A 72,089-nucleotide genomic window follows, 5' to 3' on the forward strand; every position below is an offset into this window, starting at 1 on the left:
GGTACAGAAATTTGTCATACCGCTCACCGCACACCCCGATTGTGGTTGCCAATTACCATCACCACCTGGGGATCACCCCCACAGTCACCACCGTGAGACGAGGGGAGCACTGCTGCCATCTGTAAAAATTACAAGTATACAAACATAATGCCAAATAGAACGGTAATTAATATTCATTTAAATAATGCATGTGTACATCAATCAAGATCAAACAAATTATTATATATTACAATAACGTGCTTTTACAAATTACAACGCAAAATCAATCAGAATCATAACTAATATCCACGTGTGGTTCACATTCATTATCCACATCGTCGTCTGTGTGTTCATCTATGTCATCATCGTCGGTGTCACCATCATCTGTGTCGTCACAATCGTCTAGCAGATCATCTTCCATGGCATTTTCCATAGCGGGAGCATCTTCAATTATTATTGGTTCGCCACTACTCAAACCCGTGTATGGCACATTATCCAAGTTAGCCGACAACAAAATATCAGATGAATTGCTGCCATGTAAAAGATCCACTTCAATATCACCTGCGTTGATATCTCGCTCCCAAATCTTCCGATGATGAACCTCTTGGACAACCTTCCAATACTTTCCAGATGCACCTTTTCTTTTAACCGGGTCATTAAGGTAAAAGACTTGATTTGCCTGCGTTGCAAGAAGATATGGCTCTTCTTTATACCATTCATACCGAGTACAAATACTCGTTATGTTACTCTTGGTGACACAACCTTGTTTATCGGTTTTGTACCATTTACAACTAAACAAAACAACCTTGCATTTTTTTATATAGCACAGCTCCAGAATATCTTCCAACACACCATAATACATGGTTCCTTTAAAATCGGTTGTTGAAACCCCGCTGTTCTGAGTTGTTCGGCGTGAGTCTCGACTTTCAACCACGAACCTCACACCGTTAACTATGCAAGCCGTGTATGAGTTTACACTTGTTGGTCCATTCGCCAAAGCAAATAACTCATCACTTACGCTAGATTCGTCATTTACTCGCATACATTTGATCTATGAAAAAAAAGAAATTGAAAGATTAGATACGACATATTGTTATTTGAAAGAGAATGCATGTGTTACCTTGTCACTAAACCAGCCAGGAAACGTTGTTTGTAAATTAGTCCCAGGCGGCATTAGATTGGTAAATTCACTGCAGATATTCACGAAATTAGTATAATTCGTCAAAATGATAAGGTAAGGAAAAACGATCCATTGGTAAATAAACTTACTTCTTGTATTCATCGATCTCCGAACTATTGTTAAGAACAAACCAATCTATCTTCGTCTTTAGTTTGGGATCCAACTGCGTATCAACACCTTTACTAATAGGTGTACATAAGGATTTGAAAACAAAAAAGTCACGAGTGGGGATCGGAGCATCCTCATTTCTTTCTGGCCGATTAAATCTTGTTTGTACACCATCTAGATACCTTGAACAAAAAGTGGCGGCTTCGTCTGCAACATATCCCTCAGCAATAGAACCCTCAGGCCTCGCTTTATTTCTGACATAATTCTTCAACTTTTTCATGTATCTTTCAAATGGATACATCCACCACATGTAAACAGGCCCACCTTGAATGGCCTCTTCGGGCAAATGCATAACCAGATGAATCATTATGTCAAAAAATGACGGAGGAAATATTAGCTCGAAATGACACAAAATTTGGATGAGCTTTTCTTTAGCTTTTTCCATGTCAGATACCATCAAGGTTCGAGCACAAAGTTGCTTAAAGAAGTAGCAAAGCTCAATTATTGGGGTAGAGATGTCAGAGTCTAAGTACGCTCGAACACCGGTCGGAAGCAACCGTTGCATCATTATATGATGGTCATGAGACTTCAACCCTGCTATTTTGCTATCGTTGTCGATTACTTTATTTTTAAAGTTTGAGCCAAAGCCATCAGGTAATTTAACTCCCTTAATGAATTGACAAAAGAGAGTTCTGTCGTCATTTGAAAACGAGTACTTAGGATGAGGCTTCAAAAACTTACCATTACCTTTATCTACGAGCCACAACTCAAGGCGGATTCCCCACTCTTCTAACACCCTCCGTGCCTTGTCAGTGTCTTTTGATTTTTCCTTGTGCATCAACAAAGTATTCAACAAGCTCTCACAAACATTTTTCTCGATATGCATGACATCTAAGTTGTGTTTTAGCTGAAGTGAAGACCAATATTCAAGCTCGAAGAAAATAGAACGCTTACTCCAATTGAATTCAACATTTGGATCACGTTTTCTCTTCCTACCCGCAAGTTTCCCCGAAGGACGAACCGGCAAGTTATTAACTTCTTCTAAGATTTCAGCATTGGTTTTTCTTTTTGGAGGTTCTCTCTTTTCAACCTTACCATCAAAATTCTTGTTATTCCTCCAACGATGATTTGTTGGAAGGAATATTCTATGACCAACATAAGTTGTTTTGCCCTTAACACGAGTAGATGGAGTGTCGACATTACATGTAGGGCATGCCATGTACCCTTGGCCACTCCAACCCGACAAACTACTACGAGCAGGGAAATCATTAATGGTCCACAAAAGCATAGCACGCATTGTGAAAGAAGTGTTTGTGGCGGCATCGTTTGTTTTGACTCCGTGAGACCATAAACTTTTCAACTCTTTAATTAATGGCCTCAAAAAAACATCCATGTCCTGCCCAGGTGATTTAGGCCCAGGAATTAACAAAGTGAGCATGAACGAAGACTCTTCCATGCACATCCAAGGGGGAGTATTATATGTTGTCAATATCACCGGCCACATGCTATAGGAGACACTCATGTTGCCAAATGGATTGAAACCGTCGGCAGCCAACCCTAATCTAACATTTCTGGATTCACTGGCAAAATCTGGATACCTTATATCAAAGTCTTTCCATGTTGTACCGTCCACCGGGTGACGCATCTTACCATCTTCTGTACATTGTCCAGTTGCATGCCAGGTCATATATTGCGCAGTGTATCTTGAGTTGTACATACGCTTTAGGCGTGGAGTCAATGGGAAGTAACGCATCACCTTGTGAGGGACAAGTTTCCCCTTAGTGTCGTCATCTTTCCATCTACTCGCTTTGCATTCTGGACATGATTGCAAATCTTTATTGTCTTCTCCCCAAAATAAACAACAGTCATTCTTACAAACGTCAATCGACTCATATCCTAACCCAACCTTTCTCATTGTCTTTCCAACTTCATAGTGGTTCTTAGGGATTTTAGCAGAACGAAATGCAAATCTCAGAATCTCGAGCAACTGGTCGAATGACGTATTAGTCCATTTATTAATGGCCTTACACTTACTCAACTTCGCCAAAAAGTCCAACTCAGACATCCATTTACAGCCAGGGAATAGTTCGGTTGTAGCAGCTTTGAGTAACTCTTCAAGTTCGTCTTTTGTATCAGTCGTTTGTGTTGTGTTCATTGGCTCCTCGCCCACTGGGGTTTGTTCATTGACAGTGTTCTCCTGGCGAACATCGTTAAGAAAATCATGCAACTGGTCTGTAGTTTGAGGTTCCACATGTAATATCGGCGCTGGTAGAACGACTTGTTCACCGTGAAACTTCCATATCTTGTAACGTTTGCTAAAACCATTTTCATGTATGTGCATTTGTATTTCATCGAGTGGTAAGAATTCATTGTTGTCACAAAACTCACATGGGCATCGACATGAACCATTACTAGTCAAGTGGTTCTTACATCTCTCTATAAATGTAGTAAGACCATACCAAAATTCATCTGACAAGGGGTCTAAGGTAGTCCAACTCTTATCAATCGACATTATATTTACTGTGTTTAACATGATAATAGAACATTTAGAATCTTGATAATATACATATACAAATGCAAACTAAGGGATTACGGAGGGATTTTTGGCGATCGGTTTGTAACAAGGTGGCCATCCTAACCCACTTTTTGAATGTTTTGTCTCATATATGGATTTGTATAACTGCTTTACTATTTAAGAAAAATTCGACAGCATTTCCCCTTAACTCCCCAAATATGTGTATGAAACACATATTCTTGGGAGTAAAGGGAATATGTTTATCGAATTTTTCAAAAATAGTAAATTAGTTATACAAATCCATATTCCTAGATGAGACATAACATTCAAAAAGCAGTCCCAAACTGGGGACTATCCGAAATTAATTTCTATTAAATTAATTTCGAACGGGTGACCTACGGTATAAAACAATGGGGGATTTTTACATACATACACACATGCATACAAACATACGTACAATGCATACATACATATTCAAAAATTATAAGCGGAGAGAAAAATTACCCTTGAGAGAAAGAATTATTCGCTAAGAAGAGGAAAGAAAGAAAGAAGCGCCGGAGATGGGAATCTGAAATTTGTATATATATAATAATGTTAAATATTCAAATAAGAAATATATACATATATTTAAATCTGATATATATATATATATATTTAATAATACTATACATTTGATTCTTAATTTTATATATATATATACATGTCAGTTTATCAAATTTAAAGGTATATCAGTTTTAAAGGTAGTCTGATAAGTTCAGAAGCAGCTCACATTATCCACTGTTTATAACCAAACTGACAACCCTTTTTGTTCAGTTATGTATACATATAGATTTCAAACTAACGGCCAACTGATTTTCCAAATTATACATACAGATTTCAAACCGACAACCCTTTTTGTTCAGTTATGTATACGAATTATAATATATGATGGGAAAGACGCAGAACAGAACAGAAACACAGAACAGATTATAACAGTTTATAACAGAAGCTGAACAGAAGCTGAACAGATGCAGAATAGAAACACATAATTTTCGGCAAAGACGAAACTAGCATGGCTGAAGCAGAACAGAAGCTGAACAGATGCAGAACAGAAACACACTCGAATGTATGCAAAGGTAAATAAACAGAGGTGGTGATTGTGAACGGCAGTAAATCGGAAAAGAAAGAAAGAAAAAGAAATTAATATATACATATATATTAAACCAATTATTTCTAGTATATATACTAAATCTGAAATGTATATATATAATATACAGTAAATCGGAAAAGAAAGAAAGAAAAAGAAAGAAAAATTACCGGTGGTGGTTGTGAACAGCAGGACGACGGCAGTGGTTGTGAAAAGAGGCAGACGACGGCGGCGGTGGTGAACAGCGGCGGAGCTGTGGTGGTCAAAACAAAATATATACATATATATTAAACCATATACATATAAACTATAAAAAGAAAAGAAAAAAAGAAAGAGAAAGACTAATTACGGCGGCGAGCGTAGTGGTGGCTGAGAAAGGTGCGGTGGTCGGGATTGGTGTTGGTTGTGACGAATATGGCCGGATAAGGGTGGATTTTGGGTGGAATTGTGGTGGATTTTGGTACAAAGTGGTGGTGGGTGTGAAACGGCGCGAGAGAGTTTTGGAGGGGAGGAATAGATCTAGATCGGAAATGGCGGGTAATAACCCCTCTGATTGTGGGTTCGCGACGTCGTAGGCGGCGACAATGTCGTCGCCGGTGGTTTTATTTGTCTTTTCCTCCTGCCGCTCTTCTTAATAATAATTATTTTAATAATACTTATTTGTGGACTTAATTAACTAATAATACTTAATTAATAATAATTAATTCAATAATACTTATTTACTTAATAATAATTATTTTAATAATACTTATTTAATTAATAATAATTAATCTAATAATACTTAATAAATTACTAATATGTTAATTAATTAATAATACTTAATTAATTAATAATAATTAATTCAATAATACTTATTTACTTAATTAATTAATAATACTTAATTTATTAACAATTACCCACTTATAAACTATATATTCTTTCAAACTATATGAACGAAATGAAAGACGACCCAAGATGATCCATCCATATTATTTCGTATTCGAACGACCGAGGATGATTCATCGACAAGTTGTATATCCGTTCCTATTGGATCAATACTAATATGTTTCTTTTGTATCTGTTTGGGCCATGTAGGCCCAATATGATTCTTTTATCATCTGTTTGTGCTTAATGGGCCCGATAAAATCCATTCATATTGAATGAAGACTATTATGTTTCTTTCGTATTCTATTGGGCCAGGTGGCCCAATATGATTCTTTTATCATTTGTTTGTGCTTAATGACTCGATACGATCATTTCATATTGAATCAGGACTAGCATGAACCTTATGTCTCTTTCTCATTCATTAAGGCCCAATAAAACTTATATATAGTTTTTGAAAGCATATGTCATCTTTAAAATCAATACATTTAAAACTTAAGCTTTAAATGGTTTTTGAAATTATCTATAATATAAATTAGTATCTAAAATTTCTATATGGTTTTTGATTATCTATATCATTTTTAAAATTAATATATCTAAAGTTGAATCAATATGATTTTTTTTCTTATTTTCTTTGTGCTTAATGGGCCTCATACGATCCATTCATGTTGAATCAAGACTAATATGTTTCTTGCGTGTCTATTTGGGCCAGATCGGCCCAATATGATCATATTCTCATCTATTTGTGCTTAATGGGCCCGATACGATCCTTTCATATTGAATCAAGACTAATATGTTTCTTTCGAATCTATTTGGGCCAGGTGGGCCCAATATGATTCTTGTTTCATTCATCGATAAGTATGTATTTATCAGTTGTATCATTGGCGGTTTTTGGGCTTGATGGGTCCAATATGATTCTTTCTCATCATTCGAGACTAATATGTTTTTTTTACTCATTTAATCAAACTTAATATCTTTCTTTCGAACTGAATCAGGACTAATATGTTTCTTTAGTATCTATTTGGGCCTGATGGGCCCAATATGATTCTTGCTCACCTGTTAGAGCTTAATAGGCCCAAAACATTTCTTTTCGATTCCATCGGGACTAATATGTTTCTTCCGAATCAATTTGGGTTTGATGGGCCCAATATGGTTCTTTCTCATCATTCGAGACTACTATGTTTCTCACTCATTTAATCAAATTTAATATCTTTCTTTTGAACTGAATCGGGACTAATATCTTTCTTTAGTATCTATCTGGGCATGATAGGCCCAATGTGATTCTTGCTCACCTGTAAAAGCTTAATTGGCCTAATACGTTTCTTTTGGATTCCATCGGGACTTATATGTTTCTTCCGAATCAATTTGGGCTTAATTGGCCCAAATAATTTTTTTTTTTAAAAATTAATATAAATTTTGTATAATTATTTATTTCACACATTATGTTTTAAAATAATTAATAACCAATACAATATATTATACTTAATTCGTAAATATAATATAAATTAGTATTTAAAACTATTTATAGTTTTAGAAATTATATATCATCTTAAAAATTATAAATTAGTATTTGATAAGTTAGTTTTAAAGTATATTTAAAGTATTTAATGTATAAAATACCTTTTGTGACGACATTGTCGCCGCTAAGAGCGTCGCAAAAGGAAGCGGGAAATTTTTTGGGTGGAGGGAAACAACGAAAACAAAAATTAAAAATGAAAATTATTTTTGTGACGACAATGTCGTCGCTAAGAGCGTCGCAAAAGGAAGCGGGAAATTTTTTGGGTGGAGGGAAACAACGAAAACAAAAATTAAAAATAAAAATTTAGTTTGTGATGACATTGTCGTCGCTAAGAGCGTCGCAAAACGAATTTGGCGGGAAATTCTTTTGGTCGGAGGGAGAACGAAAAAAAGGAAAAAATAATAAAATTATTTAGCGACGACTTTCGCGACGCCGTTAGCGACACCTTTAATTTTTCATTGACCAAAGCATAATTTAATTCGAAATTAAAATGAAAATATGGTTAGCGACGCCGTTAGCGACGACATTGGCGACGACATTTTAAGATTTGACTTTCAAAGTCTTTTGGCCAATTGTTTTGTCGTTTTGTGGGATTTGGCGACGAGATTTTTGGTGTCGCGAACTTTTTGGTCGCCAAAAGTGGTATTTTTTGTAGTGTGCCTTCATCATCGGTGCATTCAGTCATGTCAAATGACGACCGTTTGATCGAAATCTTAATCCGATTACCTGTTGTATCGATTCTTGACTTCAAAATCGTATCCAAACGCTGGTTATCTCTCATTAGATACCCTAGTTTAATTTTACTCAGCGCCGTAGCAAAACCAATAGCGTAGATCCTCCTTTTGCGCTCGTCACAAAAGAACATGTTTCCTCGATCTAAACATAATATATTTCCGTTTGATATTAGAATTATTCTGGCTATCAAGCTAGACCACCTTCCCTTTTTGCAGTGATCAGGATCAATTTGAGATTTTGCATGCATGCAATGGTCTGCTTCTCTGCAATAGTACACAACGGCCTAATTTTTATTATATTACGTATACAATCCAATCATTAATCGTTTTAAGTTGCTTCCACGTTGCATCAATTATTATGTATGTCCTAGCTAGGTAATAGCATCACGTACGGGTGTGAAACTGGCGTTTGATCCTGCCAAATCACCTCACTATCTGTGTTACATGTTGTAGTTTTGGGCTTCCGCTTCAATCAATATATACTTACGTACTCTTCAGAAACAGGCAATTGGAGCACTTGTAGTCGATATACATTATGTAATGGCGACCGCTCTTTTCAAAATTTTGGCTACGGAGTATGTTGGAATGATGCCATTTATTGGTCTTGCAATTATCATATTTGCATGTTAGACGTCATGGATAGTTTGAATATATCAACTCGATCTACTGCTTCCAGTGGGAATCTTGAAGAAGGATGATGAGAGGCCTATTGATCGCAAGTTGTTTGAGTCTCGTGGCTGTTTGCTTCTAGACGTTGCTCATGACAATATGTGGTTGTTAAGATCGAGTCTATATATGAGCAGGTGACCGATGACGCTGAGTGGTCCATGAAGTACGTTGTTGAATTTGATGGCGAGGTTATGAAGCTAGTCCCACACTGGGTGCGGACGTATGCCTATATGTTTTCTGTCGTGTGTATTGTGGTGGGAGATAGAGAGCAAGATTCGTTCATCGTACGTGATACAAGTATTTGGAAAGGTTATACAATACAAAATCGTGTCAAAGACTCAGGTTATACAATCCTAAAAGCTGCTTTCCGCTCATTGCATCTTTTGCTGGTGTGTGATTTCTTCCATCTTTTATGCATGTTTTTCGATCAGGTTATCTCATATCTTTTTTCTTCTTATTTTTCCAGTTAGATCTTGTTTTTGGAGACCTTAATTTGGGGCTGTGTATGGGGTATTGCTTTTAGATAAATTTGTAGCTCCCAAACGGTGACGTGTTATGTCATATCAACTCCATACCTCATTACTTTTAAAACTGACTTTCAACTAATTAACACATCTTACCAATAAATATAATAAATCAGCACTTCCCCGCGTTCGGCATCTTTTTTCAATGATGATACGGTACTGGATCCGTCCTTCATTTTATTTATCAAGGGGATGGATGGTGATGAGAGATGGTGGTGGTGATTGGCCATTGATCTAAGCCTGAAAAAATAAACGGTTGAGATTCAGCCCTTAGTTTTCAACTTAAAATTTGTTTTTAAATAAAAAAATTTGCTATAATTGGTATAATTATAGTATCTATATCTATATGATATATATAGTTGAGTTTCGTCATTCATAGTCTAAGAAAACAGTGGCTCTTTTACAAATCGGATAGTCTAATTTACTTAATCAATCTGTTAGAATTGACATACTTATAACCTTTCATGGTAAAAACGAGCAACTAAGATTACAAGAAAAAGAGTATGAATGTCAGCACACATAAGGTTTCAATGTTTAGTCATATATGATTGATGTTTGATTGAGCAAGTTTACTACACATTTATATAGATCAAGGTTATGAACCCACTGCTCAACTGATTATCATGCATTTCAGGTCATGATCGTGAACGTACGTGCGTGCAACAGAGGAAAAATTCTGTAAATCCTTTGGCTATGGAGTTTTGTTAACTATCATTAGTCGGTAAGCAACAGGGGTTATGATAGAAAAGCATTAATGAAAAGACGTAATTACAAGGGTTTGATCTGTTTCGTTTGGAATTGTTTCCTTGTTATCCACTTCCAACTACAATATATCAGAATGTCTAGAATTTGCTGTAACGGTGTAATACCCTGTTGTATCTGGACTGATCCTGATAATTAAGTTTTTTGTGTACCATCCGAACATTGATCTGTTTGTGTTTATGTACTTCCTATGATCACGATGGTGGACCTTGTTTGTGTTGATGTAAATCAGCAAGAGGTTTTGATAGCACTGAGCTTAATATGGATCGAAAAATACCCGACAAAAAAACAGAAATAACAACGGTTCTGGCGAGATACAGATGCACCACTCGCGAGCCTCGTTGAGCAGAATAAACTAACCCGTATTCTCGATACAGACACACCACGAGAACAAGAATTAGCCGTCCAAGATCACCTTCTAAAACCTGCCAAATCTTAGAATAGCAATGGAACAAATTACCCTCTGGCTGCAGAGAATAGAATTTAGAAAACTCAAAACTAATTTCTCATTTTTCACTTTCCAGTACATAAAGAAAGAAAAAATAACTGCCTAACACACTAACACCCACGTTCCCTACACTTGTGGAATTTTCAACTTACTTCTTTGACAATTTCAAACAAAGAAATAAAGTAAAATAAACTGAACTAGAAAATAAAATAGATAATAAAACATGGCTTCAACACAACTAAATGTCTGGTGGATCCAATTGGACCAAGTAACCCACTTCTAAATTGGGCCTAGTGTTAGCGGGTTATGGGCCAGGTCCTCCCTATCAGGTTTATATTAATTGCCGATTGCCACCAAGAGGTTGGAAGTGATTTTAACTATAGGAAGCTGCTTTGGGCCATTTACTGTATAAAGGGACAAAGGGTCATGATTGATTGATTTCTCTCAAACCATTAACTAAAAAGTAAAATCTCCTAACTTGATTAATTCAAAGTTTTACGAGTCAGAATTTATGTTACAAGTATCGAACGATGAAAGGGGGAATTTAATGAACTGGTTCAAAACAAAAATGAAAAAAACAAAAAACAAAATCTTAACTATCTAACTATGGTTAGCTTAGAATTTGCCCCTGGGGTACATAAAACAGATTCAGAAAGTAAAATCTCCTAACTTGATTAATTCAAAGATTTACGAGTTAGAGAATTTATGTTACAAGTGTCGAACCATGAAAGGGGGAATTTAATAAACTAGTTCAAAACAAAACTGATAAAAAGAACCCAGAATCTTAACAATCTAACTTGGTTAGCTCCTGGGGGTGCAGAAAACAGATTCAGAATTTTCCATCTACAGAGGTCAGTTGTGTCAAATACAGGTACCTGACTATTGATATACTCCTTAATAGTCTAGTTTGAAATCGTATAAGAATGAGTCATGGTCATAGATCCACCTGACCTGTCTTTGTGATAAATCGTGTAGCTCAACCCAACCTAGGCTGACCTTTAAGTGTATTGTACTAAGAAACATATTTTGAGTTTAACTCACTTTTTACCCGACTGGTGCATTAAGCCACAAATGGAATTCAACAATTCAAAGCTAACAGAGCTGAAACCAGTTTCATCACTGAAAATCAGTTTATCATTGGCAAATACAATTTAAAAACCAAAACAATTTGATCAAGAACTGCTACCGAAGCAAAATTTCTCTTTTGAACTAGATAAACCTCTAAATTTTGTTGAAGGCAACAATGTCACAGCTCTGCACATATTCGTTAATAGGCTCCGCTGTAAGGCGATCCTCAATGAGATCGTCGACCGAAACAAGATCATCCACAATCGTCAACATGATTGTCATTTTCTTAATTCCGTAGCCAACTGGAACAAGTTTTGCTGAAAAAGTAATCATAAAGACAATCTTATAAGTCAATGGTCACTGAATGACTGAAACATGCAATTTTTAAGTATATTTGAATCACCATGCAAGCGTAGAATCTTGAATGAAGAAGTTAGTTAAAATTTTATAACCGATTGGTGCAAGTAAAAGACTTAGATGAAAAAATCATCTTAAAGGGTTGATGCAAGTTATGAGTTATCTGAAATGGGTAAAGTTTAGAACCAAAAAAGCAACCTACATGACACAAATCAATACCCAGTGGCAGACCCTCCACATTTTCACCTCTAATACTGTGTGACAAAGATTTAAAAGTTTGGTCAACATCGCCCAAGTAAATGGACTTGAGGTTAAAAGAGCAAACCGTACATGCACCCCACAAAAGCCCTTCTATTTCAACGCTGCGGACAGCCTCCTCCAGCTTCTTCATGTCTGTCTCATCATCCCATGGCTTTATGTCCATAAGAACCGATGATTTACCACCTAAATAAAGTTTCAAAGGAGTGACATCAAGCTGTAATCTCTAAGCATATAGATAAAAAGAAAAAGTAATACCAACAAAAATCCAATAAACTCACTCTCTTTCTTCTTTGTTGAAGCTTTTGCTTGATCACGTGCTTCAGCTGCCTTCTTTTCCTCCTCTGTCTCGTCACCAAAGAGGTCAAGGTCATCATCATCGTTGGCAGCTTCTTCCTGCAAAAGGTGATTCAAAGTTAAACCAAATATAGCACATATTATATTATTCTTGTCATGGAACCTAAAAACAGTATGAAATGCAAACTATAAAGCTAAACAGAAAAGTCTTGTTCGCAACTTCTATGATCGTCTCAAGGAAATGATATACTGAATCAAAACGTTCTCCCAAGAACGAAAATCAAGAGCACAAAAACCACTCATATCAACCTTCAAATTCATGTAATTGCTCTTCAAAGAGAGAATATAATACGTCAAAAATAAAAACAGAATAAAGCAAATAGCCAGAGGTACCTTTGCGGCTTCCTTGACAGGAACAGCTTCTGCTGATGGAGCTTGGGCGGAAATTTTGACCCCGGAGGCCTTACCAGGAAAACTGCAATTAATAGAAGAACAGATATGAAGTGAAGATAATCTTTTTAACCCCATACTGAACGTTACAATACAGATACATGACTCATAATTTACAGTCAACAACTTCAGATCATTTATTCAATTACTCGTATAATCTAAAGAGCTCCTTTTTACATTCATCTATAATCAAAGCTAACATTTTGCTTGTTAAGAAAAAGAGAATAACACCATAACGAGTCTCTATAATAATAAATTTCTTTGAGGAAAAAAGAGGCTTAATAGTCCATGTATCATATAATTGTAACATTTCCCTTTCAGATTATACCAAAAATCCATGATTTCACAATATGGTAACTTTATAATCCAAACTCACATTTTTTGCTCAACTAGAATCAAGATCTACACACATTTACAACTACATTTAATATTTCTCTATTCTATACATTCAATTTTTTTATTCTTAAACTAGTGCTATCTTATAAACTAAACATCATTATATCTACTATAATAATTATATTACAAAAAAAAAACTAATAAATAAAAAGATATTAGAGAATGAATAAAATAATGGAGTAATACCTTAAAGCAAGCTTGGAAGCAACAGAATCAAACCACTTGCTGGCAGATGGATATAGATCTGCATTAGGTTTTACAGATACAGCTGCATATACCTTCACATCATCCTTTGTTATTCCATTCCTGATCATCAATTAAATATACACCCTAATTTTATATATAGAAATATAGAAATGTATATACAGAGATTATTATATACAGATGGATACAGACCCGGAGATGTAAGACTTTCCGGAGAGGAAAGATTCAAGGGATTTGAGGCCGGATTCGGTATGCAGATCGGAGAATGTGATTACGGCCATTTTTTAAGATTGTGATGATGTCGACTGAGGAGGCTGATAGCGTGAGAGAAATAGAGGGGTTTATATAAGGTAGGTTATTTATATATAGTCCGGGTTTGAAGATGATTCTTTTTAATCTTCAGGGTTTTGTTAGTAACGGCCCTTAGGGTTTTCAGTAAAAACTAATTGGGTGTATTAAAATTTGTATTTTGCTGTTAGAAAAATCAGGGAACAGTTTTTAATATATAATTAATATATAATATACAAGTTTTTAAACATGTAATATGTTGTTAGTAATAATCCTTAAAGCTGTCATTATCATTTTCCTATTATTATTTGATAGTGAACTAGTGAACTAATATGTGTGCAAACTGCAAACCCTAGATCTATCTATACATGCACCAAATCAAATATCATCAATGTTGATATTCTACCAAATTTAGGATTAAACTAATTTTAATACACATGACAAGAGTATCATAGTATTTCAATATGGGTAATGATCAATCCTTTTAATTGGTTAGCTTAAAAATTCTCTTAATTAATAGGATCGTGACATGTGGAAAATCAGGGGGTGTATTAGGAAAGAGAATTAATGGATTACATGTGTTAACAAGTAGATATATTAGGAGGATTTTTAAGAGGGTTTATCATTTTCCTTTCAATATACTTATACTTATCTCTATCTCTATATATATTAAATAAAAAAAATTGTTATGACATCATCATTTATAAAAATAACTTGTTTGTCACCTTTCAATTCTTTCTTCATATTTAGTTCTTTTTTATTTAATTTACTTATGATGTCATAAACATTTTCCTTTTTTTAAATTTATTGAATTTTTATTTTTCTTTTTTATGATGTTAATTTTTAAAAAATGTTTTAATTTCTTTTCAAAATTCTAATAATTTATACATGGTCTTTTAAGTTTCATCATCTAAATAATTTTGTAATAACAGATATTAAATTATCTTTATATTATGTGAGTTAATAATTTAATTATAAGATATACTATTTCGATGTTATGAGTATCGTTTGATTGTTTCAACTTTAGTGGCGAATATATGTTATTATAAAACTTTTAACCCGGGTTAATGAGCTAGTTATAATTTATATTGAGGAAAATGATTGATATGCCTAAATAATAGGCTTAAAGATGTGCCTAAAAATTTTGGATTAACATATAGCATGATTAAAGTTAGGGGTGAGCAAAAACCGAACCGAAAACCAAAAAATCCATAAAAACCGAAAAAACCGAAAATCAAAAAAACCAAAAACCATTGGTTTTGGTTTTCTAAAAACCGAAAGTTGTGGTTCGGTTTTGGTTTCTAATGAAAAACCGAACCAAAAATATATATTTTTACTTTATTTTATATTTATATCATTTTATTATTAATTTTTGATAAATATGTTATTATATTTGCATTGTTAGGTGTATATAATAATATCATTTATATGTTTTAACTAAAAATACACAACAAAATTAATTTGTTTTAATAATTGTATAATTAAACAACGCTTAAAAGATATAAATAGTTATATATAAAATTTGTTTGAAGTTTGTACAACTCACTTTTATGGATTTGATGTCATTATTGTTGTGTTATTGTTACTAATATTGTTTTGAAAACTTGTTGAAATTAATTAAGGTGTAATTATATGGTATAAACTTATAAACTTTTGAAGCTCAATTTAATCCAAACCACAAGTGGTTAAAAACCGATTAAAACCGAACCGAAATAGACCAAAACCGAAAAAACCGAAACCCAATGGTTTAGTTTTCAAAAACCGAATTATAACGGTTTGGTTTTGGTTTTAGTCAAAAACCGAACCAAACCGAACCGTACTCACCCCTAATTAAAGTTATAGATTAAGAAAGAGAACGAGTGTTATCCATGTGTCATTTATTGAATGTATTAAGCATGTTTTTGTGTTTATATTTTAGGCATATATATCATTACTTATTTATTAATTAAGTTTATACTATACTATATATGTGAATTACTTAATTAAGTTCAACGTGATCAATTAGTTAAAAGAAAACAAAATTAACCAAAACAAAGTTTTAATATATACTCAAATTTAAAAAATCAATATAACAATAAAAGGTATTGTAAGAAAAACGTATATAAAATAATCACTTTGGTCGAATAATACCTCATAACTCTCTTTATTACACTACTATCTCGGACGTCTGACGTTGTAACCTTCAACCTGTATGTGCTAAAATATTTAAAACGCATTTGGTTGTCATGCATTGCACATACACGTCTCTAATAATGTACAAATTCGATAAGCTATATAATCCTAAACGGCTAAACATATAATATAACAGTGTGGTGTGTTTATTAATTTATGTGATAGATATGACATATACGTAGAGATCAAATAATAAATTTTATATTCATTTATTTTTCTAAAACAATACTAATAACTTTATATATTGGCGGTTAAGTGTAAAAAAAAAAAAATGAAGAACGGTGATATACAAAAATTCATTTTGTATGATGAATACATGATGTGGTACACCTTGATCATCGAATGACGTCCAAAACATAAGCTACTAAAATCATTTGCCAAGATTTTGCTTTTACCTACAACAGATGGACTTGGGAGTCAAAACATCCTCTAAAGTGTTTACTTGAAAGCTTTTCTTTCTTTCTTTCTTTCTTTCTAAATATCAATGCTAGCAAGCAAGCATGATATTTTGTGATAACTTTATATATTGGCCGGTTAAGTGTAAAAAAAAACAAAATGAAGAACGATGATATACAAAAAATCATTTTGTATGAATGAATACATGATGGGTACACCTTGATCATCGAATGACGTCCAAAACGGAAGCTACTAAAATCACTTGCCAAGATTTTGCTTTTGTTGGTCCCTCGTCCCTCGCTTCACTCACGAACACAATACAAATACTAAATTATTCTTCTTATTTCACAACACTTGAACGCACGACGCGTTCTTCTTGTTCTTCACGTTTTACAAATGGACTTTACACACATATATAGTTTTCCAATAGACACTACGAACCATCATACCTCTTCACTAATCGGTATGAATATCTAACAGACACAACTTTTCTAAACGACACGTCTCTTCACAATATAACTGCCTATAACCGAAAATAACTTCCATTCGGTTATACACTTTATTCTTGACACATTAAACCCCTAAACTTATATACGTAACTATTGACACACACATGGATTAATAGATTATTATCCAATACTCCCCCCTAATTTATTAATCCATGTCTTCACTTCTTCAAGCGCTTCATTGTCTTTATCCTTAAACTTTGGCTTGTTTCCATTTCCTTTGACTTGATTTTTAACACTAGTTATGTCTTGAACTTCTTCCTTAACTTGGCTTCTCTTATTCTTGTCTTCAATCTCATCTTGATCATCATTGTTAACTTTGTCGGTATCTTACTTCATTTGTATCATCTCATAGTCTTGAATCTCCAACAATGTCTTTCTTGTATCATGATCTTAACTTGATGTCTTTCTCATTCTTACATTCCTTTTCTAGTCTTGATGGCGTCTCTTGGTGCTTCTTGCATTCGCCATTGTCAACTCTTGATTCTTCCTCTAGGAGTTTCTTATCCGAAAAAACTCCATAGTTCTCTTTCTCAAACTTTTATCTTTTTGTCTTTAACTCTTTTATCTCTTTGCTTGTGCAATCTCTTAACTTCTTCAGGTTCTCCAACTCCATTTGCATTTGTTTCTGAAATGTTATCTCTCATTTTCTTCTCAAACTCTTGTTTCTCCGTCTCAAAGTCTTGAAGCATTTCAAACTTCCAAAACTCTAGTTTACTTCTTAAATCACTTTCTATCTCTGATCTCATCTCTTCGAACTTTCCTTTTGGAATTTCATCTTCCTTAATGAGAATTCCATTTCTTCGCTTCTCTTCTTTTAAGGATGTTATCTTTTTTCCATCCTTAGTAGTAACCATCAATAGTGCTGGTTCGTCATCTTCGAACACAAGATTTGCTTTTTCTTCTCTATGGTTTGGTTTTGGACAATTTGCAGCAAAGTGTCCAAAATCTTGACAATTATAACATTGTATATCCTTAAGTTGTCTTCTTGGATAGTTTTGATCTCCGGAGCTTTTCTTCCATCTATCGAAACTATCTTCATTTCTATTATCTCTCATGAATCTTCCTTGGCCTCTTCCTCGTGTCTGATTACCGCCCCTTCCTCTATTGTTCACGTAGTTGCGTTCATAATTTTTGCCATTCCCTTGACGTGTGAACAACTTCTCACTATTGTCTTCTCCACTTTCTTTTCTAAACTTAAGCCTTTCTTCGTAAGTCTTAAGTTTTCCAATAACCTCCTCTAATTTCGCTTCCTTAAAATCAACAACCATTTCAATGGTTGCTACTATTGGTATAAACTTATTTGGTACTGCGTTGAGTAATTTCCGCACTTTCGTTTGTTCATCAAATGTTAATCCACATGTAGCAGCCTTTGTAATGATACCCATCATCTTTCCGGCAAATGAATCTATTGATTCATCTTCTTTCATAACGAGTCTCTCAAATTCTGACTTCAATTGTTGCGAGTGCGCTTGTTGAACATCTTCTGTCCCAACAAATCTGGCCTTTAATGAGTCCCAAATTTGTTTTGCCGTCTCACATCCCGCAACTTGCATTTGTAAATCTTCAGGCAATCCTTGGAATAGATATGCAGATGCAAAACTATCCTTTTTTATATCGATCTCTTTTGATGTACCCGTTCCTTCTACTATATCCCATATTCCATTTGCCACAAGTATCTTCTTCATTCTTATTGCCCATAATGTATAATTGCTAGTGTTTAAAATTGGACATTGATATGATGATAGCGGTGTGGCAACACCAAGATTGTTGTTTTCGTTTTTATCTTTCGTCATATCTTTCAATTTGGTTTTCTTCTAAAACCAAAATAATTCTAACAATAGTCGAACTTAACTTTATGTCTAACCCACAATAATCCTCAAACAATTCTACTGTTGTCTTAACGCAAATCGTAGTAAGATATCTATCTCCTAACAAATGTAACAAAAATAACAAGTATTTGAAAGTTATATGAAAAACCTGTTATTTTTATTGGGCTTTTGTTTTTTTTGTGGGCTTCCTTTTCTTTGATGATGACGTTCCTTTTAATAACAAATAAACAGCCTCCTTTTTCCTTTTAATCCAAATTCCAACACGCTCGTTCCTGTATACCTTTCCCCTTCTTTCTTCTTACGCAAATTAGGGCTTCAATCTAATTCCCTCTTCCTTCTGATTTTTCTTTTAATCGAACAGTGGTGGTGGTTAATCAATGTTTCAATCACAACGGTGGTGGTTTCTTTTTCTTTTCTTCTCTGGCGGTGGTGGTCAAACGGTTTTTATGACGGTTACTCTTATCTTTGTCTTCTCCGGCAATCACACGGCGGCGGTTCACAACCGGTAAGTTTTTCTCTTTACTTTTTCTTTGAATCTGGAATCTTTTGTTTTGTGTTAATTAATTCCCTGAATCAATTACTTCTCGGTTTCTCTTCTTTTCTTGATTAATTTGATTGATTCCCTGAATCAATAATCTTCTCTCTCTTTTTACTTTATCAAATTCGATCTTCACTTGATCGGTTTCTCTTGATTGATTCCTCTGAATCACTCCTTTCTTCTCTGTCTTTCTTCTCTTAAACGATTCCTCTTGAATCGTCGCTGGTCTCTCTCTGGTTCGAATGACCTTGGCTCTGATGCCACTATTGGTCCCTCGTCCCTCGCTTCACTCACGAACACAATACAAATACTAAACTATTCTTCTTATTTCACAACACTTGAACGCACGACGCGTTCTTCTTGTTCTTCACGTTTTACAAATGGAATTTACACACATATATAGTTTTCCGATAGACACTACGAACCATCATACCTCTTCACTAATCGGTATGAATATCTAACAGACACAACTTTTCTAAACGACACGTCCCTTCACAATATAACTGCCTATAACCAAAAATAACTTCCATTCGGTTATACATGTTATTCTTGACACATTAGACCCCTAAACTTATATACGTAACTTTTGACACACGCATGGATTAATAGATTATTATCTAATAGCTTTTACCTACAACAAATGGACATGGGAGTCAAAACATCCCCAGGTGTTTACTTGAAAGCTTTTCTTTCTTTCTTTCTAAATATCGATGCTAGCAAGCAAGCATGATATTTTGTGATATATGTGGATTCTGTTTAATACGTAGACAGGGAGGAGACGACTTCAAACTTGCAAGTTGCATACTCTTAAGACTCCCATGGAATCATGCATACCAAGTACGAATATAATGTAAACCAGTACTCTTGATCAAAAACCTCATCAAAAGTGGCATCTTGTTTCTTTACATCTTCAAACTAATGTAAGATTCTTGATTCTCTCTTTTAACTATTGTCTCTTTTTTTAACTAACCTGCCCAACTTTGTAAAAAATATTGCTCTTTGTCACCGCATGAACATACTTTGACACGCCCTTTATTAGTACTTTTTACAAAGTTCTCTTGTAGCGTGACCATAAATCTTCTCTCAATAAACCGTCATCTTTTTGGCTTCTTGATGAACCTTCAATCCTTCATTATTAGCATTCAGATAAGTTATTTTTGTTGGACTCATCACAAGTAAAGGAGCCATGTTTCCAATAGTTAGTTTTCAGAATAATAGGAGATGAAGCAAATTGGATGTTGACCAAAGACCAAGAGCAATTTGGTTTGCAGAATTTTTTTGAAGAAATTGGAATCTGTCAAAGAAATTGGAATTTGATGAAATTGGAATCTGAATATATTGGAATTTGATATAATTGAAATTTGATGAAATTGGAATCTGAATATATTGGAATCTGATAGAATTGGAATTTGATTGAGTTATAATCTTGTGTTTGGGTGAATGGAATTCATAATATTTATTAAAAAAATAATAATAAAAAAATTGAAATATTTTTTTTTAAATTGTAATATTCTACAAAATATAAAAACTTATATAAAATATTATTAACTTTTTATAAACTAAAGTTAGTTTTTTAATAAGAATTTTTTTTATTAAATATCATTAAATTTTAATAAATAATAAATATTTTTATACAATAATTATAAATACTTATATAAATATTATTTATAATTTTGTAAAAGAATATTTTTAAACATATATATATCTAAAATTAGATTTTTATATTAAAAATGACTTAAATAATTAGTAGTAAACATTATAAGTATTAATAATTTTTTATTAAATTTTAATTTTTTTAAGCAATACGAAGTAATTATTAACAATAAAATTAATAATGTAATAATAATAGTTATTATTATAGTTTTATAAATATAATAACTTTAACAGTAATAATAATGATAATAAACATGGTTTTAAAATATATTATAATAATTTGAATAATTAAAGAATAATTATAAAAGATTTATAGTTTTATCAAAACTTGAAATTCAAAAAAAAAGAACAAAAACCAAACTTGAATTCCAAAGGAATTTCAAACTTTCCATAAAAAAATGTGAGGCCGTGTTTGGTTCACAGAATTTGATGGAATCTGATGGAATTGGAATTGAATTTCATTCCTTAGCGTGTTTGGTTGGTTAAAAATGGATGAATCACATTCTATTGGAATGTAAACATTCCCACATTTGATTGAATCTTCATTCCTTGGGGATAAGGGAAGGAATTTCATTCCATCCCTAACTTGAATCTTCAAAAAATCAAAAACATTCCGTCAAATTCCATTCCTTCATATTCTAATTTTTTTGAAAGATTTCATTCCTTCCCAAAACATTATGTGAACCAAATGCGCTATGAAGGAATCTTGAATTCCATCATATGATGGAATTTGAAGGAATCCAATTCCAATTCCATACGAACCAAACAACTAATGGAATTTGAAAGATTCCATTTGTCCATTCCTTTCCAAAACATTCTGTAAACCAAACGCGCCCTGAAGGAATCTTGAATTCCATCATATGATGGAATTTGAAGGAATCCAATTCCAATTCCATACGAACCAAACAACTAATGGAATGGAATATGAATTCCATTCTGTCAACCAAACAGGATGTGGAATGGAATTCAGATTCCAATTCTATCGAATTCCTTGGAATTTTGCAAACCATAATAAAAGGCCACTACTACTCTCTTAAGGGCTATGATTCTGTGAGAAGATATCATTGTTTGAATTATGACCATTATTGAAGCCAAACCTGAGGTCCTGAACTTATCATCTTCTCGCATACGGGTTTGTAGTGCTATATGCCTAGATACATAAACTTTGATAGTTACCATTGATTTGAACATCGATAGCCTCATCAATGAACCCAGTAAAGGAAGTTCTACCTATTAAAAAGGCTGATTATTACTTATGGAAATCATTATTTCTGTCTAACCTTTTTACATTATCAAAAGTATCGACAATCTGGAGATGTTGGTAGGAAAAGGAAAAAAAGAAAAGCAATCACGATATTATATGTTGCAGCTATGTGACTTTTTTGGCGATTTTTCTTTATAGAACTACACATTCAACAACGTTTAAGCAACCACCTTACAAGTGTACTTGACAATTATTATGACATGTTTGCCCAAAGATAGATAACTGATGGTTGTGCCAATCATTTCAAAAGATCAACTACAAACAGGCAGAGATGGCACCGGGCTATTAAAACTGGGAGAAACAAAGGAAGATGAAGTGTTAAAACACTACAAGAGTAGAAGGCTTCTATAGTGGTTAAATTCAAGAGACTGCTTTTAGGCACACATTGAGGCCCATCTATCTTCCTTTTCCTAGTGGCTAGTAAAGCTATTTAAATGGTCTTTCAAATTTAAATACATTTGGAATATCTTTTAACCATTTGATCTTTTTTACTTGCTTATTTTAGCTCATTTTGACATTTTTAACATATCCAAGAGAGATGACACAAAATAATCTATTAACAATATATATTTCAATAAACCACAAAGACAAACTCTATAAACAAATAGCTACTTTTTACCCTGATAAATGAATGAACACATTCTGAAACTACAAAGAACCGCCACAACCTTCTACTCCTATATGACATATTTACAACCTTTCCTTCTATACATATGTTGAATAAAAACAACGAAAAATGGAATTTACAGATCTATATATGTATATTTATATATATTATAATTATAATTATATATAAATATATATGTTCATAGGACCTGTACTGTATCCACACTTCGGGTTGAATTTGATGCAGCCAACATAGCTGCTCCAATGCCTGATCCATCTTCCATCACTTTAAGGGTCACATATGGGGATATTTCTTCCCCTAATATCTCTGCCACAGCTTCATTTAGATATTCTCTAAACATGGTGTAGCTCGTGTATAATCCACCCTCAATTGCTACAACCGTTCTTCTCATTTTACCACTTTTTCCGCCTTTGATTCTTCCACTTGATATGCCCCCAGTCCCATCTCGACCAATCTTTTTCAAGATCCCGACGATGCCTGCAGCAGCCAACCTGGCTGCCCGACGTGTCACAACATCACATACTTTGACAACAAGCTTTCTAACTTTTAACGGGATGTCATATATCTGAAATGAATAGCCATTTATCAGAAATCAATGAGTCCAACTTCATAAGGAAAATAACTAACCAGACTTTTTAATGAATATCAGATAAAGATGGCAACGGACGGCTGGTCAAGAGGGTGGGTAGTAGGGGAAAATGAATCAGGTTAAAATGCATCATTTGTCAAAAGCAATTGACTAAGTTGGAGCGTGTCATTATTACAATAACAACCTACACTTTTAAACAAATTTAAAAGTTGTATACTTGTATGCAGATAAAAATGAGACTTTGACAAATGAGACAAAATTGCCACTGCTATATATAAAAAGATTCAAAGGGAACATCTTACACCCAATGTCTCTTCTAAAATCTTGCCAACTTCACTCAAGTCGGGAGAAACATCTTCATGCATGGCCGCCATTAATGGTGTACTGAGTAATTACAAGAAACCAAACAATATTTTACTTAACACGTCAAATTTACATAATTCTTCAAATCAAAATGTGGTACCACAGAAACAATTTAAACAAGGCCATAGTCGATGAATGAATTAAAGGAGATACAAGAAGAAAAAAAATGCTTGCAACTGTAATGGAAACTTCATTTCCTCTTTCTTTAGAATGAGAGACGAAAAAACGAATACATATTTTGATTGAAATAAAAAGAAAAGGACCACCACTTACCAGTTTAAGGACAAAAAGGTGTAGGATCAAAAGGTTGGCTTTTATAATGAACCATGACCCCTATTAGTAGCAAATAATGGAGAGGAAAATAAAGTGTCTCCTTTATCCCAAATAAATAAAATATTCCCAGTTGGACAAATAAACAAAATAAGAAGCCATGCAAGTGACTCGGACTCCGGCAAGATAATACAGCAGTATGACATCAGATAATTCACCTACTTCATGTTAAACGATCCCAAAAATTAGTGGGAAGAAAAATAAAACCTAGTCAAATTGATTTCACAGTATCCACTTCAAATTTATCTTTTAAAATGCATTAACAATAGCAAAGCATGTGCATCAATAATGGTTGCTCATAATTAGCTCTTGCCTAATGAGCTCTCCATTTGACTCCAAAAGCCTATGAAGAAAGTAACGTGACAAAATCATTGTTTTGATGTTTTCCACTTTCTAAGTTCTTCCCTATTCCGATAGATTTCTAATGAGAGAATCAAGTTCAATGCACTATAAACTAAAGAGTACAAATATACAGGTTAAGCATAAGATGAAGAATATGAGCTTCCCAGAGGATTAATACGATAGACCTAAAATGCTAAGCTAACACACTTGTTCAGGGTATATCTGGAATATTATCCAACTTGATGCCTAAGCCTGTGTTCTCAAGTTTATATGTAAAGGAAGGGGAAAGAAGAGAAGAGGGATGAATGGAAGAGAAGGAGTGGAGTTTCCTTCCTTCCAAATCATCCCAAAAGTGGGAGGAAAATATCTTTAACAAATTCTATAGAATTTTCCTTCCAAATCTTTTCCCTTCTTTTCTCTTCTTCTCTCAAATAAAACTCAAGAACCCAAATATTCTTAAAATCCTTTACAATCTTTTCCTTTCCTTTTAAAACAAAACTCAAGAACATACCCTAAAAGCTAGTGAAATATAACTTCGGGTGTAGACCTTTAGGTTCAGAACTTCTGAAGACACCAGATAAAATAAATTTGTTGATGAAAGAAAAGGCCCAAAATTAAACAGAGAATAGAACTAGCTTAACTCGGAAGGCTTTTGCATTCTTATAATGTGTTGCACGGATCCTATGCTTTGGACTGATTATGATAGAATATCATATAGAACAATAATTCTTCTGCATCTTTATCGAATATGTGGGCTTATAGAACAACTTAATAATAAAATATTTGGTAGTGTACATAAAGGTCAACGAAACAATATCAACATAAATCACACATCTAGCAGAGCTCTAGAACAGTAGAGAACTAACTGGAATCAAAAAAGTGAGAAAGTAGAATCGTGAATTTGTTACTGTCAATCGGTTGCAAAGTTTGATCATGAACCAGACTCAAATTTTGGGGCAAGTACTTTAATCTACATACTACCCTGGATGTTATTTTGTCAAAGTAAAAAGGAAAATATCAACTGTTTAGTGACAAAATTTTAGTGTGAACATGTTTTTACTGTTCAGTAAAACCAATAGCCTGTCCATGTATACCTGTTCAATTTTTACAATTTTAAGGTCTTTTCCAGAATTTTGCATTGTCCTAATAAGAAATATAGGAGTTTGGTTAAAGCATACCTCAACGCAAACCGTGCTGACAACTTAGAAGAAATAGGTCCAAAGATATCAGATTCTAATGATATTCTGTGAATTACTCTTCTTACTATGTCACCTAGATACATTCCCGATATCATCTTCTCAAAACCCTGCAGCAGGATCCCTGTATTAGTCACATGATTATTAAAAAGAAATCAAGCATATACAAATGAGAACAACCCGATACAATAATAACCTGATCATTCGGGTTTTGGCTGTCAGCATCCAGATCAATGTCATATGAAGTTCTCGGCAAGTGTGAGGACCAAAAATTACCCCATTCCATGTTAATAACCTGATTAACATCAGGTTATATAAGTGAAACGAAAGAATTCAATTATTTCTGTGTTATTAATTTGAGCGTAGAGAGACCAAGGATACCATGCCTCCTGAAGTTGTGAGAAGACCTTGGCATTTGATAACCGCATCAGCCCGCTCAAAATAGCATGCATTGGTACCTGTCCCGATTACCACTGCAGCAACTGTATCTTTATCATAAAAATGCCCAAGAGCCAATGTTCCAACACTATCATTTACCTGTTTACAAAAGGTTCCATTTAATGACCTCAACACTTCAAATGATTAAAAAATAATAAAATTCACGGTAGCACAACCTAACGCTCTATACTCAAATGATAATAATCGAGTTGTACCTCGCGACTAAACGTGGAACTATTATATCAGGAGTAAGCAGGGATTAGATAAGTAACTGTACCAATAATATTATGAAGTTATAAGGATCTCCCAACTCTTTAGATAATATAAAATAACTATTTTTTACACAATGTAGTCTGTCACGTGTGGCTGCACTTATGCAGACCTTATTCCATGCTTAGGTGAATAAGTGTGTGTATGATTTTTCGGTATTAGGAGTAAAAAGAATATTGACGCAATTATCACAAATTCGTCTTTCCAGGATCTGAGATTAACAAGAGGTCATATCAGTGGAGAATACTACATATGTGAAATGTATGCTTTAGTGTTTGAGATGCCTAAAATTCTAAGTATGCCAGTTAGCTTCTACACCAGATCTGACAGGCACTTGTCAAACCCATTCTTAGCAAGTTTAGATCCTTAAGCTAATATACAAAGAGCATATCTATACAAAGGAGAGAAAAAAAAAGACTTAAGTTCTTACAAGTGCAGTAACGTTCATATCTAGACCTCTTCTAGACAATGCTTTTTGCAGACATTCAACGACATCTTTTTCAACCTGAAATAAGAAGTGCATTGCATCAAATATACAATGGTGAAGTTACATATCTTCACATTTCAGCAACCAAATGATACCAAATGTACCCTGTCAATTATTTTTACTTTCTCATTCTATTTAGATGAACGACTAACCATGTCTTCAATGGCAAAACCTTTCGTCCACTTGATCAAAGTGCCTGATGAGACAGATGTCTGCTTCACAGGAAACGAGAATGTGAAGCCAATATCCTTTCCCCTAACTTGTGACGTCTGCAAATTGATTCCCTTCCTTTCCACAAATTCTTTAAGAGACAAGGCAATAAAATCAAAGAGTTCCTGCAGATATAAATTAAAAGCATCACATGGATTCACATAAACCAGATAAAGAACAATTAGGAAAATCATGTAGAGTAGAAGTAGCTTAGACACCTCGCTGGTGCTGGTCATTAAATGCTGGGGGATTGGTTTCCGCTCAACATCATGATCGAGGATAGATCTCTGGCCACCAAGCTGGATTCTTAAAATCCTAAAATTGGTTCCTCCAACATGTAAAGCGTAATATACTCCGTTTTCATTCCTGTACACGTAAGTAACATTAAGGATAATAAATGTGGTATATATTACATGTAAGCAACCCTCGCATCATATTCGATGAGTTATTACCATACTCCATCTCACTTAGTGACATAAATGCTTGACATGACACACTTTTTGAGATATACGAGAAGCATTTAGTTCAATGAAATTAAATAGCAAAGATACGACAAAAACACTCTGTAATATGAGCGTTCTCTACGATAGATGCTTCAAACATAGTATTTGACTATTTGTTGTCCAATTATAAATGTCTTCTTTTCTCAACACCAGTTCACCAAACTTAGCTAAGAATGCTGCTAGCTGTCAACAGCTTGATAAAGAAACAGAGAAATACAAAATAAAGAGGATTTTAGCAATCAGCTGCACACTAATTCACATTTAAATACTCAAATGTGAGTCTTAACCGGTTGATTCAATTATTCAAACCAGAACTTTCAAAAAGACTAATTCCCAAAAACATCCAGAAGCTCAAATATATTTAAATAAATATATTTAACCAAATAGTATCCTAATTTTAAACAAAACACACCACCCCCTAACCAAAAAAAAAAAAGAGTAATAAACACAAAATGCCAAGACTAATTCTACAAGAAACCAACTCAGCACACACACACAGTACACATATACACAAACTAATCTCTCGCTAATAGTCAAAAACATTCTAACGAAACAAGGGCATTCGAAAAGGGTCACAAGATACCCGAATTAAGCCGCAAACGTCTGATTAAAAGAAGCACCCTCCTCCATTTATTGATTTTATTCTAACTAAAGAAACCCAAGACACCAAAATTAATCAGCATTACCAAATATAATAATATTTGTGATAAACCCAACAATATAATTACAAAAAATCCAGTAACATATTCAATTTGCACTAAAAACACAACTTTTCCCAAGAACTCCATAACCCCCACCCAAAAAAGATAAAAAATAAAAAAATAGTTGGATACAAAATATATATGTATGTATGTGTGTATATGTATATATAGTAGTAGTAATGATGAGGGATACCCACCCATTGGGAAGATTATCAACAAAAGTGAGCAACATCTTAAGCTTGCTACCACCTTCAGAAGCTAAACCAGCATGCATCTCAACCGCCATGGCATCCACCACTTGTTTCAATCTACTTACTGGTGTCCCCGCCACGTCATCAAATTCTTCCAATACCTTTATTACTTTCCACCACCGTCTTCTATTCTTCACTCTTTTTCCGACCATCACCGCCGCGATCGCGCAACTCGCCACCGCACATCCCACCGCTATCCCTAACCCTAACTTCCCCATTTATGTTTTGTTTTAATTAAACTTAATCTCTGTTTCTGCTGCCATGGGTTTGTTGTTTGTTTGAGTTGAGTGTTGATTAAGTGATTTGTGTGTGGACGGAAAGTGACGACGGTGATTGGTGGCCGGCGAATTGGGTTTTCCGGTGATATTTGCAGACTTTGAAGGTGTTTGACGAAATTTCTAGAGAGAGAAAAAAAGAAAGAGGCGGTCTTCGGACTGGAAAGAGAGAAAATGAACGGAAGTGGTGGGGATTTTATATTATACGAGTATTTTGTTTCTTCTTCTTTTACTGATTTGCCCTTGCTATACACACTTCTTTAATTTATTTAACTTATATTATATTTATTTTTGGTTTTTTTTATTAATGTATATATATATATATATTAATGTATTTATACTATCTAATAAAGCAAATGACTCGTATTTTTTAAATATTTTAAGTTTTTAAAAGCCAAAAATATCAATCTCCTTTATCTAATAAAGCAAATTGTTCATTAGTTTTTAAACTTTTAGCATTTGAAAACCAAAAATAAATATTTCTTTTATTCACTAATTTAAACATCTTCACATTGATTTACCTATAATATCCTTAATGAAATAATTTATAATATACATCTTTTAACTTTTAAAATAACTACATTATCACTCTTAACATCAATTATTTTTACATTCAGCATCATCGTCTCCCTCACTGTCATCCCCACCAAGGTCACCATCGTCGTTGCCGACAATACCTCCGCAATGTGTCGCCACCACCTTCGCCGCATGTCACCGCCACCACTACCCCTTCCGCATAATAACGCGCGAATAAGTTTAATTAATTTGAAAACATGGTTACTTTTTCATTATTCATTCTATTTCAAGAAGATTTTGTTAACTATAGTCTCAAAGCTAAGCTTGTCATTTTAAAAACATACTGAAACTAATTATTCAAATGTTAACTTTATAAAGGATCGTCATTTATCTAATTATGGTTATCTATTAATAACTTCATATTTATGTTTTTTTAATTTACATAGCTTATGCAATTTCTATATCAAAACTTCAATTTCTATAATAAAATATAACTATTTTATGCACATTAATTACAGCTCCCTTAAAAAAAATGCTAATTATGACCGTAGGGCTGCTGTTAGAGTGCGTAAAATACATGTATTTTTCGTATTAAAAGTACACTATGAATTTTGTGATAAAAATATACAAGTAACTATATTATGCGAGTTATTAACAACCCAAATATAATACCAATGGGGTTGGTGGCTCATTGGTAAGTTCCTTGACTTTAAGGGGATCTATCTGGGTTCGAGTCTCACTTCTCACATTTGTGAGGGTGGATTAATAGAGATATTTTGAGAATCCTGGGTTTCATCTCAGGCATGCGTGTACTTTATAAGTAGTAGTAGATTTGAATGTCTTTCTAAAAAAATAAAAAATATATCAGTTATTAATAGAGTATCATAATTAAAATAACTAAACAATAGTCATTAATTATAAAAAAATTTCAAAATGAAAAACTTAACTATAATTTTGAGGTCTATAGTTAGCAAAACCTCATAATACTTATGAGTTATAATTTCTTTTTTGTTTGTAGATTTTATCTTTGTTAAGAAACTTTAAATAGTGTTCTCTTACTTATATAAACTTCTCGTTTACTAGGCAGGATATTCTCTTATTTATATATATACTTCTCTTTAAATAAATAGAATATACGAGAGAATATATAGATTAAAGATTTACTATATTCACAAGATTTTTCAATCTATATGTATTTACTACCATGTTAGAGTCTACGCATCAAATCAAATGAATATATGCTTTGAAACGCTATAAGCATATAACTAAATAAACTTAATTAATTAATAAAATACAAGCATGTCATTCGTGATTTCGTGTAATGCTATAATTAGATGTAACTTTTATAATTTCGTTTCAAACATACTTTTGGTTTTCAAAAGTAAATTTGGTTTCAACACAATTACTTCTTAATATATATATATATATATATATTTGACAGATGCACATTATAAAAATGTTGACGCACTCCCTACCTAACATGGTAAGGACCTACTCAGCGTGAGTAGTCGGTTGTCTTAACCGGATCTCGCTACATCCAAACTGAGTCGGCTGGTAAGGGGAAACTCTAAGAGACTCCCGCACATGAAAAATTTAACAGAGAGTCGATTATGCACTTGGCAGGGATCGAACCCTCCAACTCACATAAATATGTGGCTGTTAAATGCTTAAGTTCATGTATTAAATCTCTCATATACTAATTTTTTAATATTTATTATATAATGGATAAATAATTAAACCTTCGTGTAATTTTATGGATTAAGATGTTAAAATATGAAAAGTTTTATACTCAAACTTAAATATCTAACAACGATATATTCTCCAACCTCTTATATAAAAAATAAACATACATATATTATTTAAACTCGTTATCAACTTTTTTTTCTTCAAACAAAAAAAAAATCACCTTATGTACATATTTACCCATCTTATTTATTTATAAAAATAAATATTTTTATCAAATACACTTATATGTCTTTAAGGCCTCAACCAACCCTGTAATTTTTTTCACTGCCAAATCAGTTTTTCTCTCTTCTTAAATTATCTATTTCTACTCACTACCAACTCTACCTCTTACTCACCAAAAATAAATAATATTTAAAGAAAAAAAGTTTTTTTCTTTAGTTTACATAAGGTTGGGTCCACCGTTACCTGTTCCTCACTCGACGATGGGGGAAGAGGCAGACTTGGAAGAGCTCAAGACAAGCATGGTGCCATTGCAAGAAGGGAGGAAGAGGTGCAAAGATGAGGTGGTGGGACAGGGTTGGCATGGGCCTAAGACTCAATAAATACCTATAAGACTATAATATACTTAATGAAATAATTTAAAACATAGATTACTCAACCTTTAAAATAAACACTACCATTTTCTAGATCAGTCATTGATGGCGTAACCACCATCGTCACCCGTCACAGCGTCAACGATAGTACTGTCGCCACAGCCACACCACCATCACAAACCGTTGCCGTTCTTCCACTGCACCGTCGATACTATCATCGTCGTTACATGGACATAAATGTAATATGTTATAGCACCACTTGATCCGTTATAAAACCAAGCCTAATTTAATATGGCAAGTTGGCCAATAGGTTTCATTTGACTAAGGAGACTTTGTATGACTAAACGATTTTACTAACTCTAGTCAAATTATTTGTGTTGAATGGGACAAGGAATGCGACAACCACAACTCTACAACCATTGCCATGTGTTTTTTATTTTAACATTTTCCCACTTATTTCAGTTTGCTCTAATTGCATATACAGATTCTTCGGAAGACGTGGAACAAATTCAATACTCAAATTACAAGTTTTACGTTTAACTAATTCTTTAAAATGTCTTTCCAATAAAGAAAATAATATTAATTCTTTAAATATTGGCTCCGACCTTAGCACTGACTTACGGTGGCATGGACGGATCAATATACATCAAAGATTGTAGTTGAACACGTTGAATAAGAAATAGTTCTTAACTCTATAGCATAATTTAATATAAAATAAAAAGTATATTTAAAATTTATGATGATTTCAATTTTAAAGTTACTCTTTTTGACAAATATCGTTACATATGCACCACTTAACAATTTATATATTTCAATCTCTATGATTGTGTTAATAATAAAACCAAAAAATGGTCTTGCCTTTTCTGGCAATTTCATTGGATTCCAACTATAATAAGTTTTCAATTGTAATCATTCATGGCCTTAACATTTCGTATTTATATTTAATTTTGTGGGTAACAGGTTTTGTGTAACCACCTGTTAATTGTTGCCGATGAAATATGAAGACATATTGTAGAGACACATGCTACTATTTTTGTTCTTGATTAATTGGAAAAAGTAATGTACGAGTAATTTAGTAGTGAGGATTGATTTGTGATTGGTAAAAAAAAAGTAAAATTTGAAAGGGGGGTGTTTTAGTAAATATAAGGTGGTGGTGGTGGAGGTGATGAGGGACCACGTGGACATAAAAAGATGAAACGGCGACGAGTAGTACAGCTGCTGCGTCTCACAATTCTTCATTCCGGCCGTACAAAACATCCAGCTGTATTCCTCTATTTCCAGCTAAGCTCCCCCCCTTTATCTCTCTCTCTCTCTCTCTCTCTCAAATTCTTTATTCTTTAATTCTTTCTTTCAACACCAAAATCTTGTTTTCTTATTTATTGGTAATGGTAATAGTAATTGTAAATCTTTTATAAGATACTACATTACTACTACAATACATATTTTCGATAGGTAGTAAGATAGATAGAGACATGCAAAAACTGCAAATACAACTGTTAAAGCAAGCAAACATTGAAAACTACATTTATTCCTAGCTTTTGTTTAGTTATAAATAGAGATGAGTGAGAATGGAGATCTAGTAGTAATTTTATATAACCATCAAATTTACTATACACATATAATTTCATTTATTAATATTAACAGACTTTAGAATGTTTTTATGTAATAATATCTTCATATCTTCATAAAACAACAACTTCTTATTTTCCTCTCCAAAATACAACTTTAAACTATTAAAAATATCTCTCTTTTATTCAACAATTTAAACATCCTAATATACTTATAATAACCTTATAAAATAATTTACGGTATAAATCTTTCGATCATTAAATAACTAAACTACCACCTATATTATCATTATTATTATTGTGAACGTTGTAACATCAATTACTTTTATAATCACTTGTTACCGCGTCGTTACCACTTACTACTATCAGATTAACGATGCATTATAAGGTCATACGTCTAGTAAAATACAATACCATAACTATACTATCTATGGTTATTTTAAAGTTTGTCAAATTTAAATATCAAGAAAAAGAAAGATATAAAAAAATAAAAACATCAAGCACTTATTGTATTGTCTAGAAAAAATAATTATTTGTTTTGATTAAAAGTCAATTGTATTCCTAAATAACTCGAACATGAAAAATTTCATTACTTTACCTGTTAAAAAAAAAACATTACCAAAATAACCTAATGGTTAGACATTTTCATGTCTTTCTTAAAAACTCTTAAATTTCTACCCCTCTATATATATATTTATTAACGAATTAACGATCAAGGAGATACCCAGTTAAGTTGTGTCGATCTTAATCAAAAAATTGACCTCGTCAATAAGTTGAATACAAGCCTCGTTTTTTGTTTTTTTTAATTGATATCATTAATTAGGTTGAATTTTAATAACATCTTTATTTAACAGTGTGACCAAACAGATCGATATAAATCGCTACTCTTCAATGAAATTCTTTATAAATGTCACACAAAGAAAATATAATATAAAGATACACTCACAAACAGCTAGCAGAGACGTTTAGTACGTATACCACATTACCACCCACTAACTTTTATTTGGTTGATACTTGAAATGAACACCAAACATATGAGCATGAAAAATACAATACATGTGATTTTTGTTAACTGTAATAGCCACTTTTGAAAATTTGGTTGGCCAAGTCAGAAGACTCTAAATTCATTGTCACCAAAAACCTGCATGGGCAACACCATTTGATATGAAAGACCAATTAACTCTATTACTGTAAAGTACTCGTATTAAGCTTGATAGTTTTTTATTCTAAAAAAAAAACAGATAGGCCAATATGTTGGGGAAATTCGTGAATAACGAACAAATAACCGGATATAATCAAACTCTGAAAGGCGTGTAATCACTTTCAGATTGAATCAATTTGGCGGTTCACCCAAACTATTCAATCGGATACAATTCAGAGAATTAAGAGCGTCCTGTGTGTTTATTATTTGAGAGAAAAGAACCAGAAAGAAAGAAGAAAAGAGAATGACCAGAAATCTTGTTACGGGGTGTATAAATCCACCAAAACGGCAGTTATTTGCAAGGTTTCGAAATTGCCATTTTTAATCCCTCAAGTTCCGAAAATTTAATTTTTGGAGGGATTTTTACTATAGCAATTTAATGGAAATAAAAAATTACCCCAGCCAGGGGCTCTGCCCCTTGGACCCCACTCCCAGGGGCGCTGCCCCCGTACCTTAGGGGTTTCGCCCCTAAGGTCATAATAAATTCAAATAGGCGTGCACTCCGCACCACCAATCCTATATGATGTATTATTATGACAATACTGATCAAACAAGTTAACCCAATTACACTAAAATATCCAACACAATATTAGACATCAAATACACGTAATTATTCGTTTTATAATAATATGTATTCTTGTCTTTCCCCCAACCTTTCTAGAGTATATTCTTTTCTCTCTTTGTTTTTTTTTTTAATTTTTTTTTTGGAATAAAAACTTTATGTAAAGACCATGATATGTGATCTACCGAAAGTGTATCCTTCTTTCAACAATAGCACTTTAATATCGATATCTATGGGACCAAAGGTGGTTAATGGTCATTTCATTTCACTATTATGTTTTGATATATGATAATATGATATGATGCATGAACATGTGTTATATGAACGTTAAACAGTTATACTCTAAAGGTTAAATATATCTGATGATATGCAATTAATTAACCATTATTAAAATGAAGGTAATTCTTACACAACATCTTTTTACCATACATATAACAATATATGCATTATATGATTGCAATAGCGACTTAAGCTTTTTTAAGACTTTAAGCGAAATTATTTTCGGGGGCCTATTTCATCAACGTAAAAATTAAAGTAAAAAAAAATAAAATTAAAAAGATAGTTTATCCGAGAGAAAATCGACTGTTGTCTTCGATTTCCCTTTTATTTTCTTTCTTTTAGCGGCTGTAACTTCATGTGTGTCTGTAGTGTGCTTTGTTTAAGGTGAGCTCTAAGGTATATTTGCCTATTTGTTTTCTTAAATAGGTTTGATATAGTAATAATATTTAGCCTAAAAATATAAAAAAGAGAAAATTACATTTTTCGTCCCTCAACTTGGCAAATTTCATAGTTTTGACCCTAAAGTGAATTAATTACAAAAAAACCCCTAAAGTTAGTCGATTTTTTTATTTTCCACTCCGCGACCTAACGGAGTTAAATTTTGGCCGTTAACCCTTACACGTGCCAAGCACGTGAGGGCATTTCTGTCATTTTCTCCTTTAAGACCAAAAATGAAAAAAATATACAACTTCAGGGACCAAAAGTGAAAACATATACAACTTTAGAGACCAAAAACGTAAAAAATCTTGATCTGGAAAAATGAGCTTTTATATTACACATGTCTTTTCTAACTCTCATCTTTTTCTTCCTTCATCATCCTAATTCATCCAAAAATCCAAAATTTACAACTCTCATCTTCTTTTTCCTTCATTATCCTCATTCAACCCAAAACCCAAAATTTACATCCAATCTTAATAAAACTCATTTACAACAACTATAATCCTACAAATGCTAACAAACATCAACTATATAAATATGTATATATTAGTTTTATATATTTATATATTAAAAATAAAAAATAAAAACTCAAACATACACTACAACCACCACCAAACTCCGGCCACCATTACCACCACCAAATTTTGGCCACCGTGAGCACAACAACCATCATTATGCTCATCCTTCATCGCCACCATATCCACCTATTACCACCACCACTATATACAGTGGCGGACGTATAACTTAGGCAAGGTATACATTTGCATACCCTTTGACTATCCAAATTACTGTAAAAAATTTAAATTGAGTTTTCTTTTGTAAGTTTTTCATATAGAATGTATATCCAATGAATATGAGGTACATACCCAATAAAGTTGATGAAATTAAGTTTAACTCATCACCACTTCATGAGTCATGCGCCACGTTCGCACTCTGTTTCATTATTGTAGTCTGAAGTTTCCAACTATATATATTTTCATATTTTATATATATTTATCAATTTAGGAGTTCTGATAGTTAGCTAGTTTCAATTTTCAACTAAAAATAGATTTGAAGGTTTATATTTATTTACGAGTTGTTCAATTGTGATGTGTTATAACCTTTTAAAGTTAAACTGTTGTTACGTTTTTGGTCTCTAAAGTTGTATATGTTTTCACTTTTGGTCCCTGAAGTTGTATATTTTTTCATTTTTGGTCTTAAAGGAGAAAATGACGGAAATGCCCTCACGTGTTTGGCACGTGTAAGGGTTAACGGCCAAAATTTAACTCCGTTAGGTCACGGAGTGTAAAATGAAAAAAAGACCAACTTTAGGGTTTTTTTTTGTAATTAATTCACTTTAGAGTCAAAATTGTGAAATTTGCCAAGTTGATGGACGAAAAATGTACTTTTCTCTATAAAAAAAATAGAGGTCTTTTAATTTTGGGGGCCTTAGGCCCATGTCTAACCCACATATACTCTTCGGCCAGCATTGTATGATTGTATTGTACAACTGTATAATGCATTCAATTTATATATTTATTAAAACAATAGAAATCCTAACCTTTTAAAGTCCTCCTCAAAATAAAGCTATTTTTAAAATTTGCCACATAGATTTGTATCCTATGTGTCATTATCACATTTTTTGACAATATTTATCCATTAAATATTAAATAAAAAAGATACTTATATACAAACTTAAGAAACCAAATCCCTTATATATAAGAAACAAATCCCATATGCAAAAAAGAAAACTAAAACCGTATAAACTTAAATATGAGTTTAAATTTTCTATATATATTTTTTTCCCCCTGCAAAGGCAATATTCTTTATCTAACTTTTTTGATCTTGGATTCATTTAATCAAATTGTATATTATCAAAATCGTTTCATTATAGGAATTTAAATATTTCTAACTAGATAATGATATCACAATTCGATTCATTGAAGTTATGGGTTATGCGGGTTCATTTCTTTCACGTGTAGCAATTGTTTTAATAAAAACATGGGTTGTAATTACAATTATTCCTGATCAAATACGATATTTAGAGCAGATATGCAGCCACAAGATACTGATACTGTCACTCTCATTTAAATTAATTTTCACTATCCAAGTAGCACAAAACCATTAGGTACCTAAATATGTTCAACTAAGTTTATTTTTATTTTTTTTAATATTTAAATGTTGAACCTTATATATATTATTGATTTCAATGTCAATATTAAAATTTTTAAAAAATAAATTTAATATTCGCACATCGTACGGGTAAAAAAACCTTGTATTATATATAACTAAAAAATTAAAAGCACATACCCACAAAGCGCAAGTCAACCTATACTACTTGAATGAATGGGGAGTGATATTCCTAGATGAATAGGTATTTGAGTGGTGATAAACCGTTAAAATATTAACATATTCACAAACGTGATCAATCAGATTTAACTTAACTTTGTCGATATCAAATGACGACTTGTTGTTTCTATGAATCATATTTCCAGACATAAAAAGATTACAAAGACACTTACTTGAAATCTTATTTATCAGATTTCATTATGAAATACATAATCTTTTTTAACAAAAATAATCTGCCATAATATATTTTATATATCCATCTATAATATCATAAAAAATAGATACAAACTAGTTGTTGACCCCGCGCGTTGCCGCGGGTACGTTTTTGGCGAGCGTCTGAGTGAGTTGAGTGAGAAAGTGAGGGCCCTGGGGAAGCAGAGGGTATACAATAAAGTTTTGGCAAATTTATGTCAAATATTCGAACTCAAACTTTAAATATTATAACTAACCGTCTAGCAATAAAATTAAAAATATTGTAAATGAATAATAAGTCGTATAAGAACACAAATAATAATTATATTAATGCTTTAAATGTTTCATTAATGTAAGACGTAAACATGATGAAAATTATTATATATATACTAAAAACAAATTTGGTTATATTAGTATTTGCTTTAAAAGCATGTACATTCTACGCATAAAGTACTTGTACATTTACATAGGTTTTTAGTATAAAACCGTAACTGTGTGAAAGTTGTTTGATGAAAACATGAGAATTTAAAAGTTTAGTGTCACGAAAATGAAAGCGAAAACTTTGATGTGGGGTAAGAGTTAAAAAATAGGAATTTTAGGGGGTTAAAACGAAATTTGGTTTAAATTTAGGGGATTAAAACGAAATATGGTTAAAATTAGTAAGTGCTTTAAAAGCTTGTATATTTCACGCATAAAATACTTGTACATTTACATAGGTTTTTAGTATATTTTAGTATAAACTGTAACTGTGTGAAAGTTGTTTGATGAAAACATGAGAATTTAAACGTTTAGTGTCACGGAAATGAAAGCGAAAACTTTGATGTGAGGTAAAAGTTAAAAAATAAAAATTTGAGGGGGTTAAAACGAAATTTGGTTTAACTTTAGGGAGTTAAAACGAAATTTGGTTAAAATTAGTATGTGCTTTAAAAGCTTGTACATTCAACGCATAAAATACTTGTACATTTAAATAGGTTTTTAGTATATATATAATTATTATTTTAAATCTTTTGAATTAATAAACCTTGACCATGCTATTAAATTATACTAGACGGGTACCCACGCGATGCGACGATGATAGTGGTAGCAACTAAGGTATGGCGACGGCGGTAGTGACGTCGGCGATGTGCGGCGGTGGCGGTGGTACGTGGTAGCGTGGTGATGAATGTAAATTAATTGATGTAACAGGGGTTAATATGGTTATTTAAGGGTTTGAGGATTTATGTTGTAATTTATTTCATTAAGGGTATTATAGATAAATAGGTAAAGATGTTTAAATTATTGAATAAAGAAAATGTGTAATATGGTCATTTTAAAGTTTTAATTACTTAAAAGGAAAGTGATAGTTTGCTTTATAGAGTAGTATAGATATAAATATAAATATAGATTTGCAAGATAAAGATATGGAATGTTTAATATGTTTAGAATTTGTGAAATGTTAACGTATAAAGACGCTTGACCATTAGTTAACATAAACTACGTACATTGTTAGATTATGTTTCATGACAAGGATGGTCAAATGTCACATGAAATCATTATCATGATGCCTTAGCGATCATTCGTCTTGATATCATCCAAAAGATTTTATGTTCATATCTCCACTCTACATAAATAAATATTTTAGAATAAATATATATGAAAAGAATATGAAACGATAACATATCACCCATTGATATATCTATAACTAGATTATTTTCCCGCGTAATACACGAGATAAACATATGTATTAAATTTTCATTATAATATAATCAAGTACTTATGGATAAACATGTTAAAGTTTGATGATATTATCATTTAGAAAATGTTTTGTATCAAAAATGATTAGTAGGATATGTATGTTATATCTTTATAACACGGAACCCATGTAATACGGAAATGGTGGCGGTTACGGATGGTAATGGCGGTTAATATTGGTGGTGGTGACAGTATCGAGTGATATAGGTGGTTCAGGGTGTAAATTAGTTCATTAATAACGAATTAGGTAATTTATAATAACTCTTTCCATTTTTTTTTGGGGGGGGGGGGGGGGGTCATTAAGTACAATTGTCTCATTTCCAAACGAACTTTTTTTATAGCACAATCTAAAAAGGAAGTACTATTAGTTATTGTTTGGTAATGTCTTAATTAAAAGTCACGACTTAATTTTAAATGCCTTAATTTATTAAGTCAACAAGTTAATCAAAAATGTTTGTTTGTTGACTTGGTAAACAAAAACTATTGTACATTTATTACTTCAAGGATGGGATGTTTGAATTTTGATAAAGAAAGAGAGATTTAATGACGTTGTAAAGTTAAATGTAGTGACTATCTGCTTGTAACATCCCGAAATTTAAAAGATTATTGTTAACATATAGATTATTATTTTTATATTATTATTATGTTTGGAAATTATACTAATTTATTAGTTACAAAAGATTAATTTTGTAAATTTGCAAATGAAAATCTCTAAGGTCATACTTCAAAAACGGGATTCAAAGTTTCATTTATTTATATCTCATTATAAACCATATTGAAATTAAGACTTTAAGCATATTTTTCCTCTCAAAAATACCCTCAATATTTACATTATATTCACACATCTTATCCCTGGCTTCCGAAATTCCACCCCACCAATCTCTACCACCGCCTCCCATTTATATTGTTTTCACTCTTGAGCCGCCGCAACGCGTGGATACCATGCTCGTATATTTAAATAATACTTGGGCTTTTAAGATTGGAAAATCTTAAGTGTTAAGTTGATCAAATATATTACTTGTTGAATAGATTTATGTATTACTATTATTAAGTTGAAAGTTTATTTTATTTAAGACATCAGTTCGTTCATCAAAAAGATATAAATAAAAAGATAGTGGTGGTGGCGACATCAACAATGACGGTTGGTGGGGAATGTGGCAGCGGTTGTGGCTGTGGTGGTGGCAGTGCCGATAGATGGTGGTGGTAGTGGTGGCGGCAATAGCGTTGTAGTTATTAACTTATTGATGTAAAAATAACGTAACTGATGTAAAATGGAGTAATATAGTTATTTTAAGGGTTGATTGATATATGTTACAAATAATTTCATTAAAAGTATTATAGTATTATATTAAGTGAAGATATTTAAATTAGTTAAATGACAAAAATAATATGGGTAGGTCAATATGTTTTTTGAAAAAAAGAGAGGTTAGATTCTCGATTAATAAAACCACTTGGTCTTTGATCAAATGGCCAATTGAGGCTCTCTTTGGAGAAATTGGCGAAAATGATGTTGGTTTGGAGACCCAAAAGTGAATCTTGATTTCCTGTGGTCTCAGGCATTTGCCTCTTGAGGCTGTAAGCGTACATGTTATCACTCACGTTCTGCAATAGTGCGTCAGTTTCAACTTTCAACATACTACCCAACTTGGATGTTACTACTAAGGCTCAGTAATATCTAACATATGTTGTTAAACAAAAGGTTCCCGGCTAATATGTTGAATAAAGTATAGATATAGTTATGAAATAAATCAAATACTATAATATATATATATATATATTTATATATATATATGGGAAAAGGAAATATAAAGTTGTCCGACACCTAAGTTTAGGTGTGGAACCCCTCACATACCAATATTTTATTATTTCTTGTTTAATGAATAAATGCTTAGGCCCCCATGATATTTATGGTTTAAAATTTAGTATGTGAGTGTTCCACACCTAAGCTTAGATACCCGAAAGCCTTAGATTACCATCCCCTATATATATATATATATTCTTACGGGTATAGAAGATTTAGGAAGATTACCTAATATAATTTTATGTATACGTATGTATAAAATTAAGGAAGATTCCTAAATTAGCTAATTTTATTTAATATGCAATTCTATATATTTACGTATATATCAATTTAAGGAATGTTAGCTTATAATATTTTTAATATTAAGGGTATATTTTAACAAATCATATAAAATATAAATATTAATATTGTCATTTATAAAAAATGAAATAATTAAATATGATCTAACGGTTCTAAATCAAAGATGGAATTCATCCAAGGGTTCCTATTTATTTAGGAATAAATTTAGGACCTTGTTATATATATTGGTAGATATATAATCTATAATACTTAATAAAGCAAACTTTCTTTTTTCTATTAGACTTAATTGTAAGATTGGTCCATGTGGTTTACACTCCTTAGCAATGGGGGTCTCTTTTCAATTATCGTTGCAATTGAGGTCTCTATTTTAAAATTTTTTTGCAAGATTGATCCCTTTTTAACAGAATCGTTAGCGAGTTTCATCAAGTCTTCATGTGGCTATCACATGCAAGGGCAATATAGTAATTTCATACAAACAAAAGGGACCATTATTGCTACTAAACTCATAAAGGAACCTCCATTGCTAAAATTAAAAAAACCATAGGACCAATCTTACAATTAACACCTAAAGATTTTTTTTGGTTTAATTTAATAGATTGTAACATACACTTATTAGTGTGTCATAATTAATAAACTTATGTATATTTTAAAATTTTAATAATAGAGATGTACTTTGTATAATTTGTTTTTTTTTATTTTGAAACTAATCAAAATATAAAGTTTTAATATTATTTATAGTTACAAAATTAAAGATTGTATGTTAGAAATTTGATATTACCAAAAAATGAACATGTTCGAAAACATAATTACCATGTATGGTATTATTGTTCTTTATGTAACATATTAAACATATATATATGTATATATATAAAGTTGGTGGATTAATAGATATATAGTTTATTTAATATAGATGTTAACAGATTTGTTTTATATATTTTTGATATATCAAGTAATATAGCTTATCTTTTATAGACATGAATATATGATAATAGTTATATTTAATTTAATTATTTATTAAGATCATTCTGGATTACCAAGATGTATAAATTAATAAAAGTTTCAACAAATAGTCATATAACTTCTTCTTTTTTGTCTGTGTTTTCGAATTAATAATTTTAGCTATGATACATGCAAAATTTATTTTGAGGGTAATTAAGTTTTTTAATTGGTTAATAAGTGGGTAGGTTAATAGTTTTTTAGTATATGTAACAAAAACATAAATAAAATATGATGTGCATTATCAAGAGTTAGTTACAAAATTGGTCCCTATAGTTTTTACATTTTAGCAATGAGGGTCCTTTTTATGTGAAAAGACAATATTGCCCCTGTACGTGATGGCCACGAGCAGATTTAAAGACTCTCACTAACGATCCTGTTAAAAAGGGACCAATTTTGCAAAAAAACTCAAAATAGGGACTCCCATTGTAACGATAGTTGAAAAGGAACCCCCATTGCTAAAGTGTGTAAACCACAGACCAATTTTGCAACTAACTCATTCTATTAAATTTTTAATCTTTGATATGACTAAAATACTCTTACACAGAACCAAAAGTTTTCACAAATATTTCATATTCCACATGTGCCCCTCTATGGAAACATAAACTTTTCATTAACTACATTACCCCTTTACATCAACTACTTTTACATTAATAATCACACGTTAACGTCACCATCATCTGTCGCTGTCCTGCCACCGCATTGTACGGGTACCCCTCTCATGTATCTTAGTTAGAACTTGTCCTTCATAGATTATATATATTTTATATGAGTAATATAAAACCAAAAGAAAAATCATATATCTTTCTAAAATTTCAATATCATAATTTTTTTTAACAATTAATTTGATCACGATATTTGTCTAATGAAATGAGAGAAAAAAAAATAATTATCATTAAGGAGGTGCATGTAACTGGTGTTGTCCTGTACCAGAACTGATATCAATGGTCCCGGTTTTGAAAGTCACCCAAATGTGATTATAGTCTCATATAAGGTGGTATCGATACGAGACTGGTTCCACAAACTAACTACAGGTTTTTTCGTTACTATCCCGGTCTCAATTTCAATATCACCAAATATGAATATTTTTGATTGAAATTCAATACCGCCTTTTGGTATGAAATCTAGAAAAAACGAGAGCTAGAGATTTTTCTCTCATCTTTACATACCATATCATATAATCAAGTCGTTATAAAAGTTGTGAATCTAATCTCCTTTTTACAAATTAACACTAGGGAAATGATTAATCCTTTTAATAAACTAGCCTAAAAATCCTCCTAACTATTGGATGATGACATGTGAAAAAATCAATGGGCAAGATTAAGAAAGAGAATGGAAATGATTAATTAACCTAACCAAATAGCCTAATAATCCTCTTAACTATATATGAGATGACGACATGTGAAAAAATCAGAGGACAAAATTAGGAAAAAAATTAGTAGATATCACATGTCACCCTTTTAATATATTAAGAAAATTATTAGGCTATTTGGTTTGAAGGATTTAATCACTTTCCTTTTCTCTATTAACATTAACAAAAGAAAGATAGCAAGAGTGTGAGAAGACCCACAGTACTTCTCGTCATGGTATGTCGGCGACCAATGGCGAAAAAGGAGGTCGGTGGATGTGGACCAACGACAAAAAAGCTAGGCACTCTACAACTGACACGTGTCGGTTTAGCCAGCTCATTGACAGCTATATTTAGTATATATATACACTCGTATTTGGTTTGAATTGGATGTAATTTTAAATATAAAAATGTTTTTTAAAATAAATAGCATGATTCTGATAGGCTGGCTGGCTGGCACTCTGTCTCGATTCGCCGCATTACCTAAGCGAATCCCATTTGGTGCGTTGACACTTGAATTTTCTTTTTCAAACTTCTACTTTTTCTTAAATTCATTATTCTTAAACCCATTTCCAACCACAAATATTCATCTTAATATTTTCATAACTAATTACCATTCTGTCCTAAAAAGTTATTTTCCACGATAATAGAACATGTAATTTATTACATCATTATCATTAATATACGTTTATCTTTTCAAAATTTAAATATAAACAATAATCATAAGCCAACCCAGAATAAAAAAAATTTGACAATAGGTATTAGACAACAGGTGGTATATATATATATATATACAACCAGAGTGTCCGCGCATTGCGGCGGTAGAAGGTAAGGACAATATAAAAAAAATGCGGTGGTGGAGATTGAGGGAAAAGGAGGGTGGCGGCAGTGGGTGTTAAAAGGTCGATGAAAGCGTGTAATGATTAGAAATAATGGGGGAAATGATGGTATATAAGGGATTTATGTTTAAGTAGGGGTATAAGGGGTATTATGGGAATACTGAAAAAAGTGCTTAATTTCTAAAAATAGAAAAACCAATATGCTTTATAAAGGAGTATAGATATATATAGAAAAATAATTATATCTCGCGTGAAACGCGAAGGAAACTTATAAAAAATTGTATTTATACGTATAAGAAGTTAGCACAACGATATAAAAAAATACTTAAAGGCTATAAAATCCGACACAATAATAAATAAATTAAGAACAATCACAATTAACCGGTTGTTTTCATAAATCAACCACAATATAAATATAATTTTTAAAACTAAGGTTAGACATTGTTTCTTATTCACCCAACAAGTGTATTTTAGTTTCTATGTACTATCACAAATAATTATATTTTTTACATATTACAACATGCGGGTTTTTTCCATTGAGTTGAAAGCTAAAAAGGTTGGCCCAATGTAAGAAGTAGTTGACTTATAAGGATCATGGTATCCTCAAAATAATTAGATACACAAATAGTATTGATTTTGTAGAAGCTGGTTTTGTGCCTATGATCCACAAGCATCTAATCTCCTTCATTGAAGCCATAGCGAAGTTATTGATTTTCCTAACGCCACTTTCATCAAAGAGAGACTCAAATGAAACAATTTTTAGGTTGTACTTATACGCCTACTTAGTATAGTTAGCTATACCCGTCATCCACTCGCGATCCGCAAACGGGTGATAACAGGTTTTTTTCTCGTCTTTTGCCATCCTTAGATTAATGGTGTTGTAGGCATTTGGTTGATTTAAGGAAGCATTGGTAAGTAAAACGTCCCTATTTGTGACAGGTTTTTGAGCTTTTCTTATTCTCGAAGTAATTAACCCTCACTAATATATTTTCATAAATTTGGTTTAGTTCACGTTGTTTTTATTTTTTGTCTTATACCAACATATCTATATCCCTTTCTATAAGCTTGGTTTATATATTTCTTATGTATCAAATTTATATATATATATATCATCTATTTATACTGATAACTTTTATTGCTAATGGTTTGTATAAGAAAATTACTAATTAATCAAGGTTGACATTATGGAGGCCATAAACTTTGGAAGTGATAATGAATGGTTTGAATTAATCTAAATATCATTTTAATATTGCTATGTCGAAAGTCTCATACTTATTAAAGTCGGGGGATTGAAAAGTTATAAGACTAATTGTCTAGTCAAATATGATATCATCAAAGTTGATCAAATGGTGGATATTAAATGTTGAAAATTAATTGAGGGTCTTGATTTCTTTAATTTAAAAAATTAAAGGTTATCTTTTACTCGTAATATTTATAAAAGATAAAAGATGATTGAGTGACAAACAAATGTTTACTAACAAGGTTTACACATCTATGTGAACCAATAAAATAAAGAGAAATAGTGAACAAAAAGAAAAAGATAATAATTTCATTGATGTTTATGGATGCCACATATGTTTTTAAACCTTGTCATATATATATATATATATTTATATAATAAAACAAGATTATTTTTTATAGGTATTATTAGAAAGTTGTTGATTTGGCAAAATCATATTTCACTTAAAAATTCTTTTTATTTAATTATGATGTCATATATATTAATAATATAGAATTAGCCTAAAAATATCAATCATTTGTTTAAAGAATAAAAAATCTCTCTTATATAATATCACAAATAAAATGTTTTTTTTATTTAGTTGATTTATTAACTATATAATTATGGTTTTAGTTGAATTATTAGATTTATATCAAGTTATAATGTTTTAAAAACAAATATTACATAATTTCTTTTAACTTATTTTATAGTTTTACAATTTTAATTAACATGCCCGGGTTAAACCCGGGTTGATTAACTAGTATATATATATATTAGATTATTGACCTGCATAATACGTGAAGAACAAATTAAAAAGTACATGAAAAGTTATGTTGGATTTGTAATTAGCATATAGTTTACAATTGACTTATATATATATATATATATATAAAATTAGAAAGGTATATAGTTTGTATATTAAAAGTCATATATAAGTCCCAACTCAAGAGATGGTACTAACTGAAGACACCTCTATGTCAATGGTGAGAGTTCTTTGCAATATAAACACTGAACTGGAGACGACCAGTTACAGTGATTGTATACCAAGTCCTTGAATAGATTACTTAGTAGGTGACAAAGAGAGACAATGCAATAAGTAAGTATACAAAAGTAAAATGGTGAGACCAAGTTGTAATTTTCAAATGTATTTTATTTATTGATACTAAATAAAATACAAGGTTGTTGCGGAACCAAGATAATACATAAATGTAAATATCCTAACAACCTATGAAATACAAATGATCTATACTAGGAAATTCTCTTTTAACAATCGAAACACTTAAAGTTGTGAAGTGTTCCCTTTTATGATTGAGAGAATATTGCACAAGTACACCAAGAATATTGCAAAAGTCTGAATATGCAAAGTTATATTCTTGTTGTGCAAAGACCTCTATTTATAGACAAAGTTGGCATTGGGAATCCAACTTTGTCGTATAAGTATGGTTGACAACATTTAAGGAAACTAAGTGAGTTCCTTTGAAATGCTTGATAAGGTAAGTCAAGACATTACTTTATCTAACCTGCTTTATGCACTTTTGTACTTTAATCATAAACAAATGATATTGTCTGTATAAAGCTGCATAAAGCAAAAAGGTCTTCCTCGTAAACAGTGTAAACATTGTAAAGCTTTAAACTGATATTCTCCAGTTTCGATATGAGTAGAATGCCAACTGGGCTTCGTTGCCATTGTCATTCTCTATCTTCCATTTGTTGTCTTTTACGTCAATTGGAATGTCTTCAGTTCTGATCAAATCTCAACTGGAGGAAGTCTTCAGTTGCATAAACTGTACGTTGCAACTGGACTTCAATATATTTCTGGACAAATCTTCTGGTCTCTAGATGCAACTGGAGACTGGCCAGTTTGGACGAAACTGGTTCTAAAATCATATTAAAATTTTCTTTTATATTTGTGCTTATCAACATACTTAACACTAAAATAGAAGAATTATGTATATGATGAATGGATATATATATAAATAATAGAATCAAAGATACATAAGTTATAAATATATGGAGTATAGATATTTCTAATGAACCATTTTTAGCATTCATAGTGATTTTTTACCCAACTTAACTATGCAAGAACACCATATTCATTTTATCCCATTATTATATTTACATAGTTTTTTTTTTCATTCAACGAAGACAACCATTATAAAAGAAAAAAAAGCTCATTATTGGTTAACAACAAAACCATTACCACGTGATCTGCTTTTCATATTAACAAAAGTAAGAAAAAAGATAACACCTAAATAACCCTAAAAAACAATAAAAAATTTGCTTAATAATAAAAATTAATAGAGAGCTTTTAATTCATAATTAGAAAAGTTATACCCTTAGATGGTTTCAAATTCTAATTAAATTCATTATATCGAAATGAGGATATCATATAAATCTTTTTAGATTTTTTTAGGTTTAATTTTAATTTAATAAATTTAAAAATAGTTATTACTATGAGATATAATTCCTACGTTTTATAATTATCAAAGGTAATTACTTTAATAATATAATTGAAAAGTAATTTCTAAATTTTACATTATCTATTTAAGAACCATGTTCTTTAGAACATTTCATTTTATTTTATGTTACACAATGTTGTCAAATTATTACTTTATATAAGATTTTATCATATAACGTAATACAAACAAACTAAGAATTAAACTAAACCCAGGTTAGGATATGAGAAACAAGGTGGGTAAAATGACATAAACCCGCTGTGTATGTATAATAGTTTTATTTATTTGTTTTTAAGTTCATTTGTTTAAAAGTTGAAAGAAGAAATAAGCAAAGAGGTGAGTAAAACGACATAAATGTCCCTCACATAACTTGCACGTGGGAGAGTTAACAACAGGGATAAGTGGTTTATAACGGAAGTCAAACCACAGGGATAAAAAAATCGAAAACTGACAGAGGGATGAAGAGCCGTTTTTCGAATAACCACAGGGACGAAATTTGCATTTATGCGAGTAATGTAATTACTGTCATTATATTGATAAAAAAGATGGATTGACTGAAAAACTTATCTCCAATTATAGAAAGGTATATGTAAAAAGAATGAACTCATAAATCATAGGGGCTTATAAAAATGTATCATAAGTCATAATAATACTCGGGTATCATTCGGGTTCATAAGCTAGTATAATTATAAACTAGATTATTTTTTTGCGTAATACGCGAGATAATTATATTAGACTTTTCTAATAAGTTAAAGGTTATTTTAAGATGTGACCACAAGGTACATATTTAGAAAAATTAAATGAACTGAATTTTCTATAAATGAAGAAAAATATTTTTAAAAGTCATTAGTGAAGTATAAAACCTACCATTTTATGATTAAGATTTTTCATACTTTAAAAAATATTTACTTCATTTAACGAATGAGTAGTTAAGATAAGTCATGTTGTAATATGATGTGTCATTATTTAATAAGTATTATATATCGAGTATGGTTAATAAGATATGTGTGTCATATTTGTATAAAGATATTGTAAAGTTAAATATTATTCTTTATATTTATCAATATCAAATATCAAATTCTAGCTAATAAAAGAAACATGAAATTACAATTGACGAAAGTCATTAAATATTACTCTATTCGTTTGAATTTATGCGTCCTACTTTGACTTTTTAAATCTTTTTTTTAAAACTTTCCTGATAAATATTTTTGTTTATGTCATATAACACCTGATATAAAATATATTAATGAATTGAGTTTTAAACTTATCTTTCATTAATATAAATTTCATCGACTAATATATTACATTAACAAAGATATTTACGGTCAAATTTGAAAAGAAAAATAAAAAGTCAATATATGACACTTAAAATGAGACCGAGAAAATTCATACGTCTTAAAATCATTCATGACAAAAATAACACAAAAAATACATAATCATCATATACATGTTCGTTGGACGACAATATTACCATTACTTTTTGTATAGACCTTTTAATCATATCTTTTGTAAAGACATGTTGCGAATTACACTCTAACTCATCATATAATGATGATTTCACTAAGGATAGACTACATTGTCTTGACGGGGTATGTGTTACCGGACAGTGGCATCATCAAAGATAACTCCACAAACACGTCACTACCAAGTGTCGAACCCATGATGTATGGAAAAAAACCTAAGTGCATCTGTCAGCTGTACTGACTTCTTTTATTTATTTTTTTATAATCAATGTGTGGGTAAAAAGTATCAAGGGTATTATGGTTTTAAAAATTAAAAATACAATAATAAAATTATTATTCTTAAAATTGAGATTATTTGTAATCATAACATAAAACTAAGTAAAAGTTTAACATTTATTTTTTGATGGATTGAAAAAATGTAATTTATTTTTGATATATAAGAACATTAAAATGTATGAGTGATGCTTACCATCAAAATTTAATATTTATCAATATGAAAGTCAGGAGATGTTTTGTATTTTTTTTCTAATTTGTATTTTTTTTCTAAATGATTGTTCTCTAGTCATATATTTTTATATCTAAATAACTCTTAGGGTAAATTACAAAAATCATACCTGAGGTTTGTTTAAAACTACATTGGTCATACCTACAATTTAAAAATTACGCAAGACATACTCATCGTTGCCAAAAACTTACACTGACCATACCTTTCGCTGACGGTCGTCTATTTCGCCGCTAAGTGAAGTCACGTGCCATGCATGTGAGGTATGAAAACCGAAATTTCGTGCATACTTCAGGTATTATCCTTGTAATTCATCATAAAAATAATTATTAAGAACTTTAGAGTTTTATTTATACTAATTATAAATTAAAAATCCTAATAATCATTATCCAAATATATTAAAATATTATATTTTACACTTTAATGTTTGTAGAAAAAATATCACTAATTTATACTTTTTTGTTTTCAATAATTTACACTTTTTACCCTCAGTAAATACTTAATTTATAATTATTTTAATCTACATTTTTTTGTTTTCAATCACAAATTTATACTTTTTACCATTAAATCCAATATAATAGATAATGAAACTGATATAAGTTTTTTAAAATTAATTGTAATATTATCTAATCTTTATAACAATGTAAACTCGTGTATATGACACGGGTTTAAAATCTAGTTTATTATTATATATGTCATTATTATTTTGTTATACTTGTATAGTGAGTATAACAAGGATGAGAATTATAAAAACCACTAAAATTTTCACTTTTATATTATTATATTTTATTTTTTATGATTTATTGTTTTTAATAGAACCCTATTGATACAAAGCAAAAACTATAAAAAAAAGCAATATAATTTTCTCGTATGGTTTGATGACATCCATCTCATATTAGAGGGGTAAATCAAAGTCGAAGACTCATCACCGTTTTAAAATATATCTCAAATTAGCAATCGTGTAGCATTTTGGGTTTGAGTTTCAGGGTTAGCTGTTAGTCTAACCTTAAAATTCCTAAGCCTAAACCTATATCGTTTGATGACATTTTTTTATAAATTTTTTATTTTGAAATAGGTTTTTTAATATATATATGTGTGTGTGTGTGTGTGTGAATTTAATATACAATATCTACTCACTTTAATAAATGAAATATAAATATAAATATCTTAATAATTTTTTATTAGGGTAACTTACACAGATGATACCCAAAGTATACACAAAATTATGATTTTGATACCTCACATGCACGACACATGACTTGACTTAACGGCCAAATAGACAACCGTTAGTGATAGGTATGGTCAGTGTAAGGTTTTGGCAACGATGGGAATGTCTCGCGTAATTTTTAAATTATTGGTATAATCAGTGTAGTTTTGAACAAACCTTAGGTTTTATTTTTGTAATTTACCCTAAATTTTATGTGAGTCTTCATATTATAATCTCTTAATATATAAAAAAATGAGAAACTTTAATTTTAAAAATGAGGAAAATTTTAACTTGTGAAAGTTTTAATTAGAGCCATTAAATCAAAATGATGATATCATATATTTTTTTTTTTTGAACTTTTTTAGATTTAATAGTTTAATAAATTTAATTATAGAAAATAATTCCTACATTTTATAATTATTGGAAATAGATATTTTGATGATATAGTTATGAAAAATAACTTCTAAATTTTATATACATCTTAAAATCACTTTTTTGATTTGTTTTTTTTATAACATTACATTATTTCCTTTTATTTATGTGTACATTTTATCAAAGTATTAGTTTATACTTGAAACGACAAAACTCGATAACCCGAAAACACGAAAGTTTATATATATATATACCCCCGCTGCGCCGCAGTGGGGTTGAGAACTCCCACTGCGCCGCAGCAGGAAACCTCGGACCCAAGACTGGAAGAACCCCACTGCGCCGCAGTAGGTTTGACACTCTCCCACTGCTCCGCAGTGGGAGGAAAAGAAGTTCTAGCCGTGGGTTTCCATTGCGCCGCACTGGACAAAACCTCCTCCACTGCGCCGCAGTGGCCCATAGTTCAGCAACATCAAACTTTGTCCACTTTAAGATTAAACCAAAACCTTCAAACCTCAAACCAAATATTAGGCAAATTACATTCCAGAATTGAAAGCAAGAGAGTTAACCTGTAAACAATCATATCGTCAAATTCGTTTGATTCATGATCGACTACACAACCATATGGGTCGATTACCCATTTTGACATTTTACAACCAAACAAACCATCTTTATCAACTCCAATAGATATGAACATGACCATTTACAAAATATACCAAAACATGACAATTAACAACCAAAATGTACCATGAGCCAAAGTCAAGAGGGACAACTAGGTTTCTAACCAACATATGCCATTCTTTTGAGAATAGCCAAAATACCTTCCAATTATTTACAATCACTAGCAACTTCAATCTCTATTCTTCAAGACAAGCAAACCTAGTTCCTTCTTCCGGAACTACCTATAACCAAAGGGTAAACATCTGAAAGGTAAGCGAATGCTTAGTGAATATTTTTGCATATAATCATATAAACGAATGAGGGCAATGCTCAAGGGACTGTTGCATATGGACTATGACACCGTCGTGTCATATCCATAATACTCACCTTTGGGCTAGGCATTACATGGATCCATATAAGCAAATGATTACAATAACAATCAATATAATAATAACAATGCTCCACATGAGCCACGACCACTAATTAGGCATGTAATCAAACTCAACCACAAACGTGGGACTTAACGCCAAATCAATTACCACCAATGGACACACTCGACATCGAATGGTAATTGACCCAACGATTATACCAAGATATGCAAGTATACTCACCTCCTTCGTGAAAACAACAAATAATCAAGATAACCGCAAAAGCATAATATCAAGCTTTCAACCTATCATATATCATAATGCATACATAAGAAGATATTCACTTTCCTAGCTATCTCAGCATAGCTAAACAACCCTTTCACTAGCATTCTAACCTCTAACCCATTCCACTAAGTCATTGAGTTGCTTACTTAACAAACTTTTCATATCAATTCTAATATTTCATCATCATCATCATTATTTCAATTACTAGTAAAATCACCATTTTTCATAGTTGGAGCTTTTCTACCAACATTCTCATTTAAATCAAAATTAACATAAGCAACTTAATAACTAACTCATAATATCCAATAACTTGGGGAAATTCATACTTGGGCTCAACACTAGCAAAAACCCCCGATTCTTATTTTCAAGAACCCTAATTTCTAGTAAGGAAAGGAAATTAAGTTAGGAAGTAATTACCTCAAGGAATGCAAAACAAATTTAATACTTTAAATCACTAAGTTCTTCTTTCTCCTTTTCCTTTGATGAATTCGACCACCACCACAACCAATTAACCCGAACCCTAACTTTTTAATCTTGAAAGATGGAGGGATAAATTGTTCTTGATGATTATTATTATTGATTTTAGCTTTGGATTAACGATTACAAATTTGATTTTTGATGGAATGCATGGTGAAAGGAGAATAAGGGTGGTAGTGGAATAAGGTGTGTCAACAAGCAAAATGGTTGGCATCCTTAGGTGATGCCACGCCCCATACCTCCTTTTGGGTAGAATTTACCCGCTATTCGTCAAAGTTTCAACTAAATTAACCCCCTTTCTAAAAACAAAATACTAGAAACTTATTTTAATGTCAAAACTACAAAAAGGGTTAGTTTATTACCTTCAAATTATCGGGGTGTTACAACCTGATTTATAAATATTGGTTATAAGTATTAAATTTTACATCATTAGTATCTTACGATATTTAGATAAAAGATATTACAGATTGATAAGCCTCAAATTGTACATGTTTCCCTACACCAAATTGGACGTTTTGTACTAGTTTTATAGCCGTTTATACTTGTTTTGTGGTGCGTTATGGTATTTGCTAGTGGTTTCAGGCCTACAGCAGGTATATTGTTCCCAAATGGTAGAAAATAGCTCAGAAGTGGTCCATATGCAATAACGGAAGAAGAACGAAGCTGAAACGACAACTCCAGGCAATACCTCGCGGCGCGAGGAGGTTCTCTAGCGGCGCAATTTAAGGAATTTCAAGTCAAAACTTTAGCCTGAAGTGAATAGCGGCGCGAGGAGGTGCTCTCGTGGCGCGAGCAAGGGTATTCAACCCAGTAGCGGCGCGACCCGAGATACTAGCTACGCGATTTTTCTGTTTTTCGGACAGAAATGCTCAAGAACACCTCTAGCGGCGCGACCCGAGTTCCTAGCGGCGCGAGATCTATCTGACATCACCATTTTATCTCTCCTGGGGTATAAATACCATCCACCCCTCCACCCAAACCCTAGTCTTGTAACTTCGGATTGGATTTGTTCCCTAAATTTGGTACATTATGTCTGCCTTTCTATTTCAATCTTTAGCTTTTAACATTATGAGTAGCTAAATCCTTATACATCTATGAAGATGAAGTGAAACAATTAGTTATGGTTGCATAGTATTTTGAATTCAAATTGGTTTTACTTAACATTTTGTCAAGATCTTAATGAAGTGATTTCTTCTACTTAAATTTATGTTCTTGGTGATATTTGTGTTCTTCAATAGTGGTACTAGTTGAATGCAAGTATTATTTTAGTTGTTTGTTTATGAACAACTTTTGCTAGGTCATGGTACGATAGTAAAGAATATAAGTTTAATAGAAATTACTTTGTTAAGTGAATTTAACGGTTGGTGGTACCACGTTTCTTTCACAAAGATAAAATTGTTATTTAGATAATCAAACGAACTAGTTAGTTCAAGGAATTGTAATAGGGTTGGTGGTGCCACTTGTTGCAAGAAATTGGGTCGATTAGGTGATTGAGTAAATTTTACAAACGTTGTGCACCCGTTTGTGTTTTTGACTTGTCACGATTATTGTCACCAACATTATTGAATTTTGAGCTTAAACCATATGCAACCTAAACTTCTTATGTAGCGGATTCGACATAGATGGCTTTTTAATTATTTGTTACAACTCAAACTATTTTCGCATACTCTCGATTGACACCGGTTGAGTATTTCATTTATTTTACTTGTTGATTAATCAGCTTTCTGAAACGCAAAGTGACAATTCGGTCACTGACCAAACTTTCTCTTGATTAAAATTTTTACAACCTTAAGTACAACATTCAGTCCTTGTGTTCGATCCTGGTCTTACCAATTAACTATATTACATACGAACGGGTACACTGCCCGTAAGTGTGTGGTAGTCAGTAAGCGGTAGATCCTGTTATAAATTATTAAACTCGATTTCACACATCAAGTTTTTGGCGCCGCTGCCGGGGATTGATTTTACGTACTTGTGGTTGAAATTTTGTGAATCGATCCTTTTTCGTGCTTTGCACGGAAAAGTTACTTGCTTTATTTTATTTTTAGTTTGCTACATTGTACCTCAGGTGCTATTAAGGTTTCCATTTGTTGTGTTGTGATCGCAGATTATTCTCAGGTAGTGGATGAGCACTCGAGCTTCTGGGAAACCGTTAGTGAAGGCCGCATCTAACCCTGACAAACTCAAAAAGCGCACCAAGCCACAAACATCACAACCGTCATCATCCGCACCCATTTACATAGACACCACTCCTAGACCCAAACCCGACCACATACTTCACGAGACTTATTACGAGTTGGGAAGTACCGAGTGGGGTTACTATTCTGAAAAAGAAGAACCGACTTCCGATAAAACACCTACTCCACCCGAATCACCGAAACCGAACATCAACATGGCCGGACAACAAAATAATCCACCCGATCTTTTTAACACCAAAATCGAGGACCTACCTCGAACCATACCAACCTCTCGCCAATCCGCCATTGTTAGCCCCGCCATAGACACTTTCACCGTGAAAGGCAACCACTTGCAAATGGTTAAGGATTTATGTTTTGATGGGAGAAACAAGAGGGATCCTCATGAGCATCTCGACAAGTTTGAGATGATTTGTAACTTGTTCAACTATGGGGAGAACCAAGCTAACAATGTCAAGATGAAGCTTTTTCCTATGTCTCTAGCGGGGGAAGCTCACAAATGGTTAAAAGGGTTAGCACCAAATAGTTTGACCACATGGGAGGCGGTTAGAGAAGCTTTGATTGAAAGGTTCTTTCCAGCAAATCGGGAAAGAGAACTTAGGCTTATAATCCGTTCTTTTAGGCAAGATGAGGATGAGTCCATTGTTGAAGCTTGGTTGAGAATGAAAGATCTTTTGTGGGAATGCCCCGGGCATGGGGTGAGTGATACCGAGATTGTTGGTATATTTTTGGATGGAATGAACATGGAAAGTTATGAGAAGATGGTCATGACTTGTGGGGGTAGTACTACTTATAAGACTTCTAGTGAGATTTGGAAGATGTTTGAGGATATGGCTAAGGCTCAAGTTTCTAGGTCTCCTAGTAGGGATCGTAGGGATAGAAGGACACGTAGAGTGGTAGCCCGGGTTGATGGGGGAGAGACATCCGAGGTGGTTAGTGAGATTAGAGCGCTCTCGAAGCATATGGATGAAAGGTTTTCCATGGTGGAAAACAATGTTGGAGGATTAGAACGTGATGTTAAGATCATGGTCGGGGGGTGTGTTCATTGTGGTGGACCACATGATGCCGATGAATGTGATCAAATGGTTAGAGAAGACGTGAATTATGTGCGCAACCAAAGATCCGGTCAATATCAACCGCTTTTCCAACGTGGTGGCAACTACCAAGGCCGTCACCAAGGTAACTTTTCAAACTCTTCTAATTCTTTTTCTAACAATCGTGGTGGCAACTTTCAATATAGGTGGCAAAAGGATGACAACCAAGGACCGCCTCAACAACAACAACCACCATCACCTCCAAAGCAAGATGACAATGGGGAGGAAGGATCACCCCTCATGGCCATGATGGCCAAGTTCTTGGATAAGCAAGAAAAAAGGGAGGAGGCTCAAGAGAAGCGGAATGCTTCAATGGAGAACTATTCAAAGCTTTTGAATGATAAGATTGGGGGTTTGCATATAAAGATCGATGAGAGCAACCGGAACAACCATGCTTTTATATCTAATTTGGAAAAGAGGTTGGATAGGATGGGGAACTCTAAAAGCCGGGTACACTGCCCGTAAGTATGTGGTAGTCAGTAAGCGGTAGATCCTGTTATAAATTATTAAATTCGATTTCACACATCACAGATATATATGTGGTGCTTAGAATAGTAATAAAAAAAGATTATAAATATGACAACATCATCATTTTTAAATTTTTTTATTCATGTTTAATAAATTATGATATTATAATAATTTAGGATGTCATTAAGTATCTCTTAAATATAAAAAATTTAGCTAGAAAATATCTACTCTTAATTTTGTACTGTCACAAAAGATATAATAAACATAACTTTTGATATAAAATAGTTTTTAAAAATAATAGTATCATCAAATTTCAACATATCTTATTTATAACTATTAATTATATTATAAATGATAACAACAACTTAATATGTTTAACCCGTGTATTACGTGAAAAATAATCTAGTATAATATAATAATATAGAATATGATTTTATGTGTCACTATTTTTAAAATAAAAATAAATTAGTATACATTGTTTATTTTTATCTATAGATACTTTGTCTTACATAAGTAATTTTGTTTGCAAATATATATATAGACACACTTAACAACAGAGAGCCAACGAAACAAATAAAGTCTTCATATTTACATTTATAACACCTTACATGCATGCATTGGGAATAAATCTTAATTATGTAAATATGCTTAAATTAAAATAAAAGAGGGATATATTTTGATTACTCATATAAAGTATGAGTATTAATATCGTCATTATAAAAAGATGAAATAATTAAATTTGATTTAATGGTTCTAAATCAAATTTGGAACTCATCTAAGGGTTCTTATTTGTTTAAGAATGATTTTAGGACCTTGTTATATATATATGTATAATTATTAAAACAGTAGGAATCTTAGCGATTTAGCGATTTAAAGCCTTCCTCAATTCTAAAACTATCTTTAAATATTGCCACATAGAATAAATCCTATGTGCCATCTCCACAATTTTTTACAATATTTCTCTTATATTTTTATTTATACATATATACATATACATATATATAAAGAAAATAAACAAATAAATAATACATTTAAATCCATTTCTAAATTTGTTTGGCAAAAGTTTCTCAATATAATAAATACGTGATTTTCAAAATTAAATCTATGCCACTAATAATTAACTAAAAAATGCATGAACATGTATATATTCTAGAAAATAAGACTACCTCAAAGATACTATGTAATATTAAAAAAAGAATAATCTAATATACTTATTTTGAATACTATATAGGTATTAAAATTCATCTATTATGTTATTTTAGATTGATATATATTTTATTTTCCTCTCAATTTTTTTTACACAATGTTTAATTTAGTCTTGGGAGAACATATATATATATATATATATACTATGGTTCTCCAACAATTTTCAGATCAAATAACTTTGAATCATCGATTATGGAAATATCCACTTCTTTATTTTTATCAAATTAGAAGGTATGTACTTTGTATTGTGTAATATAAGTTTAATTTAATATTTTTTCGAGTTTTATATCAATCTCCCTAATTTTTTTTGTTATATATGTAAATCACTAACGATTTTGTTTTTTAACATTTAAGGATGTTCATTGTTTATAAGGATGCAAAATAGCACACATTATGGTAAGAAATAACTTTAAAACTATGTTGATTTCAAGTAATTCGAATACATTTATCAACCATAAACTACAACTATTACTAAACTCCAATGAATGCAAGGGCCAATGAATAACATGGATGTATAATTTAGCAAAAAATACTTCTACCAATCATCAACATATCTTTACATCTAGATTAGTTTTCTATATTTCATTAACGATATTTTAAATGATCACGCAAATATTTAAATAGCCGCACATCGTGCGGGTAAAAAACCTAGTATATATATATTGGTAGATATAATATTATAATGTGGATATGAAGGTATCGAGATTTATTATCTTTGGAACGCAATTTTATCCATTCGTTAAGTATTCCGAATTTAGAATTCACTTAATTGTATTGAACCATAGAGTAAAATAGTTCACTAATCGTATCTAAACATGAATGAATATGAAAGGGAACAAAAATAATTTTTTTGGAATGTACGTAATTTATATCTTTCTTTCATTTGGTAATTAAGTTACATTACAATATATCTAAATATGGAATATGAGGTCATCAAACTAATCCTAAGGTTACAATTTAGAAATATATATATATATATATATGGAAAAATAAATATAAGGTTGTATGACACCTAAGTTTAGTATTGTTCACATACCTTTTTTTTAAATATTTTTTGTTTAATGAATAAATGTTTGGCCCCTATAAATTTTATGGATTAAAAAATAAATATGTGAGTGTTGCACACCTAAATTTAGGTACCTAACAATCTTATATAACCATCTGAAAGGACTCGACTCGAAAACGTAATTTTTTTTATTTTTATATAATCCAAATGAACAAATGGCACAACCCAGATGAACAAAATGACACAACCCAGATGAACAAAAGACAACCCAAATGAACAAAACGACACAACCCAGATGAACAAAACGACAACCCAAATGAACAAAATGACAGCCCAGATGAACACTTAAAAGACATGCAACTTTCACCATTCGTTTTCTAGTCCAAAACAATTGTCAAACTTCAAAAATGGGCTAAAGATACAAGATTTAACTTCGGAAAACTTTCATTAACATAAACATAAGCAAGTCTTTATATTCCCAATCAAATGGGTCATTACCCATTTTGCCAAACCTTCATTTTGACACAAAAGTCACCATGACCATGATACAAAATCTGAATGTACACAAACTTCATTACATGACCTCACTTTAAGCATTATTTGAGTATTCTTTCGACCATACATTCATTTACACACTCAAATGGGTCGATTACCTGCATTTACCCAAAGTGACAAAATGGGCAATTTGACTCCAAAACAATTTATACTTCAAACCACCATAAAAGTTATGACTTCAAGACTTGAGAAATATCATACACAACATTTTCATCAAAAGATACATGTACCAAGAGCCAAGAGTTTGAGAGGGAATTAACTAAGTTTCTAACCAAAGTACCATTCTTTCATGAATGGTCAAAATACCTTCACAAGCCTAGCAACTTCTTATCAACACTTCAAATACACAAACATTAGTTCCTTCTTCCGGAACCACCTATAAAATGGTAAACAACTAAAAGATAAGCGAATGCTTAGTGAATAAACTTGCATACAAATATATATACGAAAGAGGGCAAAAACACAAAAAACTATCGCATGTAGCCAATGGTATCGTCATACCATCACTTGCATACTCACTTTTGCGCTAACAAACACATACATGGATCCATATACGCTAAACAATAATCAAGAGGTTCTTAGGCCTCATCTCAATACAATCATGGGATTCTTAGGCCCCGTCTCAATACAACTATGTGATTCTTAGGCCTCGTCTCAATACAACTATGTGGTTCTTAGGCCCCGTCCTCAAAATTAGGCCCTAACGCCAAATCGATTACTATACACGGAATCCACCATCATATGGTAATCGACCCAACGCACATATAAGAGTATGCAAATTTACTCACCTCCTCCGCGACTAACAACAATCAAGATTGCCACGACAATTTGCAAAACTTTCAACCTAACAAATCAACACAATATGTATATAAGACTTTATTCACAATCTTGGCTAACTTACTTAGCCATACTATTAATTCACTAGCATTCCTATTCACCCAACTCATTCTCTTTGAGTTGGCTCAATTCCAAGTCTCATTTAACAAAGTTCAATCTTTCAAAATCATTAATCTCAACTATCTATCATTTTGCTAAAATCTTTTTTGTCATCACCATATGGCCATTTCATATCATAGTTACCAAGTTCTCATTTTGGCCATGATAGTCACTAACAAACTCAAATCAACATATTTATGCAAAACTATGTTTATATATTATGATGAAATTTAGAATTTAGGAATATAATTACAAAATTATCTTTCAACCCAAAAATCCCCAAATTGGATTTCTCATGAACCCTAATTCTTAAATATAATCAAAACTAGGTTAGGAGAATATTTTACCTTAATGATTCAAGAGAAATTTCAAGACTTAAAAATTATAAATTTTTCTCCTCCTCTTTCCTCTTGAACTTCAGCCACCACACACACTCCTCAAATCTCACTTTAAATTTTAAAGATAAAGGAAGTTTATTATTCTTGTTGAAATTGAAGGATTTCTAGAGTTATATTGAAGGTAAGATTGATTTGAGATGAAAAGTGAAGAAGAGTGAGAAGGTAAAAGAAGAAATGAAAATGGAAATATGAGTCATTAGGTGGAGAGGATGGCTGACAATCTAATGAGATGCCATGCCCTCTTTCAAAATTTAGTAGGTATTTTACCCGTTATCTGCTAAAGTTTCAACCATATAAACCCCATATCCAAAAATAAAATACTAAGAAATTATTTTAAGAGTTAATTGCAAAAATGGTCCCTGTGGTTTACACACTTTAGCAATGGGTGTCTCTTTTTAAATATCGTTGCAATGGGGGTCCCTATTTTGAGAATTTTTTGCAAGATTGGTCCCTTTTTAACAAGACCGTTAATGGGTGTCGTCAAGTCTTAACAGAAGGGACCATCATTGCTAGTAAACTCAATAAGGACCCTCATTGCTAAAATGGAAATCATAGGGACCAATCTTGCAATTAACAATTTGATATCTTTTTTGATTTAATTCAAGATATTGCAACATTCAATTGTCAGTGCGTCAGATACCTAATTATACTTTTTTACTTTTCTATAAAAGAATGAAAATTAATAAATACTTAATTTAAATATAACTATTAACATACTTTAGCTTTTCATGATTATTGATAATTAAACTATTAAAAACATATTTATACAAAAATATTCTAAAATTTGTAAATGCTTAAGTTGTTGATGATAATCAAAGAGTAGAGATTTAGAGAGAAGGTTCTTAAGGATAGAAGGGAGGGAATATCTGTTTTTTTTAGCTCATTTTTTTTTTACTTTTTTCATTCTTTTTTTAATTAACTCAATCCATAAAAAAAAATTAAAAAAATTAAAAATAAAAAAATATCTAACCCGAGTTATTGAGTTATACATGTAAGGGTACGGTACGGGCTTCGCCCTTAAAGAATATTAATAAGGGGTAGGTGGTGGGAGTGATAGGTCATAGGGGGTGATCGGTGATGGGTGATCTACCTAATGGACTTCACCCTTAGTCATCATGGCTCCGCCATAAACTGAAAGTCTTCGCCTATAGTTTACGGGCTACACCCTTTGAAAAAAAAATTTTAATTTTTTTAAAAATTTGTATATGAATTTAGTTAATTAAAGAAGAAATGAAAAATCTGGAAAAAAAAAAGAAAAAAAGTTCAAAAACAAGCTAAAAAACAAAAAAAAAACGAACATTCTCTCCATTCTCTCCTTAAGGACCCTTTCATTTGATCTCTATCCGATAATCAAATCCACATAATAATTTATATTCACGTCTTAAAATAACAAACTGTATTACTTGATATATAAAAAAACATATTAAAAAGTTTGTTATGATTTATATTAAAATTAACTATATATTTATTAATTAATATTTATTAATCCACCAACTGCATAAATGTTTAGCATGTTATACAGGGAACTAAAAAACACTATATGGTAATTATATTTTTTGAACAGGTTTACTTTTTGATAATATCAAATTTCAAACATACAACCTCTAATTTCGTAACTATAAATAATAATAAATGTTTATATATCAATTATTTTTCAAAGTAAAAAAATTATACAAGGCACATATTCATTATAAAATTTTTGAGTATACATAAGTTTACTAATTAAGGATCTGACACACTGACAATTGTATGTTGCAATCTCTTGAGTTAAATCAAAAAAAGATATCAATTTGTTAATTGCAAGATTGGTCCCTATGGTTTTTCCATTTAAGCAATAGGGGTCCTTTCTGAGTTTACTAGCAATGATGGTCCCTTCTGTTAAGACTTGACGACATTCACTAACGTTTCTGTTAGAAAGGGACCAATCTTGCAAAAAATTCTCAAAGCAGAGACCCCTATTGCAACAATACTTAAAAAGGGACCCCCATTGCTAAAGTGTGTAAACCACAAAGACCAATTTTGCAATTAACTCTTATTTTAATGTAGAAACTACAAATGGTTAATTTATTTATCTTAAAAAATCTTGGGATGTTACACCATCCCCATATATCTAACCCACTAAAAAGAATTGCTAATCAATATTTTAACAATGTTAGCAGTAAATTAAATTAAATTTAGATTGAATCATCATTCATCATATTGTATATCTATCGCATGCTAATAAGTAGTTATAACTATGTTTAGATGTAATGTTTCTATTTAAAGGTAATGTTAAATAAAAAAAAAAAGTAGTTCAATTTAATTAAATATCTAAATAATTATAAGATAAATAAATTAAATTATGAAAATAAAAAGCATAGCACACATGACACATTATGGCTCTTTTGCCGAAAATTTTGCCACCCGTGAGGCAGTGACTGAATGGAGCCTAAAAGAACCCCATCCATAAATGGAGGTTAAATTATTTAAAGAGTTAATTATAGAAATCGTTCTTGTCGTGAACTTCTACTTGTAGCTTTCGTCCTTAAGTTTAATAAATTACATGTTTAATCCAAAAAACTTTGTCCCGTCCACAGTTTTGGTCCACAACTCAAATGGACCTTAAAAATGTGATCACATGACCTGCATGCCAAGGGTATAATGGTCATTCCATTATTCAGGGACCAAAAATGTAAATAACTCCATCATCGTCAACAACATCAACGACAACCATTTCCATCATCTTCTATATCATCATCAACAACAACAACCATCTAAACATTTAACTCATCATATCTATGTTTTATCATCATATCCTGATTTTATTTCATGGATTTTTTCTCCATTAAATTAACCTTTTCCATCATACAAAGTAAATAGAGCTTTTGCAAAAACCATCATAATTCCTATATTCAGTAAGGCAGTAATCTCAATTCCTATATCCATATCTATATCTATACTTTTTGTTTGAAGGAACCAAAAATCATAATTTTTTTCTTCTTTTTCAAAGATCCAAAAACTTAAAATCACACCCAGTAACCACCATACTTTTTGTTTGAAGACAACAAGACCGGTTTGACCACCCACCACTATCATACAATTACCTCAGTGAACTCACCACAATCTCCACCAAAACCTAGCTGATATCTTTGAAGATAAAAACTAAAAAAAAAAAAACAACCCAGATTTTTAGGGTTCTTCAAAACTCAAAATAAAAAAATATAAAAAACCCACTTCATTATTACGTGTAGATTTGTTTTTGTATGTCTTCATTTGTATGTAGTGTCTCATGTTTCATCTGCACCACAAGAAAGATTTGTTCAAATCACAAATATATATAAATTTGTGTTTCAAACTTTTCTTATGAGTTAGTTTTTGGTTTTATCTACTAACATCTTTTTTTCTTTTCTTTTCTTTTTTTTTTTTTTCAAATTTTTAAAGATCTAAAATGATTTGTGGTTTGATATTAGATTTTAATTGTATGAAATCTGATTTCTTTTAGAAGGATTTTTTTATTGATATGTAAATGTGATTGTAATGGGTTTTAATATGAGATCAGATCTTGGATTTGAATATGAATGATGAAAAAGTTTATAGTTAACTACATTTTAATTTGGTCCAGTGTTAAGAAAAAGACCACATTTTTGGTCCTTGTATCATTAAAAGAATAAATTACCCATCATGTGTTGACACGTGATGACGTATTAAACGGACGTTTATGCTCAGGACTAAAAGTGTTGATTGTGCAAAGTTTTTTGAACTAAAACTGTAATTTATTAAACTTAGGGACAAAAACTGTAAGTGGAAGTCCACGATAAGGACGATTTCTGTAATTAACTCTTATTTAAAAGAGTAAATACACTTAAAATAAAAATCATGTAAGAGTATTTTTGGAATTATACTATATAATAAAAGAAATAGATTCCGTGTTGAAAGTTACAAGGAGGAAAATATCTAAACTACCATCTCCATGAAAAATAACCCTAAATCTAAAACATGGCCCGCCATCAAAACTCTCTTTTTCACACACCGGCTCCTTACATGTTTTCACATACACCGTTCACACAAAACCTATACTATGATATCCGTTGCAACATGCGGGTACCATGCTAGTTAACAGTTAAGAAAATTGGATATTGTTTTAATTAAAGAAAGATAAAAAGGGCATAATGGAAGAACAAAACATTTCTACATTATATTATTGGATAATTTTTGATATAGTATATTCTTACGTAATTCAAAATGACTATCACATTTGATATTTTAATTGTTTGTCTTTAAAATTGTTTGAATAAGAAAACTTTCGCTTAAGCATACCCAAAACTTTTCATTATTAAATAATTGGATACAATACACAAGATTGAAAGTTCATTACATAAAATCAATACAACTTTATTTTTTCACCCTATAAACATTCATTTATAATTAATTACACATAAAGAGTTTTTTTTATGCTTTTTTTTTTTTTGGCTTTTATGTTTGCAAAGCTACACGATAAGATAAAAGAATTAGAAAAGTAATCAAGTCGAATAAGTCATCTTCACTAAAACCTGAATAACTTAAAGAGGATATATTTTTTTCTAGGTGATATTTTTAGTTTTTTGTCACATTGGATTTTTAATGCGGTTTCATTTTTTCAATTAAATTGTTATATTTATGTTACCATGTATGATATTAATCATCAATTCTTATCATAATCGTCAATCATAATCATAATCCTACTTATTAATATTTATTTTTCTATATGAGTATAAAGACCTTTATATACATTATATTATTTTTTTTTATTAATTCAATGATAATTATATTTATTCAAATGAGATTGTTTAATATATTATGTTTTTTTTTTAAAAGTATCTATTATATTATATTTAAAAAAATATATAATTTTTTTTTAATAATACTTATGTTTTATTAGTCATGTTTTAGCATATTTGGCGTGTATCATATATTCATAAAATATAATTTATTGTTTGCATCAGTTGTAACTTTATATTTTTTTTATATCATAAATTATGAATAATAATATAACTATAAATTATTGTATTTTTATTTATATTTTCAGTCAATTCTGCACAACGTGTAAGTTTAATCTACTTTTTACAAATATTGGCAAAGCGATAAATTTCATGAGAGGCTGAGAGGCAGCAACTAATGCCAATCAACCTTTTCATTTAATTTTACCCCTCCAAACCCCATATGTACAATAGTAGATATTAATATATGATAGTTTATGACCATGGCTAGAATTTATTAAAAATGTTTACAAAAATTAAGTGTTTACTGGTCCATAATCTAGTATCTAAACCAATAAATTTCAAACCAAGAATATAGAGTACAACTAGTATGGTATCCGCAAGTTACACCAAGAATAATTTATAAGACGCGAGAGCGATAATTCATGTTAATGAATGGCCGGTGTTGGTGAGTAATTATACACAAATGCATATATAATTAGGGATTTCTCTTGAACGGCGGTCGGTCAGTTCTTTTCTTCTGTTGATGCTGTGACTGATGCTTTGAGGTGATCTCTACACAATTTATTTTTGTCATACACAACAAATACATGCATTATATGGTTGTACTATACAACTGTATTTTGCATATAGTGTTGTGTATGGCTAAAAGGTGTTTTGCAAGGATCATTTTCCATAATTAAAATTTAAAAAGTTCTTAGAGGAGGGAAAAGTCAGTTTGGCTTAATTAATTGTAATTTTCAATATAGTCAACTTTTCAATAAGCTATAGTTAAAGGCCTATTAATATTTTTAAAATATGTTTGACTCTTGTTGTGATAAGATATTAAAGTCTGATAAATGTTCATGATAATTGATTTTTAAACACGACTTAATTATATATTTTGATTTGTCAAACATGATTGTTCATGCATTATTTTGTTATTTATTATCTATATAATATAACTAAAAGAGAGGGTTGGAGGTACATTTGGCACCCTAATCACCCTTTTTTAGCCTAATCCTCCATCCTTATCAATTCTCTAATTTTTTAATATTAATCTAAATTAATTTACACTTTTTGGTTTTTCATCACCAATTTATACTTTAACCCCAATCTAAAACAATTAATTTACATTTTTTGGTTTACCATTACCAATTTACACTTTAACCCAATTTAAAAATAATTAACTTACACTTTTTGATTTTTCTATCACCAATTTACACTTTAACCCAATTTAAAAATAATTAATTATATTTTTTGGTTTTCCATCACCAATTTACACTTAAAAATAATTAATTTACACTTTTTGGTTTTCCATCACCAATTTACAATTTCACCCAATTTAAAAATAATTAATTTATACTTTTCGGTTTTATTGGTAAGCTTCAGCTAGCAAATTTTCAAGTTGATTTCGGTATATCTATTTAATATATTTGAATTCTAATTTAATTAGTTTTGATTAATATATTTTGAGATTACCCGTCCACTGGACGGGCCTAAACACTAATTATAATATGTACAATAAAATGTGATTAGTTCGACATCATCATTCTAATATAGTTTTGACTGACAATCTGGAATCAAAATATGTTTAACATAGGTGGGCTTCCAATTCCAAATACTTTACTTTCTGACATAATTATTTATTATATATATTATATACAACAAGAGACAGATATTTAAAAATACGAATAAGTAAATGTAAAGAGAAATGATATTGGTATCATTTTTTCATGAGATATACCATAATCGTATATCATTAATTTGTAAGGAGAAGCTAGAACCACTTAAATGGAGGAATCGGTTGTATTTTGTCCTTTGTTCCCCATAGCAACTGGTAACACATATACTTTGTGATAAATCTATCATATACGAGTATAATGATACCAATACCACATTACCACCTCTTAATCTCCCCTATCTAAAACAAGTCTAAAAGCTTATAACATAATATAATCATCTAACCAATTTCGTATATATCAATATAAGTTGACTTACTGAGAACACCCTAATTTCATTTTAATACAATAATACATTACAAATTCATAAAAGTAATATATAAATAATTATCAATTATTTAAATGTTTAACAACATCAATCAAAATCAACGATTAGTTTTATCTGAACCTCTTTTTGATTAGCAAGTAAGCCACATTATCAAACAGACTTTTACGTGGAACAACACATGATTTAATTTCGTTATTATAATTTTAACTTCCCACTCCAACGACAATTTCCCTACACTTAAAATCGCAATCGGGCAAAATTAAGTTTGGAGGGAAATAAATTAGAATTTCTACTTTTAATGTATGGTTAGAGATGATGTTAGCAGGGTATTCAATGTATCACATAAACGAAGAGAACACAAATGGGCATACTAACTTCCCAACATCAATTAACCAAAACTTACCACTAAAACTTTCGTATTTATAAATGCGGACAGTGTCCATATTAGCTATAAAATTGAAGAAATATTTCTGGCATAAAATAAAATAACACAATAATGTTATTCATCCAGTTATAACCCCTACAAATGGAGATCACATAACACCACTAAACTCTTTGCCTTTCCAGATAAATTGTTCCTATGAGACACTTACACAATGATTTTCCCAAAAAGAAGCCCCGGGTATTTTAAGTTACCATATCAAATAAAAATCGACAGACTACCATTAACTTTCTAAGGTGAAATAGGACATGGTACACTTGTAGAACGAAAAATGAGACGATAAAACCTGTAAATACTCGTAGACCTACTGCTGCTTGTAAAAGAGAACGTAAGCTTGGTCATGAAGCACTTTGTTGGTGGAAATACCGACAACTGAAGCATCGTCATACCGTAGCCACTTGCCGCTAGGATGCAAGACATCAGCAGTGTAATGACCCTTTGAAGGCTCCCTCCCGTGATGAGTTATTGTTGCTACAAGCTCATACTTACGACCCTGAATACGAATATTGATGTAAGAAACTAAGACAGTTCCGCATCAACACTCAAAAATGAATATTCTAATGCATAAGACCTCAACATAGGTTTTACTGACATAAAATGTGACATTTTGTATTTAGAAAAGTAGATTTTACTGAAATGCTGACAATTTTGCGATCATATCGGACAAATTGTTTACAAAATTTAATGTTTTAGGACAGATGTTATGAAAAAGGTTATTGTTTCGGGATAAAACTGTTTCGGATCGACCCACCTGACCACTCTTGCCCAGAACCAATGAAAATTATGCGGCAACTTCAGCATACCGGAAAAGAAAATACGATTTTCCCCTTGTGGCCAAGCATTGATTTCTGACATACAATTCACTACTTCTAGATTTATATTGACAGGTATTTACAATCCGTTACTAATAGTTGCAACACGTTTACCAAGTCATGCCACAAACTGGACTACTAATTAGACATTAGACAACTTATATTAGCGACATAAGTTACTAATAGTCGCAACACTTGCAAAGAAATTACAAAAAACTTTTGCAAGATGATGTGGGATGATGTGGCATATGAGGACATGGGGTGACCAACTACATTAAAAAAATTTCTCTTACTTCCTCTTCTTTATATGTAATTTTGCTTGTGGTCTCGGTTGAGCTCTTTTTGACCGGCCTGTTTCTTCTTAATACAAATCTTGCTGTTCATAAATAAAAAATTCTCTCTAATTTGGGTGTCCTATTATTTTGTCAGAATGTTTTGTAATCTCTTTTACTTGTATCTGACAGCTCTCAACACGGGTGGGTCAGGTAGTTTGGTACCAAAATCTGACTGAAACATGTCATTTGACCCGCATAAACTTGTATCCATTCAAAAGTAAATGGGTCGCACCCCCTCTCATAATTATTAGAGACGATCATTTTTAAAGGTTGTATGCATACAAAAGACGGGTGTAGGCTGACTTCCAAATTGTTGACCCATTTCGTTTTTTGGTAAAATTATATGAGTTGGCCCATTTGAGATAAACACAACCCATTCAATCCATTTATAAGTAAATGGATCACACAACCTCTAATAAATATGGAAGAATGATAAGTTTATCATTAAAAGTGATGCAAATAATAATGCTAGATTTACCAAATTAAAGAAAAGAATTAATAAAATGAACAAAGATCATGATACCTCTGTTGTCGGCTGAAAAAGCAGTTCACGATGAAGAATCAGCTCAAGTGGAAAGTAGACAGGTTTCAAGATCTTGGTGCTCCCTTGGCTACCATAGCTGAACCGCATCAAGTGCAATATTATGATCTCCGGAAGCTCTAGTATCTTCACAGATTTACTCGCACTTACCAACTCAGCCTAATAATAAGATGAACACATTTCATTTAAATTAAGATTGGCAACAATAAAGACCATGTTAAGAATTAGGAGTGTGCCAAAATGTCTCTGGACTCGCAATACTCAAGTGTCTTACCAACGGTGACAGGTTATATACGTTCCAGTCCCAATTCTAGAGTTTAAAGAATCTTGTAAAATTTATTATCTGAATTTCAAACCACATATTTTTTATAGGTTTATAAATTTCAAACTATAACCTCAAGTTTGCGATCGGCTTAGAGTTTGCTTTGGGACACAACCAGCTTCAAAACTGAAAAATATTGGCATAGATTATTCAGGAACAATCAGGTTCCATTATGTCCTGTTGATATGATCACCACTACTAACAATTACGTTGGGTAATGTTTTACAATCACGCCAACACAAATTCGTCCATTATAAGTTGTGTAAGTCCAGGAATTGTCACTAGTAGCATTCAGTTATTGATTCGGCAGTAAGCTCATTCATTTGTATATATGTAACTAAACAGCTTAATAAAGAAGCATGGGTAATTAAAATAACAAATAGCATGAACATTTAGTTTCTCTACCATGAGAACATTCACTGACCTTCTACTTTAAATTCCCTAGCTTAGTTCTTGCAAGAAAACAAATGCCAAATAATTATTCCTTTAAGAAATAACTAGATGGGTGTCCGCGCGTTGCAGCGGTACCATTTAAAAAACGATAGTTAAGTGTGGTGATGATGGATACAGAAGGCGATGGTCGGGGTGTCGGTGATGATGGACACTGTCACACTGGAAAGTGATAGTATGAAAGGAGGGGAGACAAAGAAGTGGTGTGAAGTGAACGTGTGTGTTACTTATTTTAGGGTTAGGGGTAATTTAGGGATATTGTAAAAAATGCTTAAAGTCTTAAACCTTATTCTCTTTATAAGGGTTTATAGATA

General features: G+C 31.6%; 4 protein-coding genes across 5 annotated transcripts in view; all 4 read right to left on the reverse strand.

Moving 5' to 3' along the window:
• Positions 1-262: 262 nt before the first annotated feature.
• LOC122594970 lies at positions 263-3,779 on the reverse strand. Its single transcript, XM_043767254.1, has 3 exons — positions 1,249-3,779; positions 1,100-1,169; positions 263-1,030 (listed from the first exon to the last, which is right to left on the reverse strand). The coding sequence occupies exons 1-3, from the start codon at positions 3,777-3,779 to the stop codon at positions 263-265; spliced, it is 3,369 nt and encodes a 1,122-aa protein (XP_043623189.1).
• A 7,731-nt stretch (positions 3,780-11,510) lies between these two features.
• On the reverse strand, positions 11,511-13,797 carry LOC122610282 (elongation factor 1-beta 2-like). Its single transcript, XM_043783280.1, has 6 exons — positions 13,648-13,797; positions 13,438-13,557; positions 12,799-12,880; positions 12,390-12,504; positions 12,181-12,294; positions 11,511-11,810 (listed from the first exon to the last, which is right to left on the reverse strand). Exons 1-6 carry the CDS (start codon positions 13,734-13,736, stop codon positions 11,647-11,649), a joined length of 684 nt encoding a protein of 227 aa, XP_043639215.1. The 5' UTR covers positions 13,737-13,797; the 3' UTR covers positions 11,511-11,646.
• Positions 13,798-22,643: 8,846 nt separating this feature from the next.
• On the reverse strand, positions 22,644-28,841 carry LOC122585352 (hexokinase-3). The gene is made up of 9 exons (XM_043757479.1): positions 28,359-28,841; positions 27,176-27,323; positions 26,900-27,082; positions 26,691-26,765; positions 25,934-26,089; positions 25,749-25,847; positions 25,535-25,662; positions 23,624-23,705; positions 22,644-23,297 (listed from the first exon to the last, which is right to left on the reverse strand). Exons 1-9 carry the CDS (start codon positions 28,628-28,630, stop codon positions 22,911-22,913), a joined length of 1,530 nt encoding a protein of 509 aa, XP_043613414.1. The 5' UTR covers positions 28,631-28,841; the 3' UTR covers positions 22,644-22,910.
• Positions 28,842-69,317: 40,476 nt separating this feature from the next.
• LOC122607238 (ubiquitin carboxyl-terminal hydrolase 24) overlaps positions 69,318-72,089 on the reverse strand; it is a 9,100-nt gene continuing 6,328 nt past the window's right edge. For both annotated transcript variants that reach the window (XM_043780176.1, XM_043780183.1), the window contains exons 6-7: positions 70,986-71,162; positions 69,318-69,808 (exon numbers count right to left, since the gene is read on the reverse strand). In XM_043780176.1, the coding sequence (XP_043636111.1) occupies positions 69,620-69,808; positions 70,986-71,162 (366 nt within the window). In that variant the 3' untranslated portion in view covers positions 69,318-69,619. The remainder of the gene's footprint in view (positions 69,809-70,985; positions 71,163-72,089) is intronic.

The sequence above is a fragment of the Erigeron canadensis genome, chromosome 1, assembly GCF_010389155.1.
Source record: "Erigeron canadensis isolate Cc75 chromosome 1, C_canadensis_v1, whole genome shotgun sequence".
Taxonomy (NCBI): Eukaryota; Viridiplantae; Streptophyta; class Magnoliopsida; order Asterales; family Asteraceae; genus Erigeron; species Erigeron canadensis.

Excerpts from the sequence above, each read along its gene's own strand:
- LOC122610282 (XM_043783280.1), bottom strand. The coding sequence starts at position 13,736 with ATGGCCGTAATCACATTCTCCGATCTGCATACCGAATCCGGCCTCAAA. Across the intron at positions 13,558-13,647 it reads GGAAAGTCTTACATCTCCGG|GAATGGAATAACAAAGGATG; the intron begins GTCTGTATCCAT and ends ATTGATGATCAG. Across the intron at positions 12,295-12,389 it reads TTCAACAAAGAAGAAAGAGA|GTGGTAAATCATCGGTTCTT; the intron begins GTGAGTTTATTG and ends AACTTTATTTAG.
- LOC122585352 (XM_043757479.1), bottom strand. The coding sequence starts at position 28,630 with ATGGGGAAGTTAGGGTTAGGGATAGCGGTGGGATGTGCGGTGGCGAGT. Across the intron at positions 25,663-25,748 it reads GCCAAAACCCGAATGATCAG|GGTTTTGAGAAGATGATATC; the intron begins GTTATTATTGTA and ends ATCCTGCTGCAG. Across the intron at positions 23,298-23,623 it reads TTTTAGAAGAGACATTGGGT|ATATATGACATCCCGTTAAA; the intron begins GTAAGATGTTCC and ends TATTCATTTCAG.
- LOC122594970 (XM_043767254.1), bottom strand. The coding sequence starts at position 3,779 with ATGTCGATTGATAAGAGTTGGACTACCTTAGACCCCTTGTCAGATGAA. Across the intron at positions 1,170-1,248 it reads GAGATCGATGAATACAAGAA|TGAATTTACCAATCTAATGC; the intron begins GTAAGTTTATTT and ends GAATATCTGCAG. Across the intron at positions 1,031-1,099 it reads CTGGCTGGTTTAGTGACAAG|ATCAAATGTATGCGAGTAAA; the intron begins GTAACACATGCA and ends TTTTTTTCATAG.